The sequence below is a fragment of the Cupressus sempervirens genome, chromosome 2 (assembly GCF_028749045.1).
Source record: "Cupressus sempervirens isolate cs-2001-9-10 chromosome 2, ASM2874904v1, whole genome shotgun sequence".
In the NCBI taxonomy this organism is placed as follows: domain Eukaryota; kingdom Viridiplantae; phylum Streptophyta; class Pinopsida; order Cupressales; family Cupressaceae; genus Cupressus; species Cupressus sempervirens.
This window is the reverse complement of record NC_143119.1, coordinates 750,721,524-750,793,612: the sequence shown is the minus strand read 5'-3', so window position 1 is coordinate 750,793,612 and position 72,089 is coordinate 750,721,524. Positions and strand designations below refer to the sequence as shown.

The window sequence follows — 72,089 nt, the reverse complement described above, 5'->3', positions numbered from 1 at the left end:
AACTTGGTAATTAGTACAATGGAATTTGTTCTTTACCTTGTTCACCATCTTTGGCCAAGTTTTGATCTTCTCCTTTCCTCTCCTTTGTCTATCAATTTGTAAATGCTCCCACCACAATGAAGCATGACCTTTCAGCCCAATAATTGTAATCTTCACCTTTCTGTTATCAAGAGTGTTTTCATAATCAAAGAACTTCTCCATATCTGAGATCCAATCTAACACGAAATTAGTATCCAACTTTCCATCATAAGGAACAATTTCTATAGCAGGCTTTGAATTTTTGCTAGACAACACTCACAACAATCTTTCTTCATCATGATCTTCTTCAAGTTCTGGATTATGGTTTAGTGCTACTGCTTCATCATCACTTACATCATCAAGATGTGCACCTCTCCTCTAGGCTATCTCCACAACATCTAATCTAGCTACAATTTGTCTCAACTGATCTAATATAGCATCACCAAAATTTCTTCTACCATGAACCATATTTACAAATTAGGTCTCTGCAAGATTGTAACTCTCTGCAAGTTATAGGTCAAATTCGTAGATCTGCCACCCTATAACCAAATCTAAATTAGGGTTCTACATGATCCAATATTCACAAGGATGTACCACAAGCTTTGATACCACTTGATGCAAGGAAGTATGGGGAAAACTAGGGCCAATGGCACACCCAGCTCTCTAAACCACCCTACAAGAGTTAACACAACAGAAGTAAACACAAAGAATAGAAACCAAAGGAGGAAGAGGAGTGAAATACTTTTATTGATTCTTCAAATATTCAACATACATTCCCAACTATAAGGCCTTCTAGGTTATGGACAAATACAAATACATTCACATTCAAAGATCCAATGGCAAATTTGCAATTTCCAATTTTGTTGTACAATCCTTTCTCCAACTCCCTAATCTACCTAGTTTGAAGCCTAAAAACTCTATTTATACTTGCCAAAATGGATCACAAATCATTCTAGAACATAGGGAAGCCACAAATCAGCTCTTAATAAATATTAAATGAAAATAAACTAAAATTAAATACACAAGTTGGCCTACGTCAATAATTATCTGTCCTGAAATCGATGTCTAAGAAAAATTGTGATATCTCCTAGCTCTAATTTATTTGGAACTCACACTTTGAACTAAGGGTAGATTTCTAGGTCCTCTAAAACTCCTTGTTTTTTTAAGTTTTGATTTATTAAGGAAAAGTCTGCATCCATTCTGAAAGTCAGGCATAGGAAACTATAACGCAAAACTGCTAGAAATTGATGTTCTAGGCAAATTGCCATATCTCCCAAACTATAAAGAATCAGGACTTGTGCTCTAGAAAATTGATATTAATCTAGGCCCTCTTCAATCCCTAAAGTTTTATGCCCTTCATTCATTAAGGAAAATTAGTTACACATTGTTCAATAGGCACATAGAAACCAGAAAAAGTAGTTTCAGTAGAACCCAATTTCAGCAACAAAATAACAACTAAAAACATGTAGGATAGAAGTGCAACCTAGGATGCTCCTACATCAAGAGAGGAACTAGGGGTTAGAGAGAGAGAGAGAGAGAGAGAGAGAGAGAGAGAGAGAGAGAGAGAGAGGCAAGGTTAGGTTTTAGAGAGATGGGGTTAAGTGTGTGTGTGTGTGTGTGTGTGTGTGTGTGTGTGAGAGAGAGAGAGAGAGAGAGAGTTAGGTATTAGAGAGATGAGGTTAGGGATTAGAGAGACGAGGTTAGGAGTTAGATATAGGAAATTAAAGTTAGAGAGAGAGGAAGTTAGGGTTGAGAGAGATGAGGTTATGTAAGTTAGAGAGAGACAAGTTTAGGGATTATTGGGTGTGTGTGTGTGTGTGCATGAGAGAGAGAGAGAGAGAAGGTTATGAAGGTTATGAGAGAGAGGGGGTTAGGTTTTAGAGAGATGGGGTTAAGAGTTGGAGAGAGAGAGGGTTAGGGGTTAGAGAGATGAGGTTAGGGATTAGAGAGATGGGCTTAGGAGTTAGAGAGAGGAACTAGGGGTTAGAGAGAGAGAGATGGGATTAGGAGTTAGAGAGAGGAACTAGGGGTTAGAGAGGGAGAGACTAGGGGTTAGAGAGAGAGAGAGAGAGAGAGAGAGGGAGAGAGATGAGGTTATGAGTGTGTGTGTGTGTGTGTCTGTATGTGAGAGAGAGGGGGGGTTTAAAGAGATGAGGTTAAGATTTAGAGAGAGAAAAAGAGAGAGATAGTTAGGGATTAGAGAGATGAGGTTAAGGAGTAAAGAGAGATTATGATTCATAGAGAGAGACATAGTTAAGGTTTAGAGAGATAGGGTGAGAACAAGAGAGACAAGGTTAGGGATTACAGAGACTAGGTTAGGGGTTAGAGATATAGGGGATTACAGATTAGAGAGAAGAGGTTAGGAGTTAGAGAGAGATAGAGAGACAAGGTTAGGAGTTAGAGAGAGGTTAAGGGTTTCAATTAGAGTTTCATTAAGTGAACAATGTTAGGTTTTAAGGTTAAATATATGAGTTAGAGTCTAATTTGATTCAATGTGAAAGTTAGATTTTGATTAGGTTCAATGTTATGGTTTATTTGCATTCAATGTTACAGTTCCAGTTAGCTATAATTTATTAGGTCCAATGTTACAATTTTAGATAGAGTTTAATTAGGTTCAATGTAAGAGGTGGAGTCTAATTTGGTTGAACTTGAGGGTTTTACTTATCAATTTCATTTGGTTCAATGTTAGAGTTTTACTTATGTTAGATAAAGTTTTTAGTATTTTCTACATGTCTTAGTTTTTATAATATTTCAAGTAGTATTTTCTTAAACTTTTGTCTAACATTTTCTAATATTTTCTAACAAAAACAAAGTAAAAATTTCAAAATTTTCTAATATTTTCTCTAAAAAAAATTCTATATTTCCTAAAAGTTTCTATATCTCCTAAAATTTTCTATATTTTCTAAATAATGAAAAAATGTTTTACAATTTATCTAATTTTTCTAATATTATCTTAAGTTTACTAAAATTAAATAATATTTTCTATAACAGTAGAATTCTCTTTGGCAAGGTAGAGAGAGGATGGGGAGCGATGGTGGAATGGAAACCAGAGAATATTTTCAGCAAATAGCAAGAACTTAGAGTAGTTTGAGAAGCCAGGAAATGGTTGGGAACCATATAGGAGACATGAAGGAAGGGTTTATTGGGGGAATAGGAAGGAGAGATGGCAAGATGGGAACAAATCTCTAAAGGAAAGCTTTCAATGGAAGAAGGTGGGACAAAATAATGAGGATAAATGGAAAAATGGGAGAGCAAGACAGAATAAAAATGGCTGGAGAACTCACCCGATGCAAAGATTTACTTCAGTAAATTTGGGTGGGAAAGTGGTTTTTGAAAATATAGCTAAAAATTTGAGAAAACTACAAGTTGTTGAAAATCAAGAGAAGAAAATGGTGGAGGATTAGTAATGGACTCGATGCACAGTGGAGAAAGTAGTGTTAGATAGTAGCCTGGTAAAGGGGAGAAGTGACTTTATGGAGAAAAAATATTTATTTCTAAAATGGGGAGGGCCAAATTTTTCCATAGAGAAGGTTAAAAAGTGGTGATGAGAAATGGAGGGAAGTGAAAGATTTCAAAACACTAGAAAATGGTTTCTGCATGGTAATAGTTGAAATAGCACAAGATAGAGACTGGATTTTGAATAGTGGACCATATTTTATGGATGGGTATGGATTCTATTTTAAAAAGTGGAACATCAACTTTGACCCAACAAAGGAGGTAATAATGGAACTCCCTATCTGGATAGGGTTAAGAAATTTGCCTCAAGAATATTGGCAGGAGCAATGCTATAGAGTGATTGGGAGCAAACTTGAAACCTTTATTAAGGCAATAGAAATGGAGGATAAAGAAACCCTACAAATGTTCCCAAGGATTTGCATAATGTGGAATGACATCCACCCAATCCTAGAAATGATTGAGATTTTTAGTGATGGTGTTGTGTGGAGATAGCTAGTGTCTATGGAAGACGGGTTAAAGGTCTGTGAATATTGTCTAAATGAGGAACATGATTCAAAAGAATGCAAACAAGATGGATAAAATAAAGAAAAGGAAGTGGAAAAGCTACTGAAGAGAGCGACAGAGATCGAAAAAATTTTAGAAGTAGAAAAAGGGAAAAATGACCGGTGGTGGAAAAGGGATAATGCAAAAATAGAAAAAGTGATGATAGTAAAAACTAGAGTAAATAACTGTCAAGAAAGAGGTTGGAGAAGCTATGAGTTTATGGCTGAAGATCAGGTGATGGAGACAAATCTAGGAGTAGGAGTTTTAAATTTACAACATAATAAACAACTGGGGGAGGCAAACAAGTAGAGCAGGAATGAGCTAGAGACTCATGAGATAGGATTTGGTGTGAAGGCAAGGGAAGTGGAAGAAAAAGGAAGGATAGATAGAAATGTAGATGAAAATGAAATAAGGATGTGCAGGGAAGAGATAGGAATGGAAGAACCTTAGAGGGGAGAATGTCAATTAATACTGGGGCCAGAAAGATTAGGGGAAGGACATAAAGAATGGGAGGAGACTGAAGGGTATATGATTGGGCAAGAAGGTGATATGGATAAGGGGATCAGGGAGGTTTTTAAGGATATTGAAATCTCCCCAATCTAAAACTTAAAAGGAAGATCAAAGGAATCAAGTTTGGAGGAGAGTCTAAATGGGGAGGAAACAGATGGGGGGGGGGATAAAAGAGGAGGAAGATTTTTTTTGGGATGGAGGATAATTTGATTCGGAAAGAACACAGAACTATTAAAAAATTTGAAAGTAAAAAACATAAGGGGTCGATTGGGGAAAGTCAAAAAAGGAGAAGACGAACAATCAATGCATTGAACTAGATAGCTTGAAGTGCTAGAGGCCAAAGTAAACTAAAATCAGAAAGGGGTAAGAACCCCTTCTGGAAAGGATGAAGATCCTTTCATGGAATGTCAAGGGATGCAATGCCCCTGACAAAATTCGCTTGATCGGGAGAGGCCTGGATCAAGAAAAACCGGATGTAGTTTTCTTGCAAGAAACTAAGGTTAAGATTAGTGAAGTAGAAGGCATGAGAAGAAAGTTTTGTAGATGGGAAAGTGAATGGGAAGCTGCAAAAGGAGTCTCCAAAGGTTTAGGTGTCCTATGGAAAAAGGAAATAGTAAAGGGAATTGTAATGCAAGTTGAAAGGAACTGGAAATGGTTAAAGCTCTCCTCAAAACAATTGGGATCTGATCTCAATGTGGTTAATGTATATGGCCCTACTCAAAGCAAGAAGAAAAAAGAACTTTGGAAAAAACTTATAGAATTGTTGGAAATTTTATAAGATGAAATTACTATATTAGGGGGAGATTCCAATGCTATTTTATACCCTGGAGAAAAAAGGGGAGGAAAAGGATGGAAGTCAATTTCATAGGAGGACTTCTCAGCCTTTGTGATCGACAATGGACTAATCAATATTCCCTTCAAACAAGGAGAGTTTACATAGAACAACCAAAGGCAAGGCTTTGTTAATATTGCTGAAAAATTGGATAGGTTCTTATTAGGGAAGGGATTGGACTAAAGTTGATTGGTTTGTAGATGCGAATATAATGCCTATCCATGGGTCTGATCACTTTCCCATTAGCCTCAGATTATAGGAGGAACTCACCCTGGATCTGTGTCCTTTTAAATTTGAGGCTATGTGGTTGAGGGTAGATGGTTTTAAGGAAATGGTTGAAGGGTGGTGGAAGGAAGCTCTGAAGAGGGAGGGGAACATGGCTTTTAAAATATTTTAGAAGCTCCAAGTTATAAAAGGGAAACTGAAGGTGTGGAATAGAGAATATTTTCAAAACATTTTTAAAAGGAAAGAAGATTTGGAAGCTGAATTGAAAATTTTGAATGATAAAATAATTTAGGATGGAATAAATGAGGATGATTTTAAAAATGAAAAGCTGCTAAAAAATGAGTATGAGGAGATCTTGTTAAGAGAAGAAGTGTTTTGGAGGCAAAAATCCTGGGAAATATGGCTGAAGGAAGGGGATAGGAACACAAAGTTTTTCCATAACTCAATAAAAATTAGAAGAGACCATAATAAAATCTTCTCAATTAAAAATGAAGTGGATGAGGTGACAACTGACCCCATCATGATAAATAAAAAATGTTGCAATCAATTTCTTCAAGGATAGAGGAAGATCTGAGGTTGGAGATGAGGATTTAGATGAGGAGGTTTTGGAATGCATTCAAAAGTGCATTGTAGATGAGAAAAATACAAGGTTAAACGTTGTGGTCTCTAAAGAAGAAGTAAAAAAAGCGCTTTGGGGCTTGGGGCAAGACAAGAGTCCAAGACCGGATGGATTCACAGGAAGTTTCTTTAGACTCATATGGGAAAGCATTGAAGATGAAATCTGGGAGATGGTGGAAGAATCTAGAAGGGGTGGGTTTGTTCTCAAAGATCTAAATAACACTTTATAGCCCTTGTTCCAAAAAAGGAGGAATGTAACTCTTTTGAGGATTTCAAACCTATTATGCAATATTGTATATAAAATTATATCAAAGGTTGTGGTGAATAGACTAAAAGAGGTACTAAAAGATGTAATCTCAGTGGAACAAAGTGGGTTTGCTCTAGGAAGATCAATTTTTGAAGGGGTGATTATAGCTCATGAAATTATCCATTCAATCAGAACAAACAAACTCTGCAAAATTATGGTCAAGCTGGATACAAGAAGAGCTTATGATGAGGTAAATAGACTTTTTTTATTTAAAGTTTTGAAAAAAATTGGTTTCAAATTAGAATGGATTAGTTGGGTAAAGGGTTGTTTAAATTCAGTTAGGTTCTCAGTGCTAGTTAATGGGAGTCCCTAAGGATTTTTTGAATTGGAAAAAGGGATAAGACAGGGTGATCCTGTGTTCCCTTCCCTATTCATTATTTTGGCAGAAGTCTTGGGAAGGCTAATTAAGGAAAGAAGGGTTAAAGGCCTATGGAAAGCAATCAAAGTGGCAAGGGGAGTAGATCCATTTTCACATCTACAGTTTGTGGATGACACATTCCTCATGGGGGAAGCCTCAGAATGGGAAGCTAGATTAATGAAGAAAACTTTGGAAATTTATGGGAAAGTTTTAGTACAAAAAATAAATTTGGCTAAGTCTGAAATTTTCTTTTTTAACACCCCTCTTTATAGAAGAAGAGCCATAGGAATAATTTTGAGCATAAGACAGGGTGCACTACCAAGTAAATATTTGGGAATTCCTCTGTTCCAAGGACAAAATAAAAGTGAAGTTTGGAAAGGCTTAGCTGAGAAGTGTTTGAAGAAGATGGAAGGCTAGAAAGGTAAATGGCTAACTTCTGCAAGGAGGATTTTGTTGTTAAAATCTGTTGTTTCAATAGTTCCAATTTTCTCAATGATGTGCTTAAAAATCCAAAAAAAGGTGACTAATCTAGTGGAAAGGCGGATGAAGAAGTTCTTCTAGAGTGGGGCAAGAGAGGAAAAAAATGGCCACTACTAAAGTGGGAGAAAATATGCAAGCCTAAGAAATTTGGAGGGGCAAGTATTAGGGACTGGACTACAATGAATATTGCCTTAGGGGCTAAATTGGTGTGGTAGATGGAAAATGATGGTGAGCAAGTGTGGATGAGGATCTGAAGGCTAAATATTTGGATTCAAATGAGAATATAAGGATTTTAACTATTCAAAACCCGATTAGAGGGTCAGCCATATGGAATTTTATGTTGTCATGCAGGCATGTTATTACTAACCATACATCTTGGGTCATAGGAAATGGAAATAGGGTAAAGTTTTGGAAAGATTCTTGGAATGGATACAAATCCTTAGATGAGGATTTAGGTATTGATAGTTGAAATAGAATTTATTTGAAAGATGGGGCATGAATGTTAGAGATTATATAGAGGAAATTGATGGGGTTCTTGAAAAAATATGGATTTGGAAAGACTGGTGAGTGGAAGGCCTTTTGGAGGGATGACAACAATGCCTAAAGGAGATCTTCAAGAGAAGGAAGGTATGCATATTAAATAAGGAAGATAGGATAAGCTGGTGTGTAGTAGCCTCGAGTAAATATTCAGTTAAGGTGGGATATGAAATTTTAGATTCTAGGGTTAATGAATGCTTTGAAGCAGGGCACTTATGTTGGAGCAAAGAAATTCTCCCAAAGGCCAACACATTTGATTGGCTAGCAATTCAAGGAAGGATCTTAATAGGAGAGAGAAAAAGAAGATTTGGTTTCTATGGCCCTACAAAGTGTGTAATGTGTGAAAAGGATGAGGAGAATCTAGATCATTTACTTTTAAATTGTGAGATAGAAGCACAATGTTGGAATCATCTTCAAGGAAAGTTGAGATGGAAAGGCCCTTGGAGCTCTACCCTCAAAGATTTTTTCATTGCATGGCCGAGGGGAGGGAGAAAAAAAAATTTTGAATGCATTTGGAGAATATGCCCCTCAATAATAATATGGAAAATTTGGAAAGAAAGAAATAGGAGGATTTTCAAGATAAATCGGAATCAAGGGAATAGCTTTTAAATCGAAGAGATCATTCTATTGAAGAAGTGGTGAATGCAGCAGTCTTTAGGAAAAAAAATTCAAATAGTGTGTTTATGGATTTTAAAAAGGCAATTCAGCATAGATGGCTAGGGATTAAAATTGGAAAGGCAGGAGATACACAATTAGCAAATTCTAAAGCTAAGAAAAGGGAGGGGGTGAAGTGGAAGGCCCCTAAAATAGGATGGCTAAAAGTAAATTTTGATGGAGCCTCCAAAGGCAATCTAAGAAATTCATGGTTTGGTTGCATTGTTAGGGATAATATAGGGGATATAGTGGGTTATGGAGCTTTAAGATTGAAGGATGGGACAAATAATGAGGCTGAATTTCAAGCTGCATTGTTAGCTTTAAAATGCTTTAAAAGATGTGGGGGGAGAAAACTTATTTTAGAAGGTGACTCAATGGTGGTGGTGCAAGTGATAAGTAAAAATTTAATTCATGCATGGCACTTAGGAAATCTATTAGAATCATTTGTGGAGTTAAATGGGTTTGAGTAATTTATAATTTGTCATGTGTTTAAAGAAGCTAACAGGGAGGCGGATGCTTTGTCAAAATGAGTTGTAAGTTTAGAGGATGATGGGAAACCAATTTTTGAAGATTGTAGTCATTGGAATATGATGGAGGGAGCAAAAATTTGCATTAATTAAAAGTTTACCTTTTTAAAGGCAGGTCTTATGCAATGGAGTTAGATTGATGTAATGATTGATGTCATATCAAAAAGGACTATCAATAAGAGTGAAAGAGATTTGGGAAATTGGCATTTATTACTTACATTACAACAAAAAGGTGGGTTATGCCAGTTTTGATATGTGTGGGAAAATGATGGGATGTTTGCTTCAAGAGAAGGGTAGTTGAAAAGCAATATAAAGCATTGAATGGAATGTAATTTAACCACCTAAATAGTAATCAACAAAAGTGAAAGGGGCATATTTGAAAGCAATGGGGGTGACCTTTACCTTTCGAACTAATCAATAGCAAAAAGTGTTCTTTGGATCAGGGCAAGATAAAAGGTTTAAAATGTTACTAAAATGCCCAATGCCTAGTGTAGTGGATGTGGTGAAAGAGACAGTTGGTGAGCCTTTTCAAAACTCCACGCATCATTGGAAGATCAACGTGGCCATTGTGGCTATTGTAATGGGATGGGGACTGGAAGTCGAATGCCCAGTGGAGGAGGTGGAGTGGGTGATAGAGAACCTGTTCCCTATAGATTTAATTGTGAGCATGGACTCCCTTTTAGAGTGGGCATGGTTGAGGAAAGGTTTCGATTACAATGAATGCTATGAAGATTGTGAGGGAGGAATGAGAAGGGGCCGAATGGGTTTTTTGTGGTGACCTATACATGTGGAGAAAGAAGTTTATTAAGACAGAGCAAAGGTAGCATGGAGAAAATTGGTGGCAAAAATTGAAGGCTTTTTCGAGGAAAGCAGGCAGAGGGTTAGAGGTTATTTTATAAATCATCCACGGAAGATGAGAAGCACAGGGGGAAGAAGGATTAGGAGGATGGATGGGGATAAATTCCTAATAAAGGTGGAAGATGGTTGAAGATGAAAGGGAAGAAAGGAAATTTTGCTGGAAATTTTGAGGCATAATTGATCGATGGTCTAAATGCTCAAGGGAAGGGACTTTTTGAGGCACATAATGGATTCAAAATGCAAAATAGGGGAAATCGAAGCAAATATAAAGGATAGTTTTTTAGAGCACATTGTGGATGGCTAAATGAATGATGCTAAGGAATATGTGCAGGATAATGGGCCGAAATGAAGAAAGGACAGGGGCAATGGAAAAATCAGAAATGTTAGAGGAAAAAGTGATTTTCATTCTCTCTTCTTCTATCTTTTTTGTTTGATGTTTTCTGATGAAGCCAAGTATGAATGGCTAAGATGTATATGGGGAAAGCTTCGTGATAGGGGGGCTAAGGGATATAGAAATATTAGTTGTATAAATTAAGGGTTATAGTTATAGTAATGTATATGTGAAAGGATGGCCACCTTGGGAAACTGGTTGTGACTTTGTTATTCTGATACTTTAATAAATAAAAACTTATTACTAACCAAAAAAAAATTCTAATTGTCTAATATTACACAAATTTAAAATAAAATATTACATATACTAATTTAAAATAGTAAAACATTAAGAAAAAAATTATAACTAAGAAAACATAAGACACACTAAAATATAGGGAAAAAAATGTTGACGTACCTGATCCAGCCGAAATGCTCATGTAGCCCCTACCCTCTTTGCAATCCTTGGAAATTGTTTCATGCAAATGAGAGGCGGATTGCCTGTTTCATTGTTTATATAATTTTTGAGGACTCCGACAGGACCTAGCTCGGCTAAATCAATTCTGGCCAGAAGGGTTTCGGCCGGAAGCCCCTGCACACATACATGTCGCATGGTGCCTAATCAGCGCCATAGTGATCCAACCAGACTCCTTCCAACCAAAACCATTCAAGGCGGATTCATTCTGGCCATATCAGTCAAGTCAGCTGAAAGATCTGTGCTTTCACCCAATCCTTCTTGAGAGTTCACACTTTGATAGATTTATATTATTGATCACACTTGAACATTTGTATTTAAACAATTCTTTGATCATACATTTTTTTTCCAACTTAATCCATAGCTCCATCCAAAGTCCATTTTAAAGTACTTCTCAATAGAATAGATTTTACAATGAGTCTTTACACCACAAAGATTACACGGATGTAGATCCCAACACTTATCTTTTGAGTGTACTTTCCTATTACAATTTTAACATTGCATATTTTGTTCCCATTGAACAAATTTGTGTGAGCCAATGTCATCATTTCTTTTATATGTCGTGTATCCTAGTCCTTCATACTTTGGTCTCATGGTTAGCTCAGTAGGCTCTTTAATTCCTTGTTTATGTTTTCTCAATCCTTTCCGTTTGTCACCTATTTTCTTCATTATATTCCAACCAACATTCTTATCACAATTAGTATTATTTGTAAACATGTTGTCCTTTTCTTTTTCACATTCTTTATCATCTTCAAAAAAATCACAAGTTTATCAAGTGATGATTCCAAATCTTTTGTGCTACATGAAATATCACATACTGATTTTGTCCTCAAGCATAAAATTTTCAAAGTAAGTGATTGTTTTGATTTATCTTTTAACAAGTCATTCTCTTCTTCTAATTTCTTCATTTCTCTCTCTAATTCTTCATTTCTTTTCTTAACACCATGAAACAACTTTAACTTTTGCTCTAACTCTTCATTTGTATCTATATAAACATTAATCTGATTTAAGAAGTTACACTTTTCTATTCTTATTTCATTTGTTATCTTTGTCAATTCTTCTTGCAAAATATTATTTTCACATGCATTAAATCTATATTTCCTTTCTTCACTTTCTTCAATTCTTCTTCATAATTATGTATCTCATAAATTAAACTCGCACTCTCCTTTAACATTCTTTTACCTTGTTTCCCATTGTAATCAATTCACAAATAACACTTTCTTTGAACTTCTAATAGCTACAACAGTATATTTACCTCACTCAACATTAACTTTATCATAGTTAACTAAATTAATAATGACAATTTCAGATTTGCCCTTGCAATCTGTCCTTCCACATTCAATATCTTATAATTTATAAACAAATTTTAAATTTTAAAAATATTTTGTGATTAAATATTATTACATTAAGCATTTCTCCTACCATCTCTTTTCTACCATTCCAATGTATTTTTAAAAGATCGTTTAAAATTGAAAACAAAATGTATATAGTCAAAAATAAACTTCCTATTGACTATACCCTTATACACGTCGTCTTGAAAATGCTCACTTCACATACACAAGGAGAATGCCTCTAGGATTTAATACGGCTCGTTTTGTCCTTTTGCAGTTTCATAGATTTGCTGTTCTTGTATATCGTTGATTTCTTCAAACCCTTATTGCACTGTATCTTTATGTTCAACATATTTTATAATCTCGCCCTCTTGGCAGAACAAAACCCCATCTTTGTCAAACCTATCACAGCCCAAATAATGACATTGAAAACAAAATCTCACCAAATATGTGCAACAATTGTTTGGCACCCCCAGAAATTTGATGCTACTCAATGAGATTAATCTGCAACAAGAACTCATTCAAAAAAATGCATACCACAGCCCAAAGATTGGATTTGTTCATATATATATATATGAACACAAGAGATGGACAAAAAAAAATTCATTGAATGGTTTGTATTTATATAGAGAATTTTTCATTGTATGGTATATGTATATGTATATGCATATGTATGTATATATCAATCAGAACACAAGAGAGAACAATTGCTAGACAAAAAGACAGGATTTTTTATTGAATGGTTTGTGTAGCTCTCTTTATAAAAGAGGACTTTACAACTTAATTTGAAATTATTAGCTTAAAGTAAATTATATCCTAACTCTTCACATGACTGGTTGAATGAGGAGATGAAGATGTGGTCAACCAAATAATTAGGAAATGTGTAGATTAAAAAACTCTACTTGTAATTTTAAACAGTTGGAAACTAAAATTTAGTTCAATTGTAACGTAGAAGTTTTGCAACATTTCGTATGTTGCTAATTGTCTAGGTTCATAGTCTAGCTCTTGAATTCAAGAAGAAGAGCCTAGGCAAATTTCTAGAGAATCTGGCAAAGGATTATTTAAATCAATTTCAACACAAATGCGGGCATAAGAAACAAGTGCCACGTAGTGGCTTGTATTTGCCGTAGATTATAATAGTTGCTTGTATTTGCCGTAGATTATAATAGTTTTAATTAATTAGAATAATGAAATAAAAAATTGATAATATTAAATATAATGTTATTACTAATTGATTAAAATTTAATATATATTTTAGATAAAACTTTAATATAAAAAATCTAAATTTCACTACAATGATACTATTATAACTACTTAATTGTATTTTACTATACTGATATATTAATACATTAATAAAAAAATTTAGTGTAGATAACTAAACATTTATAAAATAAATAGTATTAAGATGTAGAGATTTTGGCCCTAGATAATCATAAAATAATTGTACTAGATTTTAGTCTAATAACAAAGTATTTGAAGAAAGATATAATTATTTATTTTATATTTTTAACTTTTCATTTATTATTATACCCTTTTTCATAAATACTATATTTTAATATATACATTAGTTAATTGTCATCTTTCACAAATTAAAGTATTTAAAATTTAATCAAATACTAGAATGATTGATGATAAAATTAATATTTACAAACCCAAAGCTATTTATTTCCATACAATGTTATTTTTTTAAGTGAATGCTAAAGTTTCGAGTAGTGCTTCCAAAAAATCACTCTTATAAGACCCCAAATATAAGAGCCAATCAAGTTCAAGTAAAATATTTTAAAGAAATCGAGATGTTAAAATACTCATATATAAACAATCCAAAAATCAAAACTTAAAAATAGAAGGAAAAATAATTAGATCTAATTGGTTGAGATGTAAAAAATTAATCACTAATATGTTGAACTGATTACAATAGTATGAGCCTACGGCAAATACAATAACCTTTTTATCCAATGATTGATGTGCTATAACAGTTGGCTTCCCAAGCATAGGGGCAATCTGTGGAAGGATATCCTCGCGTCAAAATTCTTAAGGAAGCTGCGGCAAGTAAACCCTATAATATCCATATCACCTTCCACCTAACACGAATGACGAATCTAGACTTCCAGAACTGATAGGAAAATCTGGATACCAAAAAACTTGCATATCAATGAATGTGAGGCCAAATATTCCACATCTTCCATTACTGCTTCTGGAGGGATAATCAACACAAGTCGATCCTAACTACATGAAAGGCAGCCATTAACTTTATTTAACTTCGAGCGCTCACTAACATAAAATGGCTCCTCCTGTGAACTCACCCCAGAAGAAGATCCATCACAACCGGAGGCTCCAGCAAGAATGAGACTCTTGGAGACCCCGCTCGTAGCCATAAGAGCCTAGCACACAAATACTAAACTAGAAACTAGAATCAAAGCAATTTATAAGTGCCAAATGTAGAAACAAAAGCCCCAAAACCCCCGCCTCATCTGGAACCTCTAGGTCAAGCATACCTCACCTTCACTTTTAATTGTGCAAAGGAAATTTCCTTGCTGCAAACTATTTCTCACCTTTTTTTCCAGTGCCCCTTTGTCAAACAAATTTGGCACTTCTGGTGGAGTGTGTGGGGATGCATGTGTTGGCATGTCTCCTCCTTGTCTGAGTTCTAGGACCGTCTGGTCCATCCCCCTTCCAAGACTTCTTTTCTTCAGATTGCTTGGACTATTGGCCCCTCCCTTGTTTTATGGCATGTTTGGCTTGAGAGAAATAGGAGGATCTTTCATGATGTGCAGTTTGAGTTTAGGCACCTGTGGGGGAAAATTGGTAGTTCTCTTCATGAAACTCTCCTAGCTAAATGTGACATTGGTGGAGGTTTGGATCCTAGTGATATTGGTATTTACTCATGCCTTTCATTTCCTCTTTAGGGCGGCACTCCCTTCCCCCACAGACGCTTTGGGAATAGATCTAGGGAGTGCTCTCAAAATGTTAATCGTGAGGAGCATTGGTCTCTTCCTGAGGCTGGAGTTCTTAAAATCAACACTGATGGTTCTTCTCAGGGAAATCTTGGACCGACTGGTATTGGGGGAGTTGGACATGACAGCTCTGGTGATATTCAGTTTCTATTTTCTATATACAAGGGTTACCATACAAATAACCTCATGGAATTCCTTACTATCTTGGTTGCAATGGAATAGTGTTGTCAACATGGTTGGAGAAGAGTTATTTGTGAGACTGACTCGCAGGTGTTTGTGAATTTATTGAGTAGATAGAACCTTGTGGATGTGGATTGGCATTTGGCTCTGGTTATTCAGCAGATCGCTCAATTATGCAATTCTCTGAATTTTGTGTCTTTTAGGCATATCCCTCATGAGTGGAACAGTGCGGTTGATTGTTTGGTTAAATGGGCCTCGGAGCATGTGTTGGATTGGAACATTACTGATCATAGGATGTTTCCTCTTGATTTATCTCAGATGTTGGATCAACTTGTGGACTAGGATAAATCTCTGTAGTTCTCTTTGTTTCTTTTGTTGTTTTGTTTTCTTTGGTATTCAATAAAAGTTTTACCCCTCTTTTAGTAAAAAAGTTTGTCTAGGAAAAGTGGTAGAAGTGGTTGTCCATGATAGTGCACCAACTTATTCCACCAGATACAAGTATACCCAGAACTAAATCCATGTTGTAAAGAATCTTTTTGTCTAACATTGTTGACATGCTTTCCAAATAGATTATAGAGGAAACCAAGCTTTAACTTGATAAAATGGAGCAAGAATAATTTCATCCAACCATGCCACATCTTGCTACTTATATTTTATAGTAGGACTAGTAATTCTATTTTAGATCAAAATATCAATCAATTTAGTAGCATTTTTGGATCCAATAAACCTAAACCACATATATCTTTAGGTTGAATATAATGTAGCCAAGAGATTGGTATGAGCCCTTTTTCCCTTCTCAATAGACCATAAGAATTGACAAATGATTTTATTGAGATCTTCAAAACCTTTATTAGAAGACATCCAACATGATGAATAATAACCATGAAAAGTAAATCTTAGCCACATAATTTTTTTCCGAAAAAAGTGTGTTCCCCCAATTAAACAATTTATTTTTCAGCTTATAAGAACCAGCTCCAGATAAACTCTCACCAATGCCAAGGGAATGCCTAAGTATCTTGTGATTTGTCCATATTTAATTTGTTTCCAATTGTTATGGACCCAACGGGGAACAGGGTCAGCTTGTATCATCAGCAAAGTGTGAATGAATTTAACACAACTGCATTTTTAGTAATAGAGATTCCTTTTATCATATTCATCTGATTATAGTTTTGTAGCATGTAGCCACTATAATAAAAAGAAAAGGTGATAAAGAGCAGCCTTGCCTGATAGAGCGTTGCAGAAATAAAAAAAGGTTCAAAGGTTCAATAAGTATCTAATGTATTTAGATTCTGTTTTGGAGGCTTCTTGATACAGTGGTGTATGAAGCGATTGAGTCAAATGACAGTCTATGAAGTGATTGAGTCAAATGACACCAATCATATGTGCAAAACATTGGTTTTATTCGGAAAGCAAGAAACAATGATAGCTTGTCTATAAAGTTATGTATTTTGATTTTTTGGACATTATTATAATAAGGGACTGGTTAATCTCCATACAAAATGTATCAAATACAACAAAAAGGAAAAAGTCAAATATGATTTTTTCCAGATTCATGAAAACACAGCAAAAGTTTTTCAAAAATTTTGTTGTTCTCGATCAGAAAAAATGCTGAAATTTTTTTTTAAAATAGAAATTTAGTCAATGATACAATTTGTAAAGAAGATAACAGCATCTTTTACATATTTTATTAAACTTATTAAAAAATGCATGAACATTTAAAAATATAACACGTTATAAAAGAACTTTTTGTTGAAGAACCAACCATCCTTATAAGCTTTGTACCCTCTTTTTAATTAAATTACCCAGAACTACCAATTTCAAAAAGCATAGTTTCCAAATTGCTTCAACTCTAATCTTCATACCAAAATAAATTACACAAAACCCAAACTGTTCCGCCAGTCATTGGCAAGAACTTCGCTGCTGAGCAGCGCTCATTACAAATAAGACATGCTAAATAGGATCATGTTTTACTCTCATAGAATAAACTAGAAGAAAATAAAGTAATTATAACGGTAGAACAAGATTTATTGATGAAAACATTTCTGCACTTCTATGTCATATACAAAATGAAGAAAAGTTGATTCAGCACTGTGGTAGATCAGGAGGAGGGGGATGTACTTTGTGTGACTTCTCTGGTCCATTCTTCACAAGAAATGCCATGTTGAATCCAAACTCTGAATGAACTTCGAAATGGCAATGTACAAACCATACTCCTGTTCATAAAATTACAATGGAATATTAGTTAAATTAAATCAACGTTTGACATCACATTCTTTGATGTACAAGAAAGCTGAGAAACTTAAAACAAATGTGATTGAAAATTTTGGTCTTAATATTTTGTTTTAAATCTACCTTAAAACGTAGAAAATTCAAAAAAATTGTAGATTCAGTGAATTGCAATTGGAAAAATGAGGAAAAACTCCATGGTTTCTCTGCAAAATGATTTTCTATTCTGAAAACTTCTTAAAATCCATGTTTTCCTTCTAAAATGCACCATTTTCCAAATCATGCGGAATAATTTTATACTGTGAATGGGAGTAAATGTTGGAACTATTGTGCATCAATTTTTAGAACAATGTTTCAGATCATATTCTATGATTCATCATCAGAATAAAAGAGTTCAAGAATGCTAACATGATATGATAGGAAACATTGATATAAGATTGTTCCTAGAGACATATTAACATAGTCAATATTGTACAAACCTGTTATCTTAACCACTGTGCATCAATTTTTGCAATATCAACATTACAGATCATACTAGATGATTTATCATCCGAATAGGAGAGTTCAAGCATGCAAAATATGATCCGAAACATTGATATTGAAAAAAATGATATCCCAAAAACATATTAACATTGTCAAGATTATACAAATCTATTAATATTAGATTACCTGAATTGTTTTCTTTGAATCTGATGACTTTGTAGAAACTACTATCTTAACTATTGTGCATCAATTTTTTCAACATCAATGTTTTAATCATACTACATGATTTATCATCAGAATGAAAAAGTTTAAGAATGCAAAATATGATTGGAAACATTAATGAGAAAATAAATATTATCAGCCTGCTATCTTAAACATTGGTTTACCTGAATTGTCCGCTCTGAATCTGATGGCTGCCCACCCACCAGTAGGAAGTCCAATGGTGTTGCGCAGGGGAGGATCTACCAAGTTGAAATTCCCAGGATCTATTTGAGGATCGTAGTTACCAAATCCTTGCCCCACAATATAAAAATCAAATCCATGAATGTGTATAGGATGGCTTTCAGCGGTAAGAACACTGGTGCCCTGAAAGACAATCTGAACATTACTATTGAATTCAAGAACTTTCACCTTGGTCCCAATGTCCGGGAACATAAAATCCGGTCCTTGAACTGAGGCAGTGTAATTGAATGCCAAAGGGGGGTTGTCCGGGAAATCTGTTGTGAAAACATCATTCATCCCAAAAAAATGGGCCTGAAGAAGAGCAATATGTGGCCTAACAAAAGACATGTTATTGAAGCTTCCGACAATTCTTGAGCCATTGAGCAATTGGCAGGTGCCCGTTGGGCAGATTTTGAAGCCCAATCCAGCTGTTATTAACATTTCTTGATCTACTGTTTGAGGCACACATGGAAACAAGCTTCTGATCTCTGTGTTGAATTTCACAACAGCAGGTGTGTCATTGTATGGAGGAAGGTGGGGCATTTTGGGTAGGGCTGTTTCATTGCAATTGTTGTTCTTGTATTCCATGATTGCTCTTGTGGTGGAATTGTTGATGGTTGCTACTCCACTTTCATATGCACGTGCTGCCATGTAGTATGATCCTCCTCTCCTTTTGGCGGCTGTGATTAGGACGTCTGTTGTCTGGCCTGGATATATTACTATTTCATGGGTATCATATGGTTTTGTGTAGCATGCATCCACTGCTACAACTGTCAGCTTGTGTTTTGCAATCTTGAAGAACAGTGGTTCGTTCAGAGCAGCATTGATGATTCGTAGCAGATATGTTTTCCCCCTCTCCACCAAAATGCGAAATGTATCTGCAATTACATAACATGTGAGAAACAGACATCAAATTTACATGGTTCATAATAGATTGTATATGATTTCTAGATGAGACATCAGATTTTCTGATCCTGTTCATAATAGATTGTATATGATTTCTAGATGAGACATGAGATTCTCTGATCCTGTTCATAATAATTTGTATATGATTTCTAGATGAGACATCAGATTCTCTGATCCTGTTCATAATAATTTGTATATGATTTCTAGATGAGACATCAATTTTTACTTTTATGATAATCTATGTATGATTCAACTGTGTAAGTTTTGTTTGGTATCTATGTTTCAAATCATATTCTATAATGTAATTTGAACTATTGATACAAAACAAAACTTATCCAGTTGTTGTGAAGTCAGGTTTTACTTTGCATCAATGTTTCACTTCGGATTGCCTTTTGTAATTCTTCAATTCTTTATTCTAATGATGAATGGATATCAGATTGTGATTGAAAATGTTGTGCTGAAGCGCTTTTTTAGCATCAACAATTTTTTATCATATTTTGTGACCCTTCAATTCTTTATTTTGATGATGGATGAATATCAGAGTGTGTTGGGAACTTGGGAAATGTAATTACAAAACAAAGCTTATTCAATTGTTGTATAAGTTTTGTTTTGCATTCAACTTTCAGATCAACCAACTCATTATGCTGATGATGGATGAATATCAAAATGTGATTTGAAAAGTTGATACGAACCAAAGCTTACGGGATCATTGCGTAAGTTTTGTTTTGCATCACAATTTGCAGATCATATTTTCTAATCTTTCAACTCTTTATTCAGCTGATGGATGAATATCAGATTGTAATCTGAAATGTTGATACTAAACAAAGCTTACCCAGTTAATGTGTAAGTTCTACTTTGCATCAACAAATCTTGAATAATGTTTTGTAAGTCTTGAGCTCTATAATCGAATGATGGTTATATATCAGAGTGTGATCTAAAATGTTGATAGAAAATAAAACTTATCTAATTGTTATTTAAATTTTGTTATGCATCAACAATTTTCAAATCACATTTTATAATCTTTCAATTCTTAACTTTAATGATGGATGAATTTCAAAATATGATACAAACCGAAGCTTACTCAGTTGATATACAAATTTTGGATCACATTTTATAATCATTCAACTCTCTATTATGATAAATGAACCAATGTCAAAATGTGATTTCAAACATTAATACAAAACAAAACTTAGTCAATTGAAATCAGATATTATATATACTAAGAAATAATTGATCAATTCATAAAATCACATTCAAATTATATATATATATATATATATATACTAAGAAATAATTGATCAATTCATAACATCACATTCAAATCATTAAATCTATCCTTGAAATAAGAATGGTGATCACCAACCATTTGCAGAGCATGGGTATAAGTTTCCTGGATGGCCATTGATGGTATATGCATCTGAAGTATTTGGCAACCCTGTTTGAACGAACTCTGCTAACACATCTTCAACATTTGCATTCCACCATTCACCTGCAAATCAAAAGACCCAAAATAAAAATAAAATGAGTTTCTACTCGGGCATTCTTCCCATTATAACCCAATCAACGCCCAAAACAATTTAGCTTCATTTTGTAGACCTTAAAGAGAGAAAAAGGGAATTTATTTAGAAGTTACCTAAAATCATGTGGAACTCATTAGCAGGCCGGGGAAATGGATAATGGTGTCGATAACGAGGATAAATAATCAAAGCTCCATAAACTGTAGCTCTAAGAAACGTTATGTGTGCATGCCACCACAGTGTTCCTCTCTGTTCTATTATTGTAAAATTGTAAGTATAATTAGTCCCTGGAATAAGGGGGCATTGTGTAATGTAGGCTGGCCCATCAGCCCACCCAGTTTGGAATTGTTTTATTCCATGCCTGCAACGATCAAAACATTAAAAAAATTGAAGATCTTTATCTTTTTTATTAAAATTAATCAGTATAAGTGAAATCTATTAGATTTCCACAATCTATAGTAATGCTTTTTGATTTCTGGATTTGATTGTGTATGGTTTTTTTACATCAACGTTTCGGACATACTACATGATCCATCATCAAGATGCTAGAGAGAAAAGGAACATATACTACATGATCCATCATCAGAATGCTAGAGAGAAAAAGAACATGGATCATGTTCTTTTTCTCTCTAGCATCTAATGATGGATCATGTAGTATGTCCGAAACATTGATGTAAAAAAACTATACACGATCAGATCCAGAAATCAAAAAGCATTAGTATAAGTGAATTTAAATTTTTTTAATTAAAATTATTATTTTTTATCAAACATACAATCTAATTAGCAAGGCATGAGTATGTGTATTTCTTATATAATGGTATGTATATTTGTCATATAATGGGTAACAAATAAAGTGTCACAAAATAAGGATAAGAACTATGTATGTAGTGAGCTATTGTTTTGGGAATTAATTGTATTTGAATTTTTGCATCAATGTTTCTACTGTGATCTATCATTTCTTCTTGAACTCTCTTTTCATCGTGGTGATAGATCAATGTTTCTACTGTGATCATCGTTTCTTAATTGGGCTCTCTTTTCATCGTGGTGATAGATCACAGAATGTTGTGATCAGAAATGTTGATGCAAAAATTCAAACGAGAAACAACAGGTCACTATATGATAGATTGTGAAAAACTTATGTCTTTAAACTATGCATACGTTGTCTACGAACAAAAAGTGAAAATAAACACAAGAAATAATTTGATAACAGTTTCACAGTCATAAATGTTCAAATGATAATATTTTGATTATAAGAAAGAGATTTATATACCCATGGATACTAACATTGTAAGGCTCCTGATTCTTCATATAGACAATATTATATCATACTTACAATGAACATAAGTAAATTAAAAAATTTCTAACTAAAAATCCATTTTGATAAAACATATGATCTAGCTATATACCAGTGAAGGCTGATATTGTAAGGTGCATCATTTTTGACATGAATAACAACGTTGTCACCCTCACGAGCATATATGGTAGGACCAGGAAACTGTCCATTCACACACACAATCTCTTGTTCCTTGCACAGTTTAGTCACCTTCATAGTTCCAACCTGCAACGCAATAAATATAATAATAAAAACCCAACTCAAATGTCTAGGAAGATAATTAATTTGTCCACACTACACCATTAATCTAAGTTGATAATAGTAGCAATCTTCTTATTCATATACAATCCATAGTGAAGGAGATAAACAGCATGAAATGTGGAAAGAGAATTGAAACTCACAGTGAAATTGTATTGGACTAGTGCTCCCAAAGCAAGCCATGGTGTTATAGAAGTAAGGCATAGCAGAACTCCAACTACAAACAATCCCATCTTTCAATGGAACAGATCAACTTTGGTTATCTAATTTGCAAACTGGTTTTTCTATTTATATTGCTGTATTATGCCATTTTTTTGGCCTTTTGAAATTGGAGGGGCATCTAGAGACTGAAAATAAGACAGTAAAGATGACCAACATTGCGTCACCCTATTTTACTAGCTGCTTAATTCAATTGGTATCTTCATTTGGAATTTTGTTATCTAATTTTTTATTCAGGAAAAGTATAAATTAGAATTTTATTTTATTTTAAAAATAAAATTAATTTTTACAAACAAGTATGAATTTAATGTGTTTGATTTCATTATTTTATGTTAAAATATTATTTAAGATGATAGTAAAATGTATTATTATTATTTATTATTTATGAGGCTATCAATTGTAGAAATTGTTGCTAAAAAAGTTTAACATGTGACTATTAGTTTAAGATTTTTTTAATCTAATATTAAAATGAAGTAAATTTATTCTTAAATAATATTTAATAAAGGTCTCTAGATACAAATTTAATAGTGGTAAAAATCATTGTTAATTTTTCAATTTTAATTGAGGTCTAGGAATTGTAAGAAAAAAATAAGTTCATAATTAAATTAGATGTGGTTTATTTCTAATGTGAACTCTAAACATATAGAAGTTCATATATCATATAGTCTTAATATATCACTAACATAACAATCATTGTCATTTATAAATAAATAAAATTTTATTGATGAAAATGTCAATATTCCTTAAAGTTGAATGTTTCTTTAAAACATTTTAGCTCAAATCAATAAAATATTCTATATAATTTTTGAAAGATTTTTACTGGACTATTACATGTATTGTATGTATAGGGAGTTCATAAAGATAGAATAATGGTTTACTTAATATGCACATTGATTTTTTATTGTTTTGATTCTTCATTTTTGTAACTGTTATGCTATAGAAGGAATCTTATGAATGAGTGTTTTATTGAATAGTTCATAAATCAATGTATGGATTCTCTTATGTTTATTAAATAGTGTATAGATCGATCTATAGATTCTTTTGTATTCTTAACTATTTTCTAAAACAATTAAATGATGTGATTTTTAATTAAAATTTACTAATTTATTATATTTATTATAAATTAGATTTAAACATTGCTTAAAATAAAAACTTTTTTTCTTATTAATAATATAAATGTCTATTGCATATCATTCATCTACATGTAATAAAGATAAATAGACTATAAATATATCCATGAATAAAAAAATTAAAATTAAAATTATTACTCATTAAAATAAATTTTAAAGCACATAATTTAACATGTTATGAAAACATGAGTAATTAATAAAAACTGAATACATCAAACATTTCTACAAATTGATCATTTGACTTTTTTAAAAATACTATATTATAATAGAGACAATCTTAATCCCTAAAATGATTCTTACTTAAACTAAAACGAACGTTTATTAAACTATAGCCTAATATGTTTATTAAAACAGATAAATGCAATATATGCATGGCAAGAGTGTTGTAATGGTACATTTTATATTATGTTTCCTAAATGAGATCATACTAATGTAATAAAACTTTAAATGCTTACAAAATCTGTAATATTTGTTTAGGAAGCCTATATATTTTATTCTTCCGTGCGAACCAGTCGGCATTTACTTATAATTTAAAACTAGACTTTGACTATGTGTAATATACGTTCTTTTATTTTTTTCAAATAGTAAATATAGAATTTGGTGGTCGTACATTTGAATGTATAAGATTGTTAGATTGGATGAATTGATAGGGTAATTTTTTTTTAGCAAATTATTATATGTATGATAAATATATATTATTTTATAGTATTGTGTTACTATTTTTGTTTAGATACGTTTCTATTAGTTATAAATTTTTATTAATTTAGAATCTTTTTAAAATAGAATATAATGAATTTTAAAATTTTATTTTTAATAATATATAATATATGTATGTTTATATTAATTTTAAAGACTTTTAAAATAACATACAAAAAAAAAGTTCTTGTTATATTAACAAATTATTGAAAATAGATATGATGCTTATCTATAATAGAAAGTTGGTAGAGATAATATAAGTTTGTATCACCGTTCTAGATTTTAACTAAAACTCTCCTACTTAATGGCAACCTAAGCACACAGGGATTATAGAGATTACCCAAAGCTCTTTCAAAAATCGGGACAATGTCTATAATACAAGAAACCCATAAAAAAAATTAAGTTCTAGCATCTAGTCATAGCCTTGACCATTATCTATTATTTTTAGTGAAGATCGATAATGCATAGGCTCTATTCTTCATTACAATGGAGAATTCTATTGGGAATTATTAGTTGTAATGAATAGATCGTATAGATAATGTCTATAACACAAGAGACCCATTCAAGAATAATGGTCTACCATTCAGTCATAGCCCTAACTATTATCTGTTATTTTTATTAATGATAGAGAATTCATGAATTTCATTCCCCTACTTTATAATCATGGGTGATACTCAACAACCTTGGTGAATTTTATAACTCAAATAATAGTGTGCCTCTCTTGGTGTATGCATTATGCACAACAACAACAACAACAACAACAACAAAAAAAAAAAAAAAACCTTTTGTAGGGTTTATATCCTAAATTACAGGAAAAAAAAAAAAAAAAAAAAAAAACCTTTTGTAGGGCTTAAATCCTAAATTGATGCCTTCATGTCATATCCTCATTTTAAGACAAAGTGTAAATTATATAATTAGATAATACAATGTTATTACATAAATAATGATAATAAAATTTTATTAAAACTAATACTAAAATATAAAACTAGGAAATTATTATTATTTTGTAAGAATTTGGTATAGCTCTAATACCATGTAAGAATTTTCCTTAAGGAAAAATCACCGAAGATCAAGGAACTCAAGCACAAGTACAAGAATAGACCAAAAGAGTATGATCAAAATAACAATATCCAAAATTGATTTATTGTCATTCAATGTTCTGTCATGTCATGTACATACACACTAGGAGTGCCTATATATAAAGGCCTCTGGAATGCTTCTAGAATGCCTAGGATTCAGCATACTGATAAGTCTTACAACAAGGCACATGTCCACTAGAAGTGGATTATCCTCCATTAAGCATAGGAGTAAGTGTGATGATGAGAGGATAAGCCCACAAAGGTGCAACACATAAAAAAAATTTGTAGACACCATGTGCTAAAATAGGAGTGTGAATAATTGTGTTGTCTATATGACAACTTAGTTAATTATGCAAACTCCAATGTTGTAGACACCATGTGTTGAATTAGAGTTGCTTACTTTAGTGTTGTCAACATGACAACTCATAAGAGTACGCAAAATCCTAGGTGTCAAACTAATAAACAATAAAATAATGCATTGACCTAAGTAAACTTAAGTAAAGTATAAATAGTGAATAATTATTTACACCAACACCCTCCCCTTAAGTGCAACTTAGGGGAATGCACTTAAGCTTACAAAGCTAAGATGAAAATGTAAGATGGGTCCTGGCTACTAGGCCATGTTAGGTACCCATTTACAAAATGCAATGCAATCTCTCATAAAGTGAAGAAAGAGGGAAAACCTCATGTGAAAAACCCTCTCCCAAAAAGAGAGATGAAAAAAAAAGATGCATGGATGGATGGCGTAATCAAGACCCCCCCATTATGACATACATCAAGTATATACAAGAGAGAAATATGAGAAGGAAAAAACCCCTAAGAGGAAAAAGTCCCCCCCATAAAAGAGAAGAAGAAGGAGACAAGATAGTCCCCCACAATGTAGAATGTCAATCAGTGATAGTCACTCCAATGTAGAAGCTGATCCAATGCCATTGAATAATGTTCTTCCCTTTTGGAAGAAACAATGGCAAAGGTACAGGTGAGATGCTTCCCCTATGTGTAGAAAGAATCTCGAAGATGAATGGTGCCTCTGAAACCTACTCAATTGTCCTTGTGTCGATGCAGATAGTCGCCCCTTCTAACACTACTGAAAAGAAGAAGTGCAAATTTAGCAAGGATGGATGTTGAATATGCCTCAAAGAACAAACTATCTCCTCAAATGATAAAGAGACCTCCTGCAAATGCTATACATAAGAATCCACAATCATATCAACCTGTGAAGACTAATCATGTAGAGAACGTAGAGGAGGGTTAGAGTGAGCCCTCGTGACAACTAAAGAAGATTCTTCTCATCAAAGAGAAGATGTAGATCATCAAAGATGTCCCCCAAATCTACTATGTGTGACTCTGATGCAGGGAGTTCGGAGAGTCATAACTTTTGACTCAAATTTGGGTTTTCGTAGATTTTTTTGGGTTTTTTTCAAAATCTATAGTTGAGGTGGATTCTAACTGAGCCAGCTCTATTGGGGCCGTTTTGACTATTTTTTTGAGAGCTAGAAATTCCATCTTGAACTCCAAATTTCAGTTTTAAAATATCTTAGGTGTTTTTTTGTTTTTTCTGCTTTGTAATACCTTCAAAATTTCTTTCTAAATTTCAGAGATTAGTTGGCAATTGGCCTCTTTGGTTTAAAGGGTAGATTTAGGAAACTTTGAAATTGCTTTTGGAGGTTTTTTAGAAGTTACCAAAAATGACATGTTTTTCCTATTGTCAAAATCTACCAAATTTGGAAATTTCCTATTTTTGTGGTAGTTGAACATATTTAATGGAGTTAGAGATCCATGTAGAAGTAGTTTTGGAGGAATGAAGAATTGAGAGTTTTGAATCTATATTGTGTTTTGCTATGAATCTATTAATTTCTCTGTGAACTGAGATTGGCCAACTACATCAGACTCCACAAATAAACCTGAAATATTTGTCAAGAAGTCATCCACTAATGCTAAAACTAGAAGACAAGGTGTACCGTGCTATGCTGAAGTACATGAACTTATCACTGTGGCAATGGATGAAGTATTCACCTTAACAAAGAGAAGACAAATATCATTGATGTTTTCTCCCACATCTTTAATGTGAGACTCCGCAAATAGCTCTACAATATTTGCAAGGAATTCATCCCATGAAGTTGAAGTAGGAAGACATGGAGGTTCTTGCTGCACTAAATTAGAAGCATCTATGGCTAGAACTAGATCTGTAGTAGCAATAGGAGCATCAGGAGGTGTGATCTCATCCAGAGAGGATGTAGCTACTATTAGAGGTAAAAGATCTTTTGGGGATGGAGGAATGTGTGGATCTCCATACATCTCCCAAAGATAGATCCAAATATCATATAAATTAGTTGAATTCATATCATCAAGTGAATCCATAACCTCAATATCCATATGTAGAAAGAGGGCACGAAAAATGATGGAACCAGTGTCACCATTGTACGAAAGTCCTTTCGCATATGGTAATGCATTATGCTGACTAAGAGAAGTGAGAACCAATTGACTCCACTACTTATTGTTTTGTGTTGTCAAGGTAAATAAATCTTTCTCATCCATGATGTACTAATCAATTAACCCCCCAAAATGCAAAAAAATTAATGAACCCCCCACTAATGTATGATTTGGAACTTTATAGGTGATGCAATTACAATGGGCCACTTTTTCAAATTTGACCTTAGTGGACTTTTTATTTTTAGTTTACAACCTCCTTTTGGTGTACAAATCTAGAACTTTATAATGCACAACAATTTTGAAGTAATACAAAGTAAAGAAAGGACATATTTTTGAAAGTGATATTTCTATCTACACAAGCCTATAATCTGATTGCAAATCTAGAAAATACACAAAAAATTATTCACTTTCAAAAAAAAAAAAACTTGATTTTGTGTCCAGATGAAGCCATACTAAGCATTTGAAGTTGCAAAAATTGGAATTTGCAACTTGCAAAAAAATTCAAGAACAGAGGTATCAAACATCCTGCACCAATGTGTAGATCACGCAATTCTACCCCAAAACAAACAAAAAAAATTGCTCAAAAAAAGGAGTATGTATGAGGGAGATATCGTTGTTTGAAAATCACCTTTGTAATTATTTTCCTGAATTGCCGTCATTGTGCCTCCAAAAATCAAATGACTCTAATTTTCACATCAAATGTCTAATTTTGGTGAAACAAAAGTTCATTTGGGGTTTTTTGACCTTTTGAATATGATGCCAATATCTGATTGGCACTAGCAAGCTCCAATCTCCACCTGCAAAAATTCTCTCCTACTGGCCTGATGGCCAAAATTTTTTGGAAAATAATGCAAATCTGAAAAATAATGCAAAGAAATTGCAGAGACTAAAATAATAAAATATGTAGATCTGAAAATTAAATTCAAAGATTTGAAATGATCATACCAAATTAGCAAATCGGGCCTTTGGGTGCCGGTTTGTAAAAAAAATTGCCTCAAATTCGACTATGGCCTAAGGTAGACAAAGTTATAGTCAAATTTTACCGAATCGACGTTCTAGACACAATGGTGAGGTCTACTTTGGCTCAAGACACTCCCAATGACTATGATACTTTGGATCTAGGTCAAGGTGTCCTCAGAGAGGTGAAGCAAGATTGGTTTTCAATGGCTATGTGAAGAGAATTTTCCTCAGTGTTGATACCATGTAAGAATTTGGTATAGCTCTAATACCATGTAAGAATTTTCCTTAAGGAAAAATCACCCAAGATTAAGGAACTCAAGCACAAGCACAAGAATAGACCAAAAGAGTATGATCAGAATAATAATATCCAAAATTGATTTATTGTCATTCAATGTTTTGTCATGTCATGTACATACACATTAGGAATTTCTATATATAAAGGCCTCTGGAATGCTTCTAGAATGCCTAGAAATCAGCATACTGATAAGTCTTACAAAAAGGCACATGTCCACCAAAAGTGGATTATCCTCCATTAAGCACAAGAGTAAGTGCAATGATAAGAGGATAAGCCTACAAAGGTGTAGCACGTAAAATTATGTTGTAGACACCATGTGCTAAAATAGGAGTGCAAATAACTATGTTGTCTACATGAAAACTTAGTTAATTATGCAAACTCCAGTGTTGTAGACACCATGTGCTGAATTAGAATTTTTTACTTCAATGTTGTCAACATCACAACTCATAAGAGTACGCAAACTCCTAGGTGTCAAACTAATAAATAATAAAATAATGCATTGACCTAAGTAAACTTAAGTAAAGTGTAAATAGTGAATAATTATTTACACCAACATAGTTAATCTATATTATTAATGAAATAATATTTAGTATAATATTTTAAATTATTAAAAAATAATAAAATTTCAATGAATAAATAAAGAAATAAAATTAAATACAAGAGACAATATTGTAGAAAGTATGTTAACTTTCTAAATAGAATTTAATAATAAATAATATAATAAACACAAATAAGTAAGTAAATAAATAATATAATATAGAATAATAAAAATTTAACTCAATAAGTCAAGAGATGTTTAACAAATAGATACGACTCCTTAAAATTAAGATATAAAAGGGAGGAGAATTTATTTTAGAGGGAAAAAATAAGAAAAGAGAGGAGTTCAAAAAGGAAAAATGGAAGAGGAAAGTAATTTGAAGAAAATAAGGAAGTGACTTTATAAAAGGTATCAATGATATTGAAAGGATGTGAACCTTTGAAAGGGTCATAATTATGAATAGTTGTGACTCTAAAGTATTGAAACTTTTTCCAAAGGATATTATTTATGAAGTGTTGTGACTTTTCGAAGGGATTATAACTATGAAGTGTTATGAATTTTCAAAGGATTTGTATTATGAAAGGTTGTGACTCTTGGAAAAGAAGAAACAAAAAATATATTTTATTTTTTCCTTATAATTAGAAAAGGAAGAATTTTAGAAAGTAAATATAGATTTGAAATAATTCTACAAGGAATAATTCATTGAAGGGCCAACTAAAGATAGAGCCACATGGACCAAGAAAAGAAGGTAATAAAGGTATGTTTATGGATTATATTTGTTTAATTATATATATGAATTTGTTTATATTAATGAATCATACTTGTGGATAATATTGTGTTAACCTATGAGGTTAGCACCATGGATATTAATGAGACCCGAAGCATGGAGCATGTGAGATATTAAAATCTCCATTGTCCACCATGGTCGAAAATCAATATGAACTCAAAGCATAGAGCATGTGAGATATTAAGATCTACATTGTCCGTCATGGTTGAGAATTGATATCGAAGCATGGAGCGTGGAGATATTAAGATCTCCATTGTCTTCCATGGCTAATAATCGATGTGCCAGAATATTTGGATGTTGTCAACATATGCATGTGTGAGTAGCCTTGGATAGAGGATGCTCATCCAAGAAGACAATGATGTAGCTATGTGCTAGGAAGCCCTTTCTAGAGACTTCCTTAAGATTGGGGTTAAATTAGAGGGTAGAATAATATAGTTAGTTTTGTTAAGTTTTTATGAATTTAACCATTATTTTATAGGTATTACTTGTCCCAAACTAACCCTAATAATGTGGACATTACACTTCATTTCATTAATTCAATCTCTGCATTCTATTTTTATGTTGACCTCCCATGGGAAGTCCCTACTCATATAAGTTATATAACCCATGTTTTTTTAGTCGCACAAGTGATCAAACCCTTTTGTTGTCATTTTTGGTCCTCCTAGCCTAGGCACTTGGTACACACTATGCCCAAGAGATCTTACCCTAGTGCACTACCAATTTTATTTGAAATGTGTTAAATAGTCCTTTTGTTTTCAAGTCTCTAATTGAAGACTTTTAAGACATATATTTTACCAACCCAACAATTATCATGTTGATTTTCTTAGTTAAGGCATCTAAACTACTTCCTCTATTAAAAATTATATATTGTTGAACAAGTGGATGGTCAAGATTTTTATTTTGTTGCACCATTAGCCTTATCATCCAACTTGAATAAATTATGTATCCTCACTTTCCTCTTAAACTATCATATTTGACTTGTATAATCACAAAGATTAATGACCCAAATCATCACACAGATGCATGATTATTTTGAAGATGTTCAAAATCCTATTGACACAATAGTAGTATTTGACAAGTCAAAAGCTCTTATCCCCTAGTTCATCATGACAAAATGAATGGTTGAGATTACTGCAAAGTTGCATGATTAAAAGAATGCTTGATTGAGCTAGGGAAACTTGAGTTCTTAAGATTGTGACATTGGATGGTTGAAGTTTGTGTTATGATTTAACCATAGACAAAAATAACAATTGCATGCAAATATAACCAATAGCATAAATTAATAGATCACACAGAAAAGAACACAAAATACCAAGATTTAACGTGGTTCACCCAATCTCTAGGCTATGTCCACCAAACAGCAAGTCCAATATTATTACAATCTAGTGATTACAACCTAATTACAATCTGTAATCCCTTACAGCTCAATACCATTGCAACAACCAATTTTTGCATCACACATAATGAAAAATGCCTAACCGTAAGCCCTTTTATACAAGTAATTTTATGTTACTTTATGGTTACAACATGTTAGTCATATGTTAGCCATATTTTAGCCACAATGTCATCCACGGTCCAAAAAAAAAATTTAGGACAATGCCCCAAACCCCAAAGAATTTATAAAGTGTGTACAGTACTTACTTGATCAGTCACCATAAACTAACAATCTCCCACTTGGGGATTAATCAGACTCCACACTAGAAAACAATCTTCCACTTGGAGATTGATCCTATAGCAATACCGCTACCACATGAGGCTCCCACTGGATTAAACTACCCTAAACACTACTGTTTGTTTATTCATGTTCAGTCTAGAAGACCAACTAAAGCTGAAGAGGAATTCAACTTCTCCCCTGTCCCTACCTTTGTAAACATATCCATTGTATTATCAACTGTATGTATCTTATCCAGCTTTAATTGACCATCATCCAAAACTAACCAAATGAAATGGTACCACAACTGAATATGTTTTGTCTTTGAATGCAAAGCTGAATTCTTGGCAAGGTGAATGAAACTTTAGCTTTCTGTAAACAAATAATTATCCCTCTGAGGGTGTCCCAATTCTTCCAAGAAGAAATGAATCCATATCATCTCCTTGGCTACCTTTGTAGCAGCAACATACTCTACCTCTGTAGTGGATAAAGCATTAACCTTTTGTAACCTAGAAACCCAACTCACAGCTACCTCACCAATAGTAAATACATAACCTGTAGTACTTCACCTAGTATCAATATCCCCTACCAAATCTGAGTCAACACAACCCTGTAAATCAATAGTAGAGCCCCCAAAGTGTAAACACTTACTAGATGTTACTCTCAAATATATGAGAATCCATTTGACTACATTCCAATGTGCAATTCTTGGATGACTCATATACTTTCTAATGACTCCCATTACATGTTCAATATCTAGTCTTGTACATACCATAGCATACATCAAGCTTCCTAAAACTGAAGCATAGAGTACCTTGGGCATCTTATCTTTCTATTCTCATGTCTTGGGACACATCTCCTTATTCAACTTCAAATGACTAGGTAAAGATGTGCTAACAGCTTTAGCATTCTCCATAGAGAAACATTGTAGCACCTTCTCAACATAATCAACCTGAGATAGCATCAATTTCCTATTTTTCTTATCTCTACAAATCTTCATATCAAGGATTTATTTTGCTACCTCCAAATATTTCATATCAAATGAATGTGCTAACTGGCATTTTAGCCCCTTAATATGATCCATGTTAGACTCATCTACAAGCATATCATCAACATATAAACATAAAATAATGTAGTTGTCATCACCCAACCTCTTAAAATAAACACAATGATCTGAATGACATCTACTATATACATGCTCATGTATAAAATTGTTAAACTTCAAATACCATTGCTAAGGTGCCTTCTTCAAGCCATATAAACCTTTCTTCAATCTGCACACTAAGTTATCCTTACCTTTGACCTCAAATCCCTATGGCTGAGCCATATATATCTCTTCATCCAAATCACCATGAAGAAAGGTTGTTTTAACATCAAGCTACTCCAAATGCAAATCTTCAGTAGCCACAATACTTAAAATAGTATGGATAGAAGTCATTTTAATAATAGGAGAAAATATCTCATCAAAATCAAAACCCTTTTCCTGTGCAAATCCTTTTACAACTAACCTAGCTTTAAATCTTTGCTTACCTCCATCCTCTTCTTTTAACCTATACAAACCCACTTATTCTATAAAACCCTTTTACCTGCAAGCAACTTGCATAAATCCCATGACTTATTTTTCAGCAAAGAGTGCATTTTATCTTTCATTGTAGACTCCCATTGAATCTTAGTATCTACCTTCATAGCTTCATCATAACATTTAGGTTCACTAGCATCAATTAGTAAAATAGAATACAAAGAGGGAGAAAATCTTTGTGGAGGTCTAATTAGCCTTGTTGATTGTCTAACATTCACTAGTGTGTGTTGTATTTGTTGTTACGATTGTTGCACATCATGAGAAATGGCTAGAACATCATCTTTTGGAGTATCATCCAACACTACATAATCATCTTCTTTCTTCTCATGTTGCTACAATAGATCTTTGTACAACACTTTCTCATTGAATATGACATCCTTGCTTCCTACAATTTTATGATTTTCAAAATTTCAAAGCCTATAACCAAATTCATTAATGTCATATCCAAAAAATACACTTTTTTTTGACTTAGCTTCCAACTTAGTTGTATTTTCAGAATCTATATGAGAAAATACTTCACAATCGAAGGTTTTGAGAAAAGAATAACTCGCCTTCTTACTAGTCCATGCTTCCTCTAGAATACCACAACCCAAAGGAGTAGAGGGACCTCTATTAACCAAATATATAGTACTATTGATAACCTCTTCCCACATGTGTAAGGGCAACCCAACATGCAACCTCATGCTCCTTGCACACTCCATTATAGTCTTGTTCGTGCATTTAGCCACTTTATTTTCATGCATTCAACCACTTTATTTTCCTATGGAGTCCTTGGAATAGTTTTATGTCTACGAATACCATTAGTGGAGCAATGATCTTCAAATTCATGACTACAATACTCACCACCATTATCAGATCTAAGACATTTTAATTTCTTGCCAATCTCATTTTCAACCAAGCATTTCCATTTCTCAAAAGTCTGAAATACATTAAATTTCTATATAAGGAAATAAACCCATACTTTTCTAGTTGCATCATCAATAAATGTAATGTAATAATGAGAGAAATCAAGGGAAGATACCTAAGCCAGTCCCCATACATCTATATGCACAAGATCTAATTTCTCTCTTTTATTTTCCTTCCCAATCTTCACAAAACTCACTCTCTTTTGTTTTCCATACACACAACTTTCACAAAAATCCATATTAACACATTTTAGACCTAGTAAAACTTTCTTTAAATGAAGTACTTTCATACCTTTCTCACTCATGTGCCCAAGTCTGTAGTGCCACAATGCTATATAAGAATCTACAACAGCTATTTGTTCTCCTTGCTCAACTGCAGCAATTGTTCCTAAACATTCATTTTTCTCTGAAACAATTAAAGTAGAAGGAATAATATGACTTGTACAAAGATATAACGTGCCTACTTTCACACCTTTTGCTACCACAAGGGAACCTTTTGAAAACTTTCAATTTTTATCATGAAAAATAACTACACAACCCTCATCACCGAGTTGCCCTACTAAAATTAAATTTGTACTCAGCTTTGAAACATGTCTTACCTCATGTAGTAGCCAATGATTTCTATTTTGCAATGTAATCTTAACTTTTTCCTTTCCAAAAATCTAACAAGGTTTATTATCCCCCAAATAAACAAGCCTAAAATTCTCTTGGACATAATCAATGAAATAACCTCTATGAGGTGTAGCATGAAATGAAGCACCAAAATCTAAAACCTATGAATCATCAACACTTTCTAAAGATAGAAGCAAAGCATCCTCTTCAAATTTGTTACTTACCAGATTTTCCTTCTTGTCTCCATCTAGTTTATCTCTTTCATTTTTCTTTTGAGTCCAACAATCTTTCTTTTTATGCCTTGGTTTCCCACAGTACCAGCAGTTGTTCAATCCTCTTGATTGAGACCTTCTCTTTGACTTTCCTCTTGATTTTTCACAATTTTTGGAATTACTTCATCTCTTAGTCATTATGCCTCAACTTTGTGCATTCAAAGTACTTTCAGATATAGATCCACCTAAGGATTTCCTATGAGTTTCCTCACTCAAAATAACATCGATCACATCATCGTATTTTAGGGTACTAGATCCAGGAATAGAATTACTCACAGCCATTACTAAGCCATTCTAGTTTTCAGGCAAAGAACACAAAATCAAGAGAGTCCTAATTTCTTCATCAAAATTGATACTCACAAAATATAACTGACTATTAATAGTATTAAACTCATTTCAATGATCCACAATAGATCCACCTTCTACCATTTTCATATTGAATAAATGCTTCATGAGAAATATATTTTTTGTAGTGAAGGGCTTTTCATATAATTTCACTAGGGTTTGCATTAATTCTTTTGTCATCTTTACTTTTGTAATATTAAATGCCACTGATGGTGCCAAGCATAATTGAATGCTTCCAAGTGCCTTTCTGTCCAAAAGATCTTAGTCGTCATTTGACATAGATCTCTGATTCTTGGTTTTACCTTCCAACAGCTTCCTTAAATCCTTATGATAAAGATAGTCTTCCATTTGCATCTTTCATAACTGAAAGTTATGCCCATTAAACTTGTTAGCCCTCAGCTTACCCTAGTCTACCATCACTCCCACTCAACCATGAGACTGCCACTCAACCATGAGACTTTCCTACAGAGGATAACTAAAAAATAACCTCACTCTAATACCACTTGTTATGAGTTAACCATAGACGAAAATAAAAATTACATGCAAATATAACCAATAATAGAAAATAATAGATCATGTAGAAAAGAACACAAGACACCAAGATTTAATGTGGTCCATCCAATCCCTAGGCTATGTCTGTAGACACCTAAATTTGATTACACCGCTTTGGTAATCCTATTTAGTTATCTCTAAAGGCATCATTCATTAAATTCTTATTTAATTAATCCTTTGCCATCCCCTAGATGATTAATTTAATTAATTATCTATAGTCCTAATTGATAAATCAAATAACCTATTATTTATCAATTAATCCTATTCTTCTATCTAATTCCAAAATCCTCATTTATTAAATAAATCTATAAAGCCCTCAAATCTAATAACCCCTAAACTATTTCGAAATCTCCTTTTTAGCCTAATCCACCCCATCCACCCATACTAACCAAGCTTAGCCACTAACTCACCAACCCTCATGAATGCCATCCACTTGCAAATCTCTAACATCCCTAATCGAATCCTAAACCTAAGCCTAATCCACCTCTTAATGTTGTCACATTCCCTAAGCAAGCTTAAGACTTTCCTAAGCCAAGGAAAGTCAACAATCTCAACTCCCTCCAAAATATCCCAACCACCCAACAATGAATGCTCTTACAAAAGCCATAAAGACTCTTACAAGCTCTTACAAGCCATAATGAAGGGTCTTTATGAAGATATTATCCCTTGAGCCTCCTTTGGTGACTCATCCATCCCCTTTGCTCCATCCACTCACCCTGTGACATGTGTCACTCACTGATTGGTGCTAAACAAGCACAATCCATGTGCTCCCCTTTGAATGCATCCTAGCCCTCCTTAAGTTTTCATCTCTCCTTGCATATTATCCCTCCATTGCTCAAGCCCTTAGCCTATAAATTGAATCCCCTCCCAAGCCATTTCATCACAATCTTGGAGCTAAAGTTATAATGCCCTTTTGAGAGCCAAAAGCCATCAACCATACCCTTATGATGCCAAATTGAGAGCTCACAAAGCTACCAATTTGTCATTTTCCATCTCCATTGAAGTTAGTTTTTGAGAACCTTGAGCATACATCCCAATCTTTAGACTCATCTACCAAGCAAGAAGCTAAATCCTATTGGGAGAGTCCATTCATTTGGCTCACATTTTTAATTGGGGTTTCCTCTTTATTCTCTCATTTATGTTATGGTTTATATGCTAGTTAATGCTTTTGTTTTTTAATAGATTAGTATTACTTGCTAACGTATTTCTCATATACATTTTGGCATGCCCGGTGGGACCCCACTATGGGTCATTTAATTATCTATTTCTATCTATATATTGTTTTTTGCTAATAATCTAATGTTTCTTGTCGTTTGAGTGAGTTGTAGGGTTTAATCTTGTTCTTGCAGGTTAAAGGAAGCATTAGGGAGAAAAAACAAAGCTTCAAAAATCAAATTCTAAAAATTTTTTTGAAGAAAATCTGCGTGTTTTAAACCCAATTCTGCGCAGTGTCGTCTTCGCAAATCAGCGTCTTCGACTGGATGACTGTCATCTTTGAATCCTAAACTTTCGTCTTCGAAGTGAATTTTGTCGTCTGCGCAAATTAGCTTCTCTGAGTTTCAGCATCTTCGCCTGGCTTTTATCATCGTCTCCGCCTCTAACCATCATTTCCACCTGGCTGATTTTCTTATTCAAAACACAAACTATCGTCTCTGCTACCACCAGCCATCAAACTGTCGTCTCTACCACCGCCAGCAGTCAAACTGTCATCTTCGCTGCCGCAATCCATCAACTGTCATCTTCGACCACGCCAGCTGCCTTCTTCATCAGACTGTCGTCTACGAGTTTTGGTGTCTTCGTAGATTAGCATCTTCGCAGATCAGCATTTTCGTAGTTTGGCATCTACGCCTGATGAACTGTCATCTTCGCTTGTCTCTATTGCACTTTTAGTGGTTCTGTAGGATTTAGACCATTCTAAACATTTTTATGCGTAGAAAAAATAGTAAAAAAAGTTTTAAAAAAATTCCCATAGTTAAGCTTTTATTTTGAAAGATTTTGGGTGACTAATCAATTTTCTTTTTTTGTCTTATTGCAGGTTGGAGCAACAAACTTAATCATGTTTTTTAGGTTATTCATGGAATGAACTTGAATGGTTAAACACATTTTTCATTGAATGAATGTTGCTCAAAATACACTCTTGAATGCCATGGATTAAAATCAATTTTTTCTTGAATGCATGATTAAAACAACAAATCCAATCTTGAATGCCCAGGATCAATTAATCATTGCAATATCAAACACTTCATTTGGAGCTTTTAAAATTGAACAAAACAAATCTCTTTTCCACACGCAATTTAGGCAAAGCTTGATTTTTGGACATTTAAGAAACTTCGTTAAGTTAAATACAAATTTGCAAAAATAAATTTGAGTAGTTCCTTGGACTCACCTCTTTTCTAATCACCCATAAATTCAATCATTGGTTGCAATCTCAGCACCATCTATGGGGATGGGTCTACTTGAAAAAGGTGTTAAATATTCCACAATCTAACTCACTCACTTGGTCTTTGAACGTTTGCTTTAACTTTATCAAAAAATTTAAATGACCAAAACTCTAGACTAAATTGATCACACTTCAAGTTTGGGCACTAAAATTGAACAACTATTGACGTGGAGGGCCTCCGAGCGCGCGCTTGAAATCGAATCTCACACATCTTTGTTTTGAGCTTAAAAAAAAAATCACACCAACTCTTGAATGCCTTAAAAAAAATTAATCGATACTTGATGTGGAGGGCCTCCGGGCACGCGGGTTTACTTTTTTGTTGACCCTAACTCTTCTTCTTGTATTCATTCTTTGCTCGATTTTGCTTTGTTGGCGCATTTCAAAGTTGGAATTGAACATTGTCTCTTAAACATGAGTGCTTTCAAAGTCTAGATCAGCACACATAAGAGTCAGTTGGTAAAGAGAACAAGCGTGTTTTTTAGCCCAAGGTCATCCAAGTCTTCTCTCCCCTTGTCGTATTTCGAGGCCATCTTGGGTGCATAAGATTAGGATCCAAAACCTTGTTTCTTTTTAGGAGGCCTACTTGGGGATTTCATCACCCCTTAGACAACCTCAACTCCAGTGTTCCAGAGGAGTATAAAGATCGGAAGGTGAATCCAAAGACAGCTCTCTTGGAATCAAGATTTTGTCACTCGGGCTAATCCTCAAGGAACTTTATACCCCTGAGAAGTGAAAGAGGAGAAGTGGGTTACCGCTCCTCTCGGCTGTGTGACATCTTTTTAGTTTTATCTACGGATTTGGGCCTCACGTACTTTGGGTATATCAAGGACTCCCTAGCTAAACCAAGTGTCAGCCTTACAGACAACCATCTAGGATGTTAATGTGTTTGAAGTGACTAATCAAAACATTTGTAGAACACACACACTCCTTGGCGCAAGTATCACATTCTGGGAATCAAAAATTCTATCTGGTTATTTCTATCTATTGCTTGGTCTTTTACTTATTGAATGCATGTTTGCCAAACTTGGTCAATCCTAGCTTAGGGCACACTTAGCATAGTCACTGCCTATTCCAGAAGCTGAACAAGTTGAAGAAAAACAACCAAGATCTCTCAAAGCTAAGCAGATTTAGGAATTGATGTCAAAACAACCCAAACCCAAACAAAAGTTCCACAAAGTTAAACTCAAGCCATCTCAGGCATACCAAGAACTTTCAGCCAAGAGAAAGGAACTAACACCAAGTCCTCGAATTGCCAAACTCCACAAAGCAGAGGACAAAGTTGCTGACGAAGCCCTTCAAGATGCCTGGTTAGATCGCACCATCCAATTTAACCAACATCCAGGAGTTAACAATGCTTATGCCTTACCAACTAAGCATGATTTCTATGATTAGACCCCCTTGTTTCTCCACATCTTCTTGCATAAGCTTCACTTTTGCGTTAGAGTCATCTTTGTAGGTAAGCCAGCCATCTTTAGTCTTCCCCTTAAGCATTTTAGCTCATCCATCTCATTTAGAATCAAACCATCTAGCCAGCAATCCAAAAACTTCACATCCAAGCCTTCAAAATTGTTGTCACCTTGCCAAAAGTTTGCCATTCCTAAAATCTTCCAAATCCATCAATCTCACCAAGGTTATCCCTTTGATAGAGCTTTGTCTAAGGTAATCTAGATTTGTCACTTGTCATCCCTCATCACCTTGAGCTAAAGGTTGGGATCCACAAGTGGTCAATCTTGTGTTCTTCTTAAAGGATCATCAGTCTATCCTTAAAGTTGACACAATCACCACCAAGCTTGCACCTAGGAAAGTAGACCTTTCGTGCTTTGGCAACATATCTTTGAAGTTAGAATCCCCAACCCAATCCTCCTTAGGTTTTTTCATATAGCTTTGCCTCAACCTAGGAAATCATTTGCATAGAAAAGCATTCCTCTTTTGCATCCATCAGCATTGTTACATCTCATCCCTAGGAAACATTCTGCATTTTCATGCCACCCGTCACTCGCTTAGGCAAGAACAAGAAGGAAACAATGGAGCCCTATCATTTGGATCACACAGCATCACTCCCCTTGAGTAGTCAACCATCCTTTAGCCCAGAGAACACCATACCATCACCTACTGACATTAAAGCTTTCATGAACCAACCAGGAAATGCAGTATTGGTGAATGCCATTATAGACAAAAACAAGGAAACAATCATGGCTAACTTTTGAAGGGACAACATTGGAGCCTTCAACTTTGGAAGACCTCCTCCCCTATTAGAGCCATCTCACCCATTGTTTGGACAACTCCCACCACCCATAGGCTCTTATGATTCGAATTATCCTCAATATGTGCCAAAAGAAGAGCCTCAACCCACCCCATATGATCCAACAGACCCAAATATACCAGCCTCCACTCAAGTTGAAATCTCCCTTCCACAAGACAATCCAGCCACCACCACTCCAGGATTGGTCCATACCACTCCATACCAAACCCCCTTTTCCCAAAAAACCTCACCATTCACTCCCTTCACTATTGTTGCTGCTACTCTCCAACCTAGCCTTCCAAATCCACCCATCTCCCAAATCAGTGCTAGCATCTTTGGCCAACCTCAACAATATACAACAGGGATGCCACCCATGGGGCCAAGTAATCAACCCTTCATCACCCCTAGCTTGTTTACCTCAGCTCAGAACACAATTCCATCATTTCCACTAGGTCCTTGGAGCTCAGTGCCATCAGCCACAAATCTACAAGTTACTACCCTCACTCCACAAAGCCATCAAACCCCACAAGCTACTACCAATGTTCTGCCTAGCTCTCAAGTGACCCAAGCTCCTGCCACCACTCTACCAAGCTTTCAAATCTAGCCACCAAGCTACCAAACCCCATCAGTTCCATTCCCAAGCTTTCAATTCCCACCACCTCCACCACCAACTAATCCATTACCTCCCATCACCAACTATTTTTCTATGCCACTTCTAGGAGGAAATCCACCACCACTAACCACCAATTACTTGGCCTCTTTTGCCATGCAAATACCTTCCCAAATGGGGGCACAACCCACATATATTGGTCCAACTCCTTAAATCCAAAGCCAAGTTCCACAAGCTCCTCGATCCTTTCCCCAAGATTCACAACCATCTTATACCTTACCTCCACAAAGCAATCCATTTATCCCACAGCCAACCTACATCCCTCAATCCCAACCTCAAATCCAATATCAGCAGCAAGCCTCGCAACACATGCAGCAATATGTGCCACCTCCACCTTAGCAACCCATCATCCACCATTCAGTTTCCCAAGCCATGTACAATCCCTACCAGCCCATATCTCAAAGCCATCCATATTCCATTACCCCATCTAGCACATATCTACCTTAGGGCACTCCTACATTGGGGGCACCCCAGCCATCACCCATTAATTCAGAATGGGAAGCCATGAAAATAGCTTTGAAGAAAATCCAAGAGGGAAATGATCCAAAAACCTTCAAGTTTGAGAATGTGTGTCCTTACCCATTTGACAGAGCCATTACCATGACACCATTTCTCAAGCATTTTGAGACACCCAAATTTGACAAATTTAGAGGAAAAGGAGACCCTATCACACATATCAAAGAATTTTATATGCACTGCCAAGAAGTGGCATACGATGACATCTTTCTCTTGTGCCTCTTTCCCAAAAGCTTGGTTGGACCAGCTCTTGAATGGTTTTATAGAATCCCCTATGGCATAATTAAAAATTTTGCTGAATTGTATGAGGCATTTGTAGCCTAATATGCCCATCTTGTTGAAACAGAGCTATCAGTAGTTGATCTTGTCCACACTAAGCAAAAAGGTGGAGAAAGCCTTCTCGAATATCTGCAAAGATGGAAAACCCTTACCACCCGCATATCTTGTACCTTGCCAAAGTGCCATTTGGTGAAAATGTTTATTGATAATGCCCATCCTAGCTTGGCTCACCACATGACCATGAACTATTTGTAGACCTACAAAGATATTAAAGAGAAAGGAATGATCCTTGAGAAAGGACTCATTAAAGATGGTGTGGTCAAGATTTACAAGGAAGCCAACCAAAATCAATCACATTCCAATGACAAGTCTAGCTATTGGAACAAAAATAAGCATGTTGCAACAGATGGCGTCACTGACACCAGACATGTGAATATTGTAGGTACTTCTCAAAACCAGTCCAACCCACCATATCAACCAAACAATCAACAAGCTATCAACTACCAATAGAAGAACCACCAAAGCTATCAAAACCACAATCCAAGACCCAACTTTCATGGGTCTAGCAATCAAGCTAATGCCATCAATGTAGCTATAGGACAAAAGCCCAGATTCCAACCTGCACCTAGAAATTATACACCCCTTGGTGAACCTTTGGATGTCATTTTTGAGAAATTAGTCAAGGAAAACCTCATCAAATTTCCTCCTACCCAACAAATCGACCCAAGCCAATCCAAAGCTACATGGTACAAAGACAATGAGTACTACAAATTTCATAGGGTAAAAGGTCACACCACCCTTAGATGCATGAAACTAAAAGACTATGTGCAGGACCTCATTGATCGGAAGGAAATCACTGTTGGTGCCCAAACCTCTCCCAATGCAAGCTTACAGATCTATTAAAATGCTTTTCCTCCTCACAAAAATCAAAATCCTAGAAAAGCACCTATCCAAACCAACAACAACAACACCAACAACCGTCAGCCAAACCAATAGCATGGGAAGAACAATGACCACACTTCATCCTATATAGACTATGGTAGCCTTATAGGTTGTATATCCGAGAAAGAGCCTTCTGTCAATGTTATCAATATCCAAGGACCAAAAAATGAGTGTGCAGTCACCACTCAAAGAGCGCAATTTAACATCGCAGGCCCACCTGTTCCACTAGCACCATCAGCTCCATCAAAAAGCCAGTACAATATCTTGGAACACCTTGGAAACATGCCAGCCCAAATCTCCATTTTAGACCTTCTTCGCACTAGTCTTGTGTACAAGAAAATCCTTGATAGTGACCTTATAGAATCTTGTTTCCCTTCAGATATCAATGCTACTAATTTTCGTAATCTTGTTGGACACCTATCCTCCTCATGTGCCCTATCTTTCAAACCCACCGACATACCCGTGGTCGAGCCAGATCACACCCTTCCGCTTCACATAGCCATCATGGTATCCAATTTTGCCGTGAAAAGAGTAATGATAGATAATGGATCAGCCTTGAATATTTGCACCCTAAAATTCATAAAACAAGGTGGGTATACTGAGGCAGATATCATCAGTGAGGTTATCACCATCAAAGCTTATGACAACTTGGAAAGAACCACAGAAGGAACTATTTTGCTGCCAATCAAGGTTGGGCCAGTCATCCAAGAGACACTATGCCATGTTATTGATCTAAACCTACCATTTAACATCCTCCTCGATTTCCCATGGATTCATGCCATGAAAGCTGTTCCATCCACTTACCATCAGTGTGTCAAATTTCTGCATCAAGGCACTGAGGTAACCATCCATGCCGATCTAGAACCCTTTGCTTACTGCAATGCAGTTGAAGCCTCATATACAAACCATTTCCCTGGAATTGATATCGGCACAGCCATCGCCAGCTAATCCCACACTTGTAATGACCCAAAAACCATCCTCACCTCCACCTTATCTACCGTGAAGATCAATAACAAAGGTTGTGGAGAGTATAGTCTATCAGATGCATTTGTTGTCGGGGCAATCCCACTTGATCCACATGCCCATAGACGACTGACATATCACAAAGCTAAGGAGATTCCACCTCCTCGATACAAACAGTTTGGCCCAACAACCTTTGTATCCTCAAAAATCCCTCTTCATGAGGAGCTCACTCCGAATATCAACAATTGGTTACATAAGGATGCACCTCAAAGAAATCAAGCACGCCTTGATCACTTTAGCCAGAAGTATCCCCAAGAACATAAGCTCATCACTGACAAACGGAACTATCAAGGTGGTGGTCTAGGACCAGAAGAAAGAGGCATGGAATGCCCCATCGATGCACACAAGTGGGAATTGAAGTTAGGTCTTGGCTTTAGCATACCCACAACTGAGGGCACCAATATGGACGGTCATACTTTTTTTTGAACATTCACCGCGACCTTGTCAAAATCGAAGACATTCCTGAGGAAGTTGAAAAGAGAGCCTACGATGATATCCTAGACCAAATCTCCCTCGAAGACTCTATTCTCCAAGAACTATCCATCCACCTCATTGACCTACCACTCGCCCATCCACAACTCATAGATTGGTATTATGTGGATGATATCTTGGTCAAATCTCATACCTTCATGGATCATCTTACTGACCTGGAGAAAGTCTTTGATAGGTTAGCCAAATATCATCTCATGTTGAATCCCAAGAAATGTGTCTTTGGGGTCACATCTGGCAAGCTTCTAGTCTTTATAGTTTCTAAACGAGGTATAGAGATCGACCCCAAGAAGGTCAAAGCTATCTTAGACATGTCTCCTCCCCAGACACTGCAACAGTTTAGTTCTCTTCAGGGAAAGCTTCAATCTGTTCGACGCTTCATCTCCCAGCTTGTAGATAAGTGTACACCATTTTCACATTTATTGAAGAAGGATGAGAACTTCAAGTGGGATCCTTTATGTTAGCACAGCTTCGACCATCTCAAGCAGTATCTCATCAATACCCCTATCTTGGTTCCACCAGTTCCTGATCGTCCCCTGATTCTGTACATATCAGCAACACCTACTGCTCTAGGGGCACTTCTAGCACAGCTTGATGACTACAGCAGAGAAAGAGCCATCTACTACATCAGTAGAACCCTAGTTGGTTATGAACTCAATTACACTCCTATGGAAAAAGCTTGTTTGGCAGTTGTTTTCTCAACTCAAAAGCTTCGCCACTACATGCTAAGTCATACCATCCAACTAGTCTCCAAGATTGACCCTCTCAAGTATATGCTCTCTAGAACAGCACTTACAGGCTGTTGGGCTAAATGGGTTATGCTCCTTAGTGAATTTGACATCCAGTATGTGGACAGAAAGGCAATCAAAGGGCAAACTATAGCAGATCACCTAGTTGATGCACCTCTAATAGATGCTTATCCGTTGATCACAGAATTTTCAGATGAGCATATCTATCTAATTGAAGAACAGCCCCCATGGAAACTTTATTTTGATGGCTCATACTCATCTCATGGATCAGGGGTAGGAATATTGTTGGTCACACCTCAAGGAGATTACATTCCAAAAGCCTTCAAGCTACAATTCCCTAGCACCAACAATATAGCTGAATATGAGGCCCTCATAGAAGGATTAAAGATAGCTGCAGAATGGAACATTGCTGAGTTACAAATCTTTGGTGATTCTCAGCTCATCATCAAGCAAGCCCTAAATGAATATCAAACCAAAGATGAAAAACTATTATCCTACATAGAGCTAGTTGATCAGCTAACCCAGCATTTTACAAGGCTTTAGTTTACACAAGTGCCTCGAATACAAAATAAAGCAGCAGATGTTATGGCTACTATAGGCTCGCTCTTGGAAATTCCCCAAGCAGCTACATAGTATGAGTTTTTAGTCGAGCAGCTCCTCACACCCGCCTATGCAAATGAGGATTCAAATCATGTTTGTATCTTGGTTGGTCCCCAATCCCCTTGGTACCATGATATTCACGCTTACCTTAACAATGGTATCATATCCCCTCACCTCACACATACCCAACGCCAAAACCTCATCCAAAAATCATCCCGCTATGTTATCATAGCCAATACCCTATATCCTCGAGGTTATCACGATACTCTCTCTCGATGTTTAGACCAAAACGAGGCTGCGATGGTGTTAAAAGAAGTACACTCTGGACTTTGCGGTGCTCACATGAGTGGTATTTTCCTAGCGCGACAAATCCTTAGAGCAGGCTACTATTGGCCTACCATTGAAGAAGACTCCTCTGACTTCGTCGAAAAGTGTCTTCCATGTCAGGAACATGCAAATCTTGTGCACGCTCCAGCACAGGATCTACAGCCTATTGCACCACCTTGGCCTTGTTGGGGCCTTGATCTAGTTGGAACTATCACACCCCTCTCATCTGATGGACATAAATGGATAATAACAGCTACAGACTATTTCACTAAATGGGTGGAAGCAGTCCCCCTAGTCTCAGTTATAGGAGTTCAGGTCTCCAAGTTCATCTTGTACCACATTGTTTGCCGCTTCGGCATCCCATCCACCATCTTCACCAACCACAGAGATAACTTTGAAAATTTCAACATGGAAGAATTATGCACTTCCCTCCACATCCATCACCACTTTTCTAGCCCATATTTCCCACAAGGTAATGGCCAGGCAGAGGCAACTAACAAAACCCTCCTCAAAATCCTAAAGAAAGTTGTCAATGATTCCGGCCGTGATTTGCACCTACAAATAAATCTAGCCCTATGGGCCTATCGAACCTCCTTTCGTACATCCACAGGCACAACTCCATACTCCCTAGTCTATGGTGCCGAAGTGGTACTACCTAAAGAGGTTGAACTTCGCTCCTTGCACGTATCTTTGCAAGGGCAAATATCAGATGAAGAATATAGGGTAGCTCAGCTCACCCAGCTAGATCTCTTAGACGAGAAGTGACAACAAGCCTATGATCATCTCACAGTCTATCAAACTCATCTCAAAAGGAATTTCAACAATAAGGTGCTCCCACGACACTTTCAGCCAGGTGACATGGTCCTCAAAGAAAACATGAAAGTCCAAGCAGATCAAGAAAAGAAAGGCAATTTTGAACCTACATGGCTTGGTCCTTATGTTATCACTGCATCCTTTGGCTCTGGAGCCTATCAGCTATCTACACTGGAAGGAGAACTCTTGAATAATCCTACTAACATCATTCATCTCAAGAAGTTCTATGCTTGAAAATCCTTGGTATACCCAGCTTTTGAAAAAATAAAAAAATAATAAAATAGTAAAGAGAAATAAGTGTCTAATGGTGAAAACTTGGCAATTCAAGCACCTTGGATAGGTACCTTGGTGAAAACTTGGTAATTCAGGCACCTTGTGTACTAAGATTAATCCATTATCTATCACTATCCTACCCCTCATCCATTCACCCACCATCCCATAAGACACACCTGCTTGATCCCTTGGTGTTCCAACCAAATATCCAAAATTTGATGAAGCTTGTAAAATACCTCTTGTACAGCTTGTAAATCTTGTACCTCGGCTTGTAAATCTTGTACCCCAGCTTGTAAATCTTGTATCCCCCCTTGTAGCATAGCTTGTATATCCAAATCTTGTCCAAAGCTTGTACCATATCTCAGCTTGTAAATAATCTTATATCCTAGCTTGTATCCTATCACCTGCACACAAAGAATCCCATTTTCACTTAAGCTTTTTGCAAACCATCTACCTATCTGCCTATCAACTATTGCAGACATCCCACCCTTCACAAACATTTCCATCTCACAAACCCCAAACATGAACACAACCTTGTACATTTGTAACATATCTTGGTTCGTCAGCTTGTACATCCTCTTTAGCTTAGTACCATTGTATCTATCCAGCTTTCATGTCAAGTTCATCCTTGATCAGCATCTTGCACACATCGCACATCTTGGTTTGCTATTCCAATGCATCCTTTAGCTAGATCTCTTGTCACCAAAGTGTTATCATTCTTAGTTCAGCTTGTTAGACACATCATCTAGATCCATCAGCTTAGGTGCTCTTCGATAGATCTTTGTAGGATATAGCTTTCCTCATGTCTGATCTTGGTCTGTTAGTACCTCGTCCTACCCATCTCGTTGGCAAACGGTTCTCTTTTGGATTTTCACTTTCTTTTGAATTGGACTCTTCCCTTTTGGGCCTTGAAGTATCTTTTCCAAGCAATCTTCTTGTTCCCTCCTCAAGGTTGCCACGATCTTCCATATCATGGTATGCTGCGAATGGGGCAATCAAAGCATAAGGTCTTGATCATGTCCTTTTCTTGTTTTCTTTTTCTGCTTGTGGCTTACCCAATGTTGTTTCTACACTACTTCCTTTGGGATTCATGTGTGATACTGGAGCAATCCTTGCGTGTTTGTTTCGAGTCAATCTGTCAGTCCTCTGGACGGTTGGTGAAAAGGCCTTGATGTTCTTGGTAACCTTGGCAATTAACCAACAATCCTATAGCAAATCTAGTGCTCAACTACATGGTGGTACTTCTCTTTGAAGTATCCCCCTGCTCAAAAAGCTTCAATGGATTCCCTTCATCTCCATTATCCTCCATCCATATCCAGCATCCCTCTCTCCTAACCCAGCTTGTGCAAACCATATCTCTCATAATCAACCATCACTCTTAGCTTTAGGGATCCACAATCCTAGTCTTAGGGATCCACCAATCCAATCAATCCACCAAGCCTCATCTTTCGAGATCCACAATCCTAGTCTTAGGGATCTCCGAAACCCATCTTCCACCAATCTGACTCTTTGAAATCCTATTGCATTAGATTTTTACTCCCCTCATCCATCTTCCTATCCTAGATTCCTTTTTATAGTGCTCTGCTCCTTCATCCTCCCCCAATCCTGAACGTCTTAAGCTTGTGCATCTAATTTCCCTTTATCATTCTCCCTTAGTGAGAGTTTGAGCTAATTCAGCCTCTTCTCCTAAGCCAATCTGAGTCTCCTTGCTCCTCTCGAATTCTTGTACTTTTCAAGAAGCCGTCGAGCCTCGCTTTCTCTTCTCAGCCGCCTTCTTGAGGGGGCATCATCTAAGTCTAGTATCTCCTCTTCTTATCCAAGACTAGGGCAACCTTGTTGCTAAAAACATCTTCTTCGTGTCGTCTTCATTCAAACTTCTTTGAAATAGTGTTGTCTTAACACTATGTCAAAGAGGGGCAAACTGTAGACACCTAAATTTGATTACACCGCTTTGGTAATCCTATTTAGTTATCTCTAAAGGAATCATTAATCAAATTCTTATTTAATTAATCCTTTGCCATCCCCTAGCTGATTAATTTAATTAATTATCTATAGTCCTAATTGATAAATCAAATAACCTATTATTTATCAATTAATCCTATTCTTTTATCTAATTTCAAAATCCTCATTTATTAAATAAATCTATAAAGCCCTCAAATCTAATAACCCCTAAACTATTCCTAAATCCCCTTTTTAGCCTAATCCACCCCATCCACCCATACTAACCAAGCTTAGCCACTAACTCACCCACCCTCATGAATGCCATCCACTTGCAAATCTCTAACAGCCCTAATCTAATCCTAAACCCAAGCCTAATCCACCTCCTAATGTTGTCACATTCCCTAAGCAAGCTTAAGACTTTCCTAAGCCAAGGAAAGTCAACAATCTCAACTCCCTCCAAAATATCCCAACCACCCAACAATTAATGCTCTTACAAAAGCCATAAAGACTCTTACAAGCTCTTACAAGCCATAATGAAGGGTCTTTATGAAGATATTATCCCTTGAGCCTCCTTTGTTGACTCATCCATCCCCTTTCCTCTATCCACTCACCCTGTGACATGTGTCACTCACTGATTGGTGCTAAACAAGCACAATCCATGTGCTCCCCTTTGAATGCATCCTAACCCTCCTTAAGCTTTCATCTCTCCTTGCATCTTAGCCCTCCATCACTCAAGCCCTTAGCCTATAAATTGAATCCCCTCCCAAGCCATTTCATCACAATCTTGGAGCTAAAGTTATAATGCCCTTTTGAGAGCCAAAAGCCATCAACCATACCCTTATGATGCCAAATTGAGAGCTCACAAAGCTACCAATTTGCCATTTTCCATCTCCATTGAAGCTAATTTTTGAGAACCTTGAGCATACATCCCAATCCTTAGACTCATCTACCAAGCAAGGAGCTAAATCCTATTGGGAGAGTCCATTCATTTGGCTCACATTTTCAATTGGGGTTTCCTCTTTAGTCTCTCATTTATGTTATGGTTTATATGCTAGTTAATGCTTTTGTTTTTGAATAGATTAGTATTACTTGCTAACATACTTCTCATATACAATATCCACCAAACAGCAAGTCCAATATTATTACAATCTAGTGATTACAACCTGATTACAATCTATAATCCCTTACAGCTCAATATTGCCGCAAGAACCAATTTTTGTATCACACATAATGAAAAATGCCTAACCCTAAGCCCTTTTATACAAGTAATTTTATGCCACTTTAGGGTTACAACATGTCAGCCATATGTTAGCCAGATGTCAACCACAACATCAACCACAATCCAAAAAAAAATTACCCCAAAGAATTTATGAAGTATGTACAGTATTTCCTTGATCACTCACCACAAACTAATAGTTTGTTGGACTACATGAAAGATCAAAACATGATGGGCCCACTCTCTTTGGTTTTTGTGACTCCTCCAACATGTCAACCTATAACAAAGCTAATCAATGAAATATGATCACGTGGCTTCTATGTATACACAATTAGCATCATGGGCTAGTAGGGAGTTAGCTATGCAGTTGAGAAATTTCTGCCACTCCACTACCATACATAATCCATTCCTTATACCATCTATACTCTTCTGATCACTAATGTACTATCAGGTTGGGGTCATTTGCAATCACATCACCTTTCATTGTATGATTCATATTTTATTGGCATTTATAGTGACATTAATATTCAATTATATTTTTGATGATGTTGCATAATATGCTTAAGATAATATTTAGATAAAAAGATAATCAAAATAATATTTTAATTTGAAATACTATGATTAAACTATTATAATCAAATTTTTTGCTAAGTACTTAATATACAATTTAGTGTGTTTTTAGGCTAGAATAAGACTAAAAACAAAAAAAACTATTTTACTCTTGGATAATAATATTTCTTTCATTAAAAGTTAAAATACTTTCTTTTTGTTAAAATATTTTATTTTGAAATGGATGGATAGATTAAGTAAACTTTTTTTTAAAAAAAATATTTATTGAAAGATTAATATCAAATATGAAATAGATATATTCGATATTTTTCTAGTAATTTAATTGGATATTTTTTGAAGTATTAGAAATAATAAAATGTTTAAATAGTTTGAAATAGAGTAAACAAATTTTAATTGTAACATATGCCCCTTTTCCATCACAATACATTATGTCATTAATCTCTACCAGACCCTTTTTGTGAGCATTTTAGTTCTTCAATTATAATTTGTGACATGCTACTTTGATATATATAAAGTATTTGATTTTATCATGTGAGCACATAGTGCATAGTGATAATGATATATTGTGTGCTTTTAGTTGAAGGTTATATATATTTTTATGATGATGTCATACTTCACATGTGGTTTTAGTTGATGATGATAGTTATATTCATGATAAAGGAGTTTATATGTTAGGATATGATTTTATTATATGCATAGTTACTAGGTGTACTTATCCCACATTTGCATGTGTATGGTGCATGTGTATGTTTCTATTTCTATTGGATGTGCCAGATGTGGTTGAGGGAGGGAGTCATAGTCACCTACAAGTTGGAATCTACATGATGTACCACTACTCCCTATCATTGTACGTTATATATAGATAAATATTTGTACATGGTCATTTTTTATGTGGGTTTGTAGGTATCAAGCATCGACTTCCCTAAATAGTCAGGATGAGAGTGCCCTATCAAAATATGAATGGTAAGAGAGAGGACATAATGTTCAAGTATGAATCCCAACCCAAACCTATTATTATCCTAAGAAGGAAGGCATACCGATCTGAGTTCATCAAGGTGACGTGAACTTGTGAACTTACACTTTGTGTATGTTTTGTATTTTATATTTTATTGGTTTTTCTTGATGCTTGTATGTCTTGTTATTTGTTGTGGATTTCATATTAAAATAGTTGATAAATTAAATAAGATTAATTATGTAATATAAATAATTATATCTTAGGGGTTATTAGAATATTCAACCATGTGGATATTTAATTAATAAGAATTAATTACATATCATTAATTATTTAAAAGATACATAAAAGTCTAGTTATAAGAATAAGGGATTTAATTAAATATTAAATAAAAAACTAAATTAAACTTGAAAATAAAATATTTTTATATTAACAATAAAATTCACAAAAACCATGATGCTAAATATATTTACTATGGATAATTATTAAATCATGTAAATGATGTGCACCAATTAAGAGAATTGATTTGGGAGTTTCAAATCTAAATGGTGGAGTTAACTAATTTGAATAAAAGAAAATTAATTATAAATTTACAAAATCCAATTGATGTACATTATGAAGAAATTGATTAATTAAAATATTCATTATTTAATTCTGAATTGAGTTGGCTTTTAGGTTGGCATGCTAAGAATCTAAGAGGAATATGCTTTCTTAATTATTGTTATTTGGGTCTTTTTAAAGCTTGGATAGTTTGGGGGAGCTATCATGGAAAATTAAAATTAACACATTTACACAAAGGTTTTTAGAGTGTTCTTGGAGAGTCAGTATTGGCGGGTTTATGATGTTATGTTATTGAAGTTAAATAGTAAATTCATAGCTTCGGAGTATTTTGGATCACATGTTTTGAATTGTGTTCTCTCAAATTTTTGCTAGTGGATTTAAAAAAGGGTTTGGAAAACCTTTCAAATCTTTCCTTCTAAAAATACTATCTTCTTCATTTCTGCTAGGTTGTGATTGATTTAATTGTTGAAATTTATGAATGGATTTGTATGTGAGATTAAAGAGATATCGGTTCAAGGGTTTTATTATTTTTGAGAAGTTGGGAGAATGAAATTTTTTGTGTTCTTATGGAGAAAAATCTAATGAAACATAGATCTAGAAACCCTTGTATTAAAATTAGAGAAAACTATGTTGCATGGGACTTATCAAAACATTAGGTTCTTATAGGGATAACTTACAAGCAAATAATTAGAAAATGTGAATATTCATTCAAATGGGGTTTGATTGAATTCCTTCATAGAAAATTTATAAAATTAAACCCAATTTAAATTCAAAGATCCATTGCATATTATTATGCAAAAATTCTATTGACTATCATTGATCAATAAAATGTAGCACATCATAGTGTCCATATGATTAAAAAGTATCACATCATATCACTAAGTACAAAATATGAGAGACCCAAACCCTACAATCAAAATATATACTATCTATTAAAGATATCAAATAGTTCAAAAATTTACAACATAGTTTTAACATTTTAGAAGAACATAACATCATTCAAGTCATCCACAACATAGTCTGGGAGACCACTACTAGAATTAGAGGTGGAAAAGGTATCTAGAGAAGTAGCTAGTTTAGGAAGATGACAGATTCATTCCTAAACTGATTCTTGTGTTGAATAATTCCACCATCACCTTTACTCCTCCACTATCTACTACTCTTTAGCTGCTAAATAAACTCTACTAGATTAATATCACATTCATCCTTGTCTCTTATTGTTGTATATCCATAGGCTACATCTTTCTTTCAATAACAACTCTCCCTTCATTTAGGATCTAGAGAAACTTATTTTCTTTCATTTTGATGATGGTTGTAACTTGTAATGCAACATCAGTATAAGGGTGAATGCACAAAGTTGGGTTACAATTCTGTAGAATTTGATTCCACAAAATGAGACCTCTTCAGAAATGGGTACCCAATTTTTAAAAATGGGCACCAGTATTTGGCTCAAGTACCCGATCCTAAATTTAAAAAATGGGCAACAATTTTTTTTAAATCGAGTACCCATTTTTGAAAAAATAAAAAATTTGAATTTTTTTTAAATGGGTGCCTTTTTTTTTTAAATGGGTACCTATTTTTTTAAAATCGAGTACCCATTTCTAAAAATTTCAAATTTTATTTTTAGGGGGGATTTTAAATGCCACTTTTAATTTTTTAGAATGGGTACCCATTTTTTGAATTTCAAATAATGGGTGCCCGTTTCTTACAACATTGAATGAGATTTTTTTTCCTACCTTAGATTTTGGTTCAGGATAGGCTTGGTGAGACCAAGCCTATGCCTTGACCTCTCAAGATTTGGCTAAAGCATTGAACTAACAAATTCATGTCTTGCCATAATTTTTAGAGGGTCTTCCCAATCAATTTTTTTTACAAAACAAAAACCAATTAGAGCTCTCACTGTCCTAATTTTAGGAATATAAATTTTATAGTGTTACAATTTTATTTACTATTTTTGTATTTTTTTTAATCAAAGGTGATACCTAAATGTAAAATAGCGATGTTTACTAAAACTTTAATAAAAAAAATATTTTATGATTTTTCTTAAATTAATTTATATGTCATTAATATACATTCAATTTTTTTGAAGTGAAATTTATTTTTTTGAAAAAAGTGATATTTTGATCAAATTATGGTGTCTGTACATGAGAGTTTTTAAAATTTACCTTTATAACCAATTAAAAATTAATAATAAAAAATTTATTTAATAAAAAATTAAGAAAAAAATATTGTCACCAATCTTTGTTGTGTTAGGTAGCTTCACTTAAAATAATTTATAAAAATGCATTTATTTGTGTCAAATTATGGTGTTTGTACACGAGTGCGGAATGGTCCTAAAACAAGTATTTTGAAAAGGTGGTTTTTAAAGATCCATATCAAAAATAAATCTATCATATGGGTACAAATTACATATTCAAAAAGTTGATTCAGAATGCTACAATTTTTATTTATAAAGTTTTTTTATATTCAATCTCTAAATGCCCCAAATTTTGACATTAGTTGACAAGAAATTTCAAAAATAGGAAAAGCACTTCCACTTTTTTCCCAAAAGTGAGACCCAACTTCTTGCACTTACCCATAAATGAGTCTCTATAGAGACTCAGTTGGGTGCCTAATTGTTCCCTCTAAAATATCCTAGTATTCCTAATTTTCCAAATGTTTCATAATATAATAAAGAAAAATAGACCAAAAGATGTTACAAAACTACTTATTATTGTCAAGAGAACTAGAAATAATGTTAACAAAAGAAAATTATTTGTTGAAGGTAAAAAAAATTGATTCTAAACTTCCTTGGCAAATATGCATTCAAAGAATGCATGGTGAATATATTCATAATTTCTGCAACCAGAGTAGGTTTCACAATCTCTCTCTCTCTCTCTCTCTCTCTCTCTCTCTCTCTCTCTCTCTCTCTCTCTCTCTCTCTCTCTCTCTCCTTATTTGTTTTCCATCCATCCCTTCCTTTCTCTCCTCTTTTTGAAATATCTTGATTAGCAATTACACTCTATACTATGATTTCCCTACAGCATGCTCACACTATATTTTATATAGTGCATGTGCACAATATGAAGGATTTGAGAAATACACAATAAAAATCCACAAAGCCCAATGAATACCTACATATAAAAACATGTCATAGAGAAGAAAAAAATAAGAGGAGGCAAGGGTTCGCTCTAAAAATATTGTATTCTCATAAATGAAAAAGATGTAAGATAATTACAAATGATCTATCTTTGTAGTAGGAGATCGAAACCCTAAAAGGGTAACCTTAAAGGTAAATGCTATTTAATAATTAATAATTAATTATTAAATAAGAATGAAAAAGGTGCATAAAGGGAAATCTTAAGAAGGGATAAAAAGTAATTTATTTAATGAAATTAAATTAACCTTTTTCTTTAACACCCTACCTTAAGATGAGTAACAATGCAGCTACAAAAAATGTAGAAAGAGCAAAGAAACTACAATACAATGTTGAAATTAAACTTGGCTCTTGACAACAAAGTCTGATGAGGTTTCCAATAAAATCTCTATGAAATATAGAAATAGAGAAAACCTAGTGGGAAAAACTATACTCAAAAAAGAGATAGAAAAGAATGCACAAATGAAACATCTCAAGAGAATCTCTCAAGACCATAAGTACAATGAAAGCCTCCATGATAGAAGCTCAAGACTCCATAGTGCCCCCAACATGGCAAAATTTGTATGTCAATGAACATACCAATGTGCCTCCAATCTAAAGAAAAAAAAAGGGCAACGGACAAGGATGATAAAACCCATGTATGTAAGGTGTAGCTAGAAGTCCTAGCTGATGCTCAAAGGAGAAAGAATGAGAATCCTAGAATGGAATCTCCAATGAAGGTGGAATAATAGGTGGGTTTAATCTATCATCTAAGAGGAGATGTGTGTCCTCTAATATATCCTTAACAACTATAGTAGGTGGCTCAATGACTAGAGTTTCAATGGTAGGCAATGCTGAAAAATAATCCTATGCAAGAGATGGAATATGAATAGGAGGTGGAGGTGTAGAAGTCATAACATTGGTCTCAAGAACAACACATAAGTTCAAGCAACCTGACTTCACCTCACTAGAATCTTGTAAAAAAAGAGTGAGTCTATAATAGTAGAGATGGCGGACCAAAATTTGAGAAGGAATATAGGTGGGATGCATGATCAATAGTCTGTATAGCAATAATATTGCCTATCTCACTATCTTTGATGTGCATTGGATCCTATGCAAACTCAACTATCTTCCTTGTCTCACTATGTGTAATCTGATAAATAGAGAGAAGGTTAGAGGACAAAGATGGAACACAAAGTACATCATGAAATGTACCATCATCAATGTCAATAGAACCTTTCCAACATACTGTCATAACAATGTTGCTCCCTGTCAAAATGTGTGGAGTAGAAGAAGCCTCAAAAGAAGAGAATAAATCCTGAGAAGATGCCATATGGTGTGAAGCACCTGAATCCAATAACCATCTAGAAGAATGAGGAATAGTACTTGCACATAGTGTATGACCCTTTCCTATATCTTTACAATCTAACTAAACTAATGATGATGAAGAAGTTCTATGAGAAGTAGAAGGAATATCAATGTTTCTCTTCTGAAGGAGAGTTGTGAAATCTAAAACCTATTTGGCATAGCCATCTGATTTCTTCTCATAGAAATATGCCTCATCATGATTAGGCTTATTACAATAAGAAAATTTCAGTCTTTTTGGCTTTGATTTACCCCCCTTAGGAGGAGGTGGCTTTGATGAACTATGAGTGCTAGAATCAATCTAAAACTATGTAGAATGAGATTTATGAGTCTTCTTCTTCATCCCTAAAGATGGTCGAGCTACCAATGAATGACTTTGTAAGCCTGTGAGAGAATCCAACTAAGAAAGCTTAGCTTTCTCTCAAGTCAACCAATCACAAAAAACCTTAAAGGATGGCATGGTAAATTGATTACCTAAAGCATCTTTGGTGGAATAGAAGATAGAAAAAAAAATCTTAAAATTTCCATGAAGTTAGAAAGAATTAGGTAGATACACTCAATGTTAGTCTTCATTTTCCCACAACCCTACAATAAAGATCTTAGTTGTTTGAATTTCATCAAGAAGTACTCAATGGAGGAAAAAGAATCTGGTATAAGTGAGGTAAGCTGTGCCTCAATCTAAAGTGTCCTAAACTCATTCACTATACCAAACAATCCTTCAAGCTTGGTTCACATAGTTAGAGGGGTATTGCACCCATCAAGATGAAATTGTAGACTATCAAAGACCTATAAAGCAATCAATTCTATTGCCCCATCCATCATTTTCATGTGTTCCATGACCTTAAAAGGCTTCTATAAAACCGGTTGCACTACATCTAAATAAAACCACAACCATTTTGATTGGAGAAGTCTTTTCATCAAGGTCTTCCAAGTGTGATAATTATGAGGGGTTAGAAGTTTTAGACAAGAAGAGATCTTGTCCATTGTTTTAGAAGGTGTTGAATTTTTTTTTAATGTAGTTTTGGTTTACATAAGTAAATAACAGAAACAATATGACAAAACACCTCCCACAATGCAAAAATTGAACACCAACTGCTAGAAGGAATGCGTAAATGAGTGAAGAGAAAAAAAATCTTTAGAAATGAATTACAAATACCTAGTATCAAATACTAGTGAAATGATAGAGAATCTAGAATTTTCTCAAGAAGAGTTTTCTAGCACTTTTTTTTAGAAAGAAAAATGGAGCTATAATGAAGAAGTTATGCCCCACAAAAGATAGAAGTCATCAATAGAATTCAAGCACCAAAATAGGTACCAAATTAGAAAAAATTATCAAAAATATCAGATCCATCGTCTCCATCTTGGAACCAAATTTTTTGCACTTCTTTTAGAGTGAAAAAATACCTTTGTATGCTCTAGATATTGCAAAAAAACCAACAGGGCTCCCGGAAGCAATACAATTTTTTTTTAAATAATAAAAAAAAATTTTAAAAAATCACTGTCGACAAAGAGGCACTCAGGTGAAGAGTCTAACAGTACAACCTATGGTGGGGTTGCAGTGGTGGGCAAGGCTAAGTGCAGGAGGAGCCACCGGAGTAGAGCTAGATGGGCCTAAAAACCAAACATAATGCCTGGAGATGACTGAGCGGCACTAGAAAGACTAAGCAATGTTGGAAATAATCTTCCCAGGCCAAAGTTAGCAATGCCATTCGAAAAAGGCTCTATGGTGCTGAAAAAGCAATACATGATGCCAAAAAAGGCTCTACAAGCTTAAAAAATGGCCTGTAGGCCATTCTTTTTATTTTTCTAAAAAAAAATTAAAAACTTGCATTGTAATGCATGCATAGATCATACGACCGTACTAGGCAAAAATATTTTGCCTCCTGGATCAACGTTGTCCAAAATTGACAAACTTTATATGAAAATAAAGGTTTTGACACCTTATGAATCCATCTGTGAGGTCTATTTGCCTCAAACTATTCCAAAAATTAGTGGCCCCCTATTTTCATAAGAAATACCCAAAAAACTTTAGATCTATTTTGTCAAACCCTTGTTCTCCTTTTTCTCCAAATATTAAACAAGCTACAACAAATATGGTTCTGATACCATGAAATATTTGAGTAATACACAATGCAAATTCACAAAGCCCAACGAATACCTGCATGTAAAAACCTGTCATAAAGAAGAAAAAGACAAGAGGAGGCAAGGATTTGCTCTAAAAATATGTAAATTGTATTCTCAAAAATGAAAAAGATGTAAGATAATTATAAATGGTTTATCCTTATAGTAGGAGATCGAAACCCAAAAAGGTTAACCTAAAAGATAAATGTTATTTAGTAATTACTAATTTATTATTAAATAAGAATACAAAAGGTGCATGAAGGGAAATCTTAAGAAGGGAGAAAAGGTGATCAAACTATTGGAAATACATGAAATTAAATTAAATTAACATTTTTCTCTAACACAATAGTGTGATCACACTATTGGGCATACATACTTTATAATTTGAATTCATCAAGCCTAAGGCTTGGATTTTCCTTGGAGATCCAACCCAAAGGTTTGATGGTCTCTAGCAAGTATAACCCCATGTTCCCATGTGGCTACTTAAGAGTAATTTATACTAAATTTTAAGTAGCTCAAATGTCCCCATGCAATTTTTTTGACTATAGCGAAAGGATAATTTAGAATCTTTCCCTATTTTTGTGGAGCATCAATTACTTATAAACTTTGGAAAAAAAGGTCGGCTAAGAATAAGCAACAATTGCTTACTAAAAAAATCACATTTCATCACCCTATTTTTTAATCTGTTATTTATATGACTTCAATTTGGCATTCACATGTTCTTTTTTAAAATATAAAATTAAAGATATATTATAAATATTATTTAATAAGATTGCTTAAAAATAATCAATAAATGTTCTATGCATGGGGCCATCAGTTCCAAATATTATGCCCCAAAAAGTTGAGTAGTTGCTGCTAGCAAAAGTAAGCTAAGCACTAGCATGGGGACCTGTCCTAAGACATTTTTTCCAACAAGCATACCAAAAATGCTTAATTTTTCTTATGTGCTCTCTACTAGGTTTCGTCGTGGTTGAATATCAATAAAATCAAGTTACATGATATTGTAGATCTTTGTGTTAGAGATATAACCATATAATTTATTTTGAATTCAGACTATTTTAAGTCTTTCAACTATAATTGATTTTGAATGTATGTCCATTTTTTCTCAAAAACTAACCTATAGTATTTGGGAGTTATATTTTGGCTCATTCGTCGTATTTTGCAACAAGTACTAGCCTCGATTAACATTTTTTTTAAAAAAAATTATTTTTTATTATTTTTCGATAATTTCTAGTGGGACACACAAATATTTCACCTTTTTGGGATATGCCCACTTACAAAATTCATATATATATATACCCAAAAAAATGTGATAAACTACATTGTATTAGGTAACTTTTGACTTAGAGCTATTAAATTTATTTTTTTTTAAATTAAATAGCATTTTAGGGGGACCGCACCTAACACTATGTTATGTTTATACTAATAAAATAGTACCACTTTGTGTGGACCCCTTTTTTGAGAGCCTTAAACTCCACCATTTAAAAAACCATGAGTAGTTTAGAAACTAGATTTGGAGGACTACAACCTTTTTTTTTTAATAACTTGAAATTATGAGTGTGAGTATCTTCAATTTATCATCAAAATTTAGAAATTTCTAATTTCAGATAAATAAATTTTATAAATTAAAAAAAAAGTGGTGTGTACCCTTTTGATACCACAACTTTGTGCTCTCACCCAATAGTTTATTTACCAATGACTTTCCACCAAAATAACTTCCACAAGATCCTACATTAGCTTCTTGTAAAGCTATATGGATTTTTATTGTTTCCCAAACATCTTTATAAATGGCCATCATAATCGATCTATTATAAAGAGTGTCATCTAAAATGATATAAAAAAGTGCTAATTTTCTGATATGATTATGACCATTATGTTTGGAAAATTTAGAAAAGGTCTCATCCTTCAAGTACCAAAAGATATTATAATACCACTCATTTGAATGTAAATTAAAATATTGAGCCACCATGGGGCCATTCTTTAAAATAGTAGGTTCTAGGAGAGTATGAATAGTGAATTGAAAATCCTTATTATCATCAAGGCATAGAAGATATGCAACACTAGCCATAGCACCAACATGTCTAATATCTTATCTACCTACCAACTGAATATCATAGGATGAGAATTTAGACAATAAATCAAGAGCTAGTTCTTGATACCTAACCATGTTATCATTCATAGCTTTATATAAACCTTTTATCTAGTGCACAATACATTTTGAATCATCAATAATATCCAGGTGCTTGATTTGAAGAGATAGGGTTGCTCATAATCTAGCAACAAGAGCTTCATATTCTACAATATTATTTGGGCATTGAAAATTCATCTTATAAGAAAGAGGAATTCATTTCTTAGAAGAATAAACTAGGATCACACCCACACCAACACCATTTTTACACCTAGATCTATCAAAATAAAGTACCCAAGCATCATCCTTACTTATAGGTAACATTTATGCATCAAGAAAGCCTATAGGGAAAGTAACTATGTGTGAAGAAGGAACGTTGGCCAAGTGGCTAGACAAGGCTTTCCCTTTGATTTCTTTTTTAGAGATAAATTTTAAATCAAATTATGTCAAAAGAATTACGCATTTCATGAGACATCCAGATAAATTGGTTTTGGAAAAGAGATTCTTTAAAGGATCAAATTTTACAATGACATTGACTTTTGCATTAAAAAGATAATGTCTAAGTTTCTAACATGCAAAAACTAAAGAAAGAATTTGCTACATTTGTTTATTGTATCCCAAAGAATTTGCTACATTTGTTTATTGTATCCCACAGTAAATCAAGTTGTGACTAATGTAATAGACAAGATGCTCTTTACCATGATTATCATTTTGAATAATGACAACACTCAAGGCTTTAGGTGAAGCCAATTTATAGAGATAGAAAGGCTTGTTAGGTTGTGCAGGTTGCAAGATAGGAGGATTAGCGAGATGTTCCCTAAACTACTCAAATGATTGCTTACATTTATAATTCCAATAGAAAGTGGAATCCTTTCTAAGAAAGAAAGTGAATGGAATAGTCTTGACAGCTAAGTTTGAAACAAACCTTCTAATAATTTGAATTTTTCCTAATAAATTGTTGATTTGTGAGACATTCTTAGGTTGAGGAACATTAACAGTAGTCTTTATCTTTTTGATATCTACTTCAATACCTAGATTAGAGATATTAAATTCAAGAAATTTCCCATTGTCTACCCAAAGGCACACTTGCAAGAATCCAAGCACATATTATAGCTATGTATATGTTTGAATATTTTTCTAAGGATACAAATATATTCTTCACATTCAATGGATCTAGCAAGAATATTATCAACATAATCTTCAAGGATTTTATGCATATAATCATGAAAGATAATAGTCATAGCCCATTGTTAGATTTCACCTTCATTCTTTAATCCAAAAGGTTACCTAGGGTGTTATAAATGTTGTTTTATATTGATCCTCTAGGGTGATAAAGATCTTATTATAAGCAAAAAAAAATTCAAAATAATAAATCATGTCTAGTTGTAGAATCTACTCTTATGTCAATATTAGATAAGGGGAAATCATCTTTCAAGGATGCCTTATTTAAATCTTGAAAGTCAATGCACATCCTAATCATGTTTTTATCCTTAGAAATAATAACAATATTTGATATCCAAGGAGAATAGTCACTAGAGAAAATAAATCCAAAATGCAAGATTTTTTCAATTTCTACTTTAATGAGAAGAGAAGTGTACTCAATTTTAACTTACAAGTCTTTTGTTTAACAAGTTTAGAATTTGGTCTAAGAACAATGTTATGCACCATAATTTTAGGATCAATACTAGGCATAGCTAAATAAGACCATGCAAAGATGTCTTTCAATTTAATCAAGAGATCACTAAATTGATCATGTTCTTCTTGAATCAAATATTTTCCCATTTTAATCACTTTTTGGGGATCAACTAGATCTATTATAACATCAATGGTGTATGTGATTAGCATATTACTTTCTATGTAATTTTCAATTGTTAAATTATCATCATATGTGTTGTCAAAAAATATGTTTTCCCCAAAGTAGCCATCAACATTTAAGAAATATGGTTGTTATTGGAAATAATTATTCAAATGTTTATTGTCATTGATGTTTATACAAATATCAGTATTAACTAAGCAATATAGAGTTTGCAGTAGTAACCTTGTATATCCTAGTATTAACCAAGTAGTCAGGTTATGAAGACTTTCCAGTAGAAATCAAGCAATGAAAGGGTACTTTCTTGTAGTATTGACTGAGTGTTCGGGCATCAAAGGAGATCAGTATTAACCAAGTGGTCAAGCAATGAAGAAGTCATAATTTCAATCAAACTTGTTCAGTTCCAGTGTTGACTGAGTGAAAACAAATTGAAATTGTAAAATGTTTTATTATTTGAGGCTGACTATTTGGCTATTTATTGATGTTTTGAAAGGCTATTCAAGATGACTTTTCATAGCTTATGATATATAAGAAAGGTTAAGTTGTGAGGATAAAGGGTATCAAGAAGAATATAAAAAAGATGGATATGTGAGAGAAGGCAAAAGGAAAATCAAGAAAGTGTGGAAGATAAGCTGCAAAGAAATATCTGATCAAGAAGGATCTAGAGGTCAAGCTAGAATATAGATCTAAATCTATAAAGATAGTTGCTTCATAAATTGGGTCAAATTGTTGTTTCTTTCTAACCATTGTAACAATAAAGAAATCTCTTAAAAGAGTTGATTTAATAGTCATTTTTGTAAATCCTCTAACAAGGTGACATTTCAACAGTGAACTGTTTGAAGACCTCCAACCAAGCCACTCCTAATAGAGTGAACTAAATCCTATAATAGGTTCATACTTAACAATATGTTTTGTAACTTTTAATAGGGTTGGAACCTAATAGGGCTCACTTTAGAAGCGTGAAAATTATTGTGACTAGTTGCAAGGTGGTTTTTCATAAATTAGGTTTCCACATTAAATTTTAGTGTCATATGTGTTCATGTTATTTACTTATACTTTATATTTCTACAGCTAAGTTACTAAAGGATAAAAAAAATTAACAAATCTTAAGATTGCTTTCTTAATCGAGCTATTCAATATCATATGATAAGTGGAAGTTTGTATTCACATCTAAAGGACAAGAATTTTTTTTGTGGTAACTGATTCACCCCTCCCCTCTTAGTTACTCCTCTTACATTTCCACCAATTGGTATTGGGAAGTTGATGCTTATAGGATAAGGTTTTAAAGACCTAAGTTAAAGATTGGGATGTCTTACAAAAGGGAGATTCCAAAAACTAATAGAGAAAAATTTTCATCATGGTAGGAGTTGATGAAGCTTCATATATCAAGCATCAGTGATGTTGATGTGTTCTACCTAGAGAACAAATATGTGCCACCACCCAAGCCTATGACAATGGAGCAAATAAAAGAAGAACATGATCACAATATTATGATGATTGATATTGCATCCTCTTTGAACTATTTTGAATTTGGTGAAGTCAAGGATTGTCCTACTGCATTTTAAATGTGGGAAAAGTTGAAGAAAGCATTTGGAGGTGACAAAAATGTGCAAAGAGCTAAGGCATAAATTTTAAGAGGATAGTTTGATCGATTGAAAATGAAAGAAGGTGAGAAAATTGCTCAATATAGTGAAAGGATCAAAGATTATGTAAGTTTAGTCAAAGCTATGGGATGTAAAATTGATGATGAGACAATAATCAGTGAGGTACTAAGAAATATTCTTTCTTTTTATGGAATTAGAGTTTTAGCTATTCAAGAGATGAGATGCAATTCAGCACATGATCTAACCTTGGATACTCTTATGGGAGGATTGACTGCTTTTGAGTTGGATAACTTTGATAATTATGCTCCTTCTAACAATTCAAATCTGCATTCAAAGAAAAACCAACCCTCCATAAAGGAGGAAACTCAAAAGAAAAACAAATTGACAATGAAGATGAAGATGATTCAAATGAGGATCTTGAAGTCATTGAAGCTCTCCTAGCAAAAAGGGAAGCTAGAGGAAAAGGAAAATTCAAAGAAAAGATTCCATTGATTTGTTTATCATGTGAAGAAGTTGGTCACATTGTTGTAAGGTGTCCAAACAAAGAAGGTAAAGATGAAAATAAGTTCAACAAGTTCAAAGGCAAGAAAGACTTCAAAAACTTCAAGGACTACAAAGGAAAAGGTAAAAAATCATATTACATTGCAAAAGATTTTGATAATGATGATGATGAAGATGAAGTAATTTATATTTTTGTTAAAGATGAATCTAATGATGAGGAAAATGAAAAGATGGAACTTATCTCTCATGTTAGAAAAAATGATGCATGTATTGTAGATAGTGGTTGTTCTCATAACATGACTAGTAATAAAACAAAATTTGAACATTTGTAACACTATGATGGTGGAAGTCTTAGATTTGGAAACAATGAACCATGTTATGTAAAAGGAAAAGGAATCATTGCATTAACTGATCAAATTAAATGTGAAAATGCCTATTAGGTTGAAGGATTAAGACATAATCTACTTAGTGTAGCACATTTGAACAATATAGGATACGAAATTGAATTCATGAATGGAAAAGCCAAACTATTGGATGGAAAATGAAAACTAGTTGGAACTGGCAATCAAACAAAATGTAATTTGTTTTATCTAGATCTCAATGAAAGTTCTTATTTGTTAGATCAAGTTGAATAAAGTTGGCTATGGCATAAAAGAATGTATCATGTTAACTTTGATAACCTGATCACTATAAGCAAGAACAACAGAGTAAGAGGCATACCTTACCTAAAGAAACCTAAGGTGAGAATGTGCAAACAATGTCAATTTGGTAAAATGAGTAAATGAAGTTTCAAAAGTTCTACAACTCTAAAGAAGTTTTAGAACTAGTTCACATAGATCTTTGTGGGCCAATTGGTGTAGAAAGCTACTATGGAGATATATATTTCATTCTATTTCGTGATGATTGTTTTGGAATGATAACTATAATGTTTTTAAAAGATAAGTCTGATGCTTTTCAAAAGTTTAAATGTTATTTGGATAGAGTTGAGAAATAAGTAGGGAAGAGTTTGAAATGCCTAAGATTGGATAGAGGAGGAGAATTCATATCAAATGAATTCAATGAAAGAGGAATCAAAAGATCAGTTTCAACACCCAAAACTCTAGAGCATAATGGAATAGTAGAGAGAAGGAACATATCCATCATGGAATGTGCAAGAACATTATTGATAGACAAGAATTTTGTACCAAAGTACTAGAGAGAAGTAGTTAGTACAACAGTTCATACACTGAACCAAGTTCAATTGAATAAAGGTACAAACAAACACCTTATGAATTATGGTATCGGTATAAGCCTAATGTTTGTTATCTTAGATTATTTGGAAGCAAATGTTTGAATCCTACTACTCACAAAATCATAGAAAGTGCACATGTGAAAATTGATGAGTTTACAAAAATAAGTGAATAACATAGTAGAAAAGAGCTTGAAGATTATAGAAACCTAAGAACCCACCTCAGAAGGTTGAATCCAATTAGCAACCAAGTGCACCTATCAATTCATCGACAATTTAGCTCAAGTCACAGACAAAGACACCCAAGTCACAAATAGTTCAACCCAAGTTGCAACCCCAGGAAATGCAACCTAAATTATAGATAGATCAATCAAAGGAGCTATAGGAAAAGGTTGAAGATCTTGGAGAACCAAGTCAACCAAGTTTTGCACAAAGAAAGAAAGATCCAAGGCTTGCAAAATATGTCAGAATGCATCATGCACCTAATCAAATAATTGGAGAAGAGACCAAAGGCATATTGACAAGGAAAAAATTAAAACGTACATGTTTACTTAGTAAATTTCAACCTAGATCTAAAAAAGATGCTTTAGAAAATGAAATTTGGATAGAAGAAATGAATGAAGAGAATGAGTGAATAGAAAAGAATAAAACTTGGTCTTTTGTTCCTAGACCCAAGGATAAAAATGTGATTGGTACAAAATTGATATTCAAAAATAAAATGAATGAGAAAGGTGAAGTGACAAGAAATAAGGCAAGACTTGTCTGCAAAGGTTATTCTCAAGAAGAAGGCATTGATTATGGGGGAAAATTTGACCCTATTGAAAAGCTTGAAAGATTTAGGATAATTCTAGCATATGCAACACAAAAGAGATTCAAAATATATCAGATGGATGCCAGATTAGCTTTCTTAAATGGAGTGTTAGAGGAAAAAGTCTACATTGATCAACCTAAATGTTTCATAGATCCAAGCCAAAGAAACATGATATGTAAAATTCATAAATTCTTATATGGATTAAAGCAATATCCAAGAGCATGGTATGAAAGACTTCATTGATATCTAGTAAAAATTGGTTTTGAGAAGACAAATGATAATAGCAATTTTTATATCAAGGAAGGACCACATGACAAGATATTTCTTGAAAAAATATTTGCAAATGATATCCTATTTATAGGACATGATAACTTATTTGAATCATTCTCTTTAAAAATGAGGAAAGAACTTGAAATGTCTATGTTTGGAGAAATCAATTTTTTTGTGTGTCTTCAAGTTAATCAGATGAAGGATGAGATATTCATCACTCAATCAAAATACATTAGGAAAAAATTGAAAGTATTTGGAAAACCTATGTCTACTGGACATAAGCTCTCAAAGAATGATGATTCAAAGTAAACTAGATTATTTATAGATCAATGATTTGGGAAACTTCGGTGTGTAGTTCACACAAGACCTGGTATTGCATTGGCAGTTGGCATAGTTACAAGATTTTCTATTAATCCTAAAGAAAATCACATGATGGTGGTTAAAAGAATTTTAAGATATCTAAAAGGAACTAAAGACTGTGGATTATCATACAAGAAAGGAGGAAACCTTGAGTTAAGAGCCTTGACTTATACAAAGTGGGAAGGAAGGATTGATGGCAAAAAAAGTACTAGTGGAGGAGAATTCTTTCTTGGAAAGAGGCTAGTGTCTTGGACAAGCAAGAAGTAGAATTGTATTTCTCAATCCATAATAGAAGAAGAGTATGTTGCTATAGCAGTTAATTGTTCTAAAATAATGCGGATCAAGTAGTTGATGTCAAGAATGACGGAAGAAATCAAGGAACTAATGGTTATCTATTGTGATAACACAATTGCAATCAATATATCCAAAAATCTAGTAATGCACTGAAAAACAACATATTGTAATCAAATATCATTTCCTAAGAGAATTGATTCAAGACAAAGAGGTGAGATTGGAATATGTGAACACCAAGAAGAAGATAGCAAAAATATTTACCAAAGCTTTACCTAAGGATGCATTCATGTATCTAAGAGGTAAACTAGGGGTTATTCCTCTATCTAATGCTCACTAAGGAAAAAGATGGTATGGCATCAACCAACCTCCATTAAAGATCAATCAAGTTGATGCAATAAATTGCAAAGCATATTGCATATGAATTAGTACAAAAGGTACATTATAATTTTAGATGTTTGTATCCTTTGGAAATTGATATCAAAGAGGGAGACTTGAGTGTCAATGTGGAAGAGTGACATGGTAAATTGTGAAAATTTTAGTATTGATGAGATTGAGGGAAAGTCTTGATGATGGAGTGTATAGCTATAAGGGAGAAAATGATAGAAGAGCGGTGATAGGAAAGCCGTTGAGATAAATCCTAGTTGAATGTCAAAGGGAGCTAGTATGGATGAGAATCAGAATGAAACTAAGGATATTACATTATTGCTCATACTTTTATCATCTTATGTTGATATTTTATTTTTCCATCAATGCCAAAGAGGGATTTTGTTGGAAACAATTATTCAATTGTATATTATCATTGATGTCTACACAAATGTCAGTATTAACCTTGTATATCTCAGTATTAACTAAGCAGTCAGGTTATAAAGACTTTCTAGTAGAAACCAAGTAATGAAAGGGTACCTACTTGTAGTATTGACCTAGTGGTCAAGCATCAAAGGAGATCAGTATTCACTGAGTGGTTGGGAAATGAAGAAGTCATAGTGTCAACCGAGTGTTCAGTTCTAGTGTTGACTAAGTGACAACATATTGAAATTGTAGAATGTTTTGTTATTTGAGGCCAAATTTTTGGTTATTTATTGATGTTTTAAAAAGGTATTCAAGCTAATTTTTCCTATCTTATGATATATAAGAAAGTTCAAGTTGTGAGGATAAAGGGTATTAAGAAGAATATGAAAACGATAAATATGTGAGTGAAGATGAAAGGCAAAGCAAGAAAGTGTGGAAGATAAGATGCAAAGAAACATCTAATTGGGAAGGATCTAGAGGTTAAGCCAAATAGAGATTTGAATCTGCAAAGATAGTTACTTCATTAATCAGGTCAAATTGATGTTTCTTTCTAACCATTGTAGCAATAAAGAAATGTCTTAGCAGGGTTGACTTAACAATCATTTTTTTAAATCCTCTAACAAGGTGACATTTCAAGAGTGAAGTTTTTGAAGACTTCTAACCAAGCCACTCCTAAAAGGGTAAACTATATCCTCTAACAAGGTCATACATAATAGTATTTTTTATAACCTTTAGCAGGGTTGGCTACTAATAGGGCTCCCTTTAGAAGAGTAAAAATTATTGTGACTAGTTGCAAGGTGTTTTTTCCTAAATTGGGTTTCCACATAAAATCTTGGTATTATCTATGTTCGTGCTATTTACTGATGCTTTACATTTTTGTAACTAAGTTACTAAAGGATAAAATAGTTTAACAAATTTTTTAATTGCTTTGTTAACCGAGCATCAATTATATTCTAGTGTTAATTGAGCTATTTAGTATTGTATGATAAGTGGAAGTTTGTATTGACATCTAGAGGACAAGAATTTGGTTTTATGGTAACTGATTCACCTCTCCCATCTCAGTTACTCCTCTTACATTTCCAATAGTTGCTTCTTATGATGAAAAAAAAATCACAGACCCCTAGAAAATCAACTAGAGTATCATCATCAAGAAAAAGATCAATCTCATTTTTCTTGTCAAGATCTGCAAGATGTGGGTTAATCAATTTTAAAGGTCCACAATAAATTTTATTTACATTCAAAGGGAACAATGAAGGTTTATTATAAGGATTAAATCCTAACCCATATGTATGTTTAGGAAATCCATTATCCAAAGGAACTTGTATACCTTTTTCAAACTTTCCACAACCTTTACCATTAAATCCAGATCTTCAACAAAAAGTATAATCGAGACCATAATAATCAACCATGTCTACAAGAGTTAAAGGTACTTTGTAGGTCATTATATCATAAAAATAAAGCTTAATAGTCAATTGTTTCCTCAATAGAAGTAGGCAGAAAGGTGTTTTTCAATTCACCTAAAAAATTTAGGTTCAACTTACTCTTTAATGAAATCTAAATATGAAACCTTAAATATTCACCAATAAATGTAGAGTTGAAATCTAGAGTACCCCAATAATATTTAGAAAGAGAAGAAGAAGGATCTTCATTCTTTAGAGGTTTATCTTTAGTCGCAAGTGCCTTTGCTTCTTATGAAGAAGGAGGCTGACAGTGTTAGAATTCATTTAGAATAATTGAGGGGGGTTGAATTATTTATTCAAGGTCCAGATGTTAAAATAAAACCTTTCACAATTTAGTGAACCCATAAAACATTCTTAACCATACATGCATTCATTATGTGTTAACCAAAACTGAAATGTCACTGTTAAATCAACATGCAAAAATGTAAAGCATAAAATACAACATATCCATCATCATGTTTGACACAATGATTTAATGTGGAAACCCAATTTGGGAAAAACCACCAGTAACATGCTACTCCTTTTTCACTCTTCTGAAGTGATCCCCTATTAAAGGCCAACCCTGTTAAAGCTTACAACACACACTATTAAATATGACTCGATTAAGGGATTTCAATCACCCTATTAAATGTGAGCCTTGTTAGAGGACTTTAGGCCATTTACTTGGAATTCCACCCTATTAAAGGATTTTCCAATGATTGTTAAGTCAACCTTTCTCCAAAGGATTTACCCTATGCTGATAAAATTGTTAGAAAGTAACAGTGGAGCTTTGATCTGATATAACTTACAACCTTACTAGAAAATTATAGATCACTATTCAATCCTCAACTATGCTTGGCTTCCAATCTTTACAGCTCTGACAACTTGTTCATCCTTCAAGCATTCATCCTCATTAAGCCTTCTTTCTTAGTTCATGCTTCTTCTCTTGGGTCACTAGATGAAGTAAAACCTCTTCTTTCTCCTTGTCATATTTTTGAATTAAAAACTCTTTAACCTCTTTGCTTCATGACCATACAACCCTACATATAGGAAATTAGAACTCTTTTCCCACTCATCATCCATCACAAAAATTTGGGTTTTTAATGGAATAGGTAGGATACAATGTATCTACCCCATATCTTGTCTTCTCTGGAAACTTCTCCTAGAATCCATTTAAATTTGCCTCCAAAATAGTTTAC

General features: G+C 34.2%; 1 protein-coding gene across 1 annotated transcript; it reads right to left on the bottom strand.

The window, feature by feature from the left end:
- Nucleotides 1-17,314: 17,314 nt before the first annotated feature.
- Nucleotides 17,315-38,178, bottom strand: LOC149575592 (laccase-11-like). The gene is made up of 8 exons (XM_089816052.1): nucleotides 38,094-38,178; nucleotides 37,885-37,983; nucleotides 22,540-22,613; nucleotides 22,212-22,363; nucleotides 20,922-21,166; nucleotides 20,652-20,777; nucleotides 18,328-19,260; nucleotides 17,315-17,445 (listed from the first exon to the last, which is right to left on the bottom strand). Exons 1-8 carry the CDS (start codon nucleotides 38,176-38,178, stop codon nucleotides 17,315-17,317), a joined length of 1,845 nt encoding a protein of 614 aa, XP_089672178.1.
- Nucleotides 38,179-72,089: the final 33,911 nt, after the last annotated feature.

Coding starts and splice junctions, on each gene's coding strand:
- LOC149575592 (XM_089816052.1), bottom strand. CDS start 38,178: ATGGATTGCGGCAGCGAAGATGACAGTTTGACTGCTGGCGGTGGTAGA. Junction 37,984..38,093: donor TGGTGGTAGCAGAGACGATA/GTTTGTGTTTTG, acceptor TAATTTGCGCAG/ACGACAAAATTCACTTCGAA. Junction 21,167..22,211: donor TACAATATCAGCCTTCACTG/GTATATAGCTAG, acceptor TGATCGTTGCAG/GCATGGAATAAAACAATTCC.